Source organism: Cenococcum geophilum, assembly GCF_001692895.1.
Source record: "Cenococcum geophilum 1.58 unplaced genomic scaffold K441scaffold_62, whole genome shotgun sequence".
Lineage (NCBI taxonomy): Eukaryota > Fungi > Ascomycota > Dothideomycetes > Gloniales > Gloniaceae > Cenococcum > Cenococcum geophilum.
The window spans coordinates 828,865-900,953 of record NW_027137620.1 but is presented as its reverse complement, the minus strand read 5'-3'; the positions used below and the strand labels follow the sequence as shown (position 1 = coordinate 900,953).

Below are 72,089 nucleotides of genomic sequence, written 5' to 3'. Positions count from 1 at the left end.
GGGATAGAGTTTCCTACAGGCATAAGACTCTTAAGATAAGATAAGTAAGATTTAAGACTCTTAAGACGAGATAAGAACACTAAGTAAGCCTAGTTGGACTAAGGTAGAAGTAAAGCTTAAGTTAGAAGTAAGCTTAGAATTGAGAATCCTAAGGAACTAAGATTTTAAGACATAAATAAAGACTATTAATAAGATTAGAGAATCTATAGTATAAATAGTAACTAGACTAGGAGACAGGTATATAGACCTAAAAGACTTACTAGGGGAATATAGCGTTTAGCCTAAGGATCGAAAAGCTAATACTAAGATTAAGAAGTAAAGAGACTTTAAGGATTTACTTATAAGATATAAAAGGAAAGAAACCATAGAGGAGTTTAAAGTAAGAATTACCTTATAGTAAGAATAGAAACTAGATAAGAAATTTAGTATATTAGGCCGTATAAGGGACCAAGTACCTATATAAAGAATTACTAATAGGCCTAGAGTAGGCACACTAAGAGCTAAATAGCTTACTAAACTAGAATAAGAAGAGGATCTAGGGATTCTAACTAGGTTTAAGGAATAATATACTAAAGGCTATTACGACGCAGTAATAAGAAGATACTTCCTTATGGATGAGCCATATATACTCCAATAGCTATACTAAAAGTAGTATAAACAGCGATATAATAACGAGTGGGAAGACTTTTATATATAGCTAGATAAAAAAGTTATCTAAGACCACCTAATTATAGAGAAGGCCATAAATTATATTAAAGGAGCCTTAATTATAATATTAAAAGATCTAAAGGAACGGTTAGAGGACTGGAGAAGCAAGAGGCGCATCTTAGTACCTATAAATAAAGTCGCAACGTTTAAATTAATATAAGAAAGGCTTAAACTTAGGGATAAAGATAAACTAAGAGTTAACCTAAGATACTAAGTATATTATATACTATTATAGATCGCATATATAGATAATGCGTATAATATACACAAAGCACTAAAGAATAAGTATTGGAAATACCCTATAAGAATATATTAGTTAGTAGAAGAATAGAGGTATTAAAACGCTAAGTATATATATAGTTGGCATCTAGTAGAAGTTTAGGAGTTAGGTAACTTAATACTTTAGCTAAAAAGATTTCTTATAGAAGAATACCTAGATAGATAATAGTAGTAGGAATGCCTAGAGAATACGTATCTATAGTATATTAAAGATAAAAAGCAAATTAAGTATTGGCTAAAAGTAGACTAAGTATAAATAGGATTAAACAGCTAATAGTTAGGAAAAGTAAAGGCCTATAAGACTAGAGGGAACTAGTAGTAGAGCCTTAGACCCTTAAAGGAATTTAAAAACAACACCTAAATTTATAAGTTAAATAGTAAGAATAATAGTTTAAGGCACTAATAGATAGTGGAGCAATAAGGAACTATATCTCGCTAGTAGCAGTTAAAAGAATAGGTTTACTATATAGGAAAAAGGAGCACCTTTACCTATTAGTGATAATTTTAGGAGATCTAATAACCTATAGAGGAGGCATTATTAATCTTAAAATAGGACCTATTTAGTTAACCATTAAAGGGAGATAAGTTAAGATGTCTTTTAATATATTACTATTAGGAAATAATAAGGCAGTACTAGAAATACCTTAGTTATAGGAATATAATCTAAGGATTAATTAGGTTATAGGTTAGGTTAATATTAAAGATACTTAACGCTATAAAATGCAATAATAAGCTAAGTTAGTATAGTACTAAGTAGAAGCAACCTATAAAGAAATAGAAAAGGGACTAAGCTATATACGAAAGAGATACTATAAATATAGGAAGAAACTATAGTTACTAAAAAGTAAAAAGCTGTTAGAGTACGTAATATAGGACTATAAGATAGAATTAGAACTAGGAATAAATCTAAGGTTCTTTTTAATCTATAAGCTTACTAAAGAGGAAGGTAAAGTATTAAAAGAGTTTATTTAAGAGAATCTATAAAAGGGATATATTAGACTATTGTAGTTATTAGCGGGTTATCTAGTACTATTTATACTAAAGAAAAATGGCAAGCTAAGGCTGTGTATTAACTATAGATAGTTAAACAGCATTACTAAAAAGGATAGGTATCCTTTACCCTTAATTAGCAAAATCTAAGATAGGATAGGTAATATATAAATCTTTATAAAGATAGATCTAAGATAGGCGTACTATTATAGGAGGGTACGACCTCTCTAAGATAAGAAAGTCTTAGTGCTGTCTGTCAGTCAATCGGTCAGTCTATTAGTCGGTCACCCTCAGTTAGAATTAAGCAGTAAGAAGAGAAAGAAAAGAGTGTATTAAAGGAAAATTGTATATCTATTGGTGTTGCCTAAGTTATTAAAGACTCTAAGGGCTCTAGACCGATCTATATAACTTATAGAAGGCCTAGACTCTCCCAAAGCTACGCCTAATCTAGATATTAAATCTAGGGGGCCAAATTACACCACTATATACCTCCCCTACCTAAGTTATTGTCCCCTAATAACTTCTAAAACTCTAAAACTCCTTATCTTCAAAATAAAGGCGCAGTAGGTAATTATATACGTTTTTTACCTTTACTACAAACCCAAGATAGTAAACGAGGAGACTCCGTTCTGGTTAAATAAGACCATTTTTATCTGCCTAGCTAGGCAGTACGAGATGTATTAAACTAGCGGCTCTTAGATAATATAGCTCTTTTACATCCTTCTATTTGCTTAGTTCTATCCTATAACTCTTTAAGTAACTTTACATAACTCTATTCTTCTACAATAATTAGGGGTACTCTACTTAGATCTACCGCAACAGTTAAAGGATTAATTCCATTGTTAACGTAGTAAAAGTATAAGCGGCTATTAAAGCGCTCCATTTTAGTTGTACGTATTAGCTTAAATATATCTTTATAATTCTTAACAGCCCTAAAACAGTAGGAATGCATCCATTTCCCAACTTTATTCCCATTACCATTAAGAAGAAGGTCACAATCTTAAATTACTGCTAAAGAATCCCATCGTTATTTACTAAGAAGGGCGTTAGATAAAGCGCTAGTAGCTATAAGCTTAACTACTACAGGGAAGCGATATAGAATTACGCTATAGAGATTAGCATGTCCAGACAGCGTATGGGGCGGCGCTCTTAAGTCTTAGTACGCATCTACTAACTCTGCCTAAGTACCTCCTTTAGTAACCTTAAGGTTATTATAATCGTCCTAAATACTAATAAATTATAGCAGTATTGTTCGCGAGGTTCCAGTTAAAGGTCCTTTTACTCTATAAGAAAGGTAAGGTATAGTTATACGCATATCTCCTTTCTTATATAGCTAAGCTACCTAGTCGGTCGCATACTTTTCTACGTCTTTAATAGTCTAGTCTTAGTTAGAGATCTTATAAACGAATCCGTTACCCTTAGTTAATCCTTATACCTTAAAATCCTCCTACTATAATTCTAGGTGGTAATATATGCCGGGTAGGATAATTATATAGTTATCCTCAGTCTTACCATCCAGAGAAACGCTCCCTTAAATTATGTTAGTACTACGTCCACTTTTAAGGAGCGAGGGAATATTAATATTAATATGACGGAAAGCTATAGAGTCTCCTTTAATCGCGAATTTTGTATAATAGGGGTAGGAAATAAGTTGCCACTAGCTATTAGGTCTAAGAGCGTAATAGAAACGATAATACTAAGGGTCTTATCTTATTAGCTATTAGCAAAGACTATAAACCATTATTCTTAACTAGCTATAATTTAGCCGCCTATTAATTAGACGCTAATAGTAGCGGTATATACGTATTTCCTTATTAATTATTGCTAAGATACTAGAATCCCACTACTATTTAAACATATTTAAAATTATAGATCCTTCTTACTACTACACTTTTTAGTCTTTTAGTAACATTATCTAATTAAGTAAAGCCTCTCTATTATATAAAAACCTTAGCGCTAAGTTATAAATAAACTTATATAGTCCTAAGGAATTAAATAAAACTAGACGTTTATAAGCCTTTCTAAACTAAGAGTATATAGTAGGATCGGTCTTTATAGTGCCAAGGTAGTTATAAGCGTAATATATTAAATGGAGTCTATAATATAGTACGGTATAGTTTAGACCCTTTATTACTAAACCTATATATCCTTCTATAGCTTATATATATATCTAGTAGACCTTATATATCTCTAGATTAGAACTAGCTGCCCTATACTAACTACGCAAGAGCTTTATAACCTTAGTTAGTTTAATTTTAGTAGTTTGGTTTAGGGACGCCTTAAGATAAGCGGGTATATTATCCTTACAGTTACACCCTTATTTTGCGCGGAGTATCGCCATAGTATCTACGGCCTCCTTAATATACTCCTTATTATCTTCCGGCTTAATAACATTCTTATTAAATATTAATTCTACTCCTAGCCCTCCTACTTCCGGGTAAGCAATTATCAGCCCTCTTTTTAGATTCCTTCTTAATAAAGATACTAGCAGCTATAAGGGTAAGCCAACAGGCGTTCTAGCTATAAGAATGCTCTTATTTATAGATAATAAGGGCGAGTTGACTAACATAGGTAATCCTTATTAGGACGGACTTGGTATAATACTAACGCCTCCTTCTTAAATAGGTGTTAATAGCTAAAAGGCTAAGAAATTTATTACGTTAGAAGTATATTATAAATATATTCATAGTATAAGAGCTAAGCTCTCTCCTACTTATCTAATTCTAATATTGGTAACCTCTAGTCCTATAGTAGTTAGTCTTTTACTTCTTAGCGGTAGGTCCTTATTTAGAATAAGGAAGCTAATTAAGTGTCTTTATAATAGAACCTTGTAGCAGGAACTATAATGGGCTTATTATTAGGCTAGGTATATAGGTAATACAAGTATAGAAGTTAACAACGTAATAATAACTGGTGGAGTGGTTGCCTAATAGATTAACTTTAATTGTATTCCAAGAATCACTATAAGGAAGAAACTATCTTAGGTAGGGATTGAGGGTCCTTAAATACACAACCGTACTCCTATAAAATCCTTCTTATATATAATATACGTGTTATACGTGTTATACGTATATTCCCTTTATATACTATATACACTATATATAATATTATATAACCTTAGTTACTATTCCTCGTTATATAGTTTTACCGGCTCTATTTTAGACTATACCTAAATTAACTAACTAGCTTCTTTTAACTTTTCTCTAAGTAGTTATAATATTATACTTAAAGCGTCCGTAACACTATCTCCCTTCTTTTTATCTTCGTCCTTAAAGATTCCTAATATCTCTAAGTTATTTATTAGAGGTGTAATATCCGTCTAGTTAATTTAGTTAATATTATTACTTATTATACCTAAAGCAATTTCTTCTTTATAAGCGCAACGTCGTGCTTATACTATTACTGCGATATTATCTCTTAGTAAGATTATACTATCTCCGTATTCTTACTATTTAAAAGAGGGGTTAGTTTGTGTTACGTTGGCGAACCTATCTTCGCGACAACCGTCTTTTTACTTAGAGTGCACTAAAGCGAATATTTATTCGTCCTATGACGTTCGCTCTTCCTCTAATGCTAAATATACGCGACCTATTACTCTTAATAGTTGTCTAGTTCCCTAATTAATTTATTTTAGGGTCTTATATTTAATCTACTGCTACGCGGCTAGATAATAAACTGTTTATTACTTTAGCGGAACTACGCCGTTCTTAGGATGCTGAATAAGAGGCTGCCGATACTTAGCAATAGGCCCTTAAGTCTTATCTTGCGGCGTCTGCTTAACTAATCTATTTTAAAAAGGTGCGTAAGAAGGTTTATTTTAAGGAGTGGAAACTTATAAAATAAGGTTTATAGGAACTTAGTAATAAAAGAATGGATTCTCTTCTAACTAAAAAGGAAATAGATTTAAGTAGTTTAGTAACTACTCTTCTTAGGTCCCTGTTCGTACTAATTTAATAGCACGAGTGAGTTATATCCCGGGGCACGAAATACGTATAGTATCGTATGCTCTTTGGGATGGTAGTAACTGTCAATTATATAAAGCAGACTACGTGGTCTATATACTAATGCACCTCCCCCCTAATTAGTTAGTGCTTTATAAGTGCACTAGACGCGTAAGCGAGTGGTTGGTGCACTAAACGCGTAAACGCGTACCTAGTGTACCGAACGCGTAAGCACGCGGTTAGTATAACAGGTGCTATAATTATACACTGGCGGTACTTGAAAAATGAAACCACCTATATATAGCCTCCGTAATTGCTTTAATAAAACCATAAAATACAAAGGAAAATACATAGGAAATCTCCCCTAAGGTGCCTTCTGGGTTGCCTTCTAAATAGTGCTTTAAGCTGGCCGTAAGTCCTACTTATGGTCTGTAAAATAAACTGTACGGCCTTTTAACGGGCCGTAAATGCACCGTACGGCCTTCTGACGGGCCGTAACTAAACCATAAATGCTCCGTTAGTCTCGCTCTACCCATTTTATAACCTTTAGGTTAAGCTTATTCGTGTTAATTAGGGTTTTAAGAGCTTAATACGGCTTTGCCTTAGTTATGGCGTCTACTAGGTTGTCTCCGCTGCTAATCTATTTGACCTCCGTAATCTCACGTCGTTCGTAGGCCTGACGTAAGCACATTAGGTTAACTATGAGCCTCTTCTCTTATATCGTACCTAGTTTAACTAGGCAGTTGTAAAGGGACTTTAAATTGGTGTATAAAACCAGGGGTAACTGCTCTAGTTATAGGATCTTCTGGACCGTTGATTTGATTGCGGCTGCTATATTAAAGCCATGAGCTAGTGCATATAGTTCAGAAGCTAGTATACTGTGGGTTACTTGTTTGCACTTAATTAAAGATCAGTGCAGTATATTTGCGTCCTAATTATGGTCCGTAAGTACAATTATAAAGCCGATTTGTAATAATAGGTCTTTATTATTAGCAAAGGAGGCGTCCGTAAATGCCATTATACTAAGGGAATTTAGGTCTAGTGGTATAAAAGTAAGTCCTCTTATCGCGTTGTTAATTTGCCATTAAATGCGCTTATTAAGCTGCTTAATATTTTCTTCTTGCAGATCTACTGCCTGGGCCGTAAAGGACAGATTGTAGTAGATTTAGGTTGACAGACTATGGCAATATAGGCGCCTCTTGCACGCTGTACAGCGTATTAGTCCTTTATATTTACGGTTTTATGGGTCTTTCTGTGGGAACTAGTAAGGTCCGTAGGTTTTGCTATAACGGGCTTTAGGTTTTAAGCTTGGCGTTCCTAAGTTAGCTTAATTAGGTTGCCCTTTTGTATAATTAGGCCTCCATTAAACTTAATCAGATTCTGCTTAGTTAACTACTTTTATGGCTTTACTAAGAACTTGGCCTTTTATAATTTAGTTTCTTTAGTATCTATAAAGGTCTAGTCTGCTAGGAATAGGGTATTGTCTATTTGGAGTCCAATAATACCAAGGCCGTTTAATGGGCTGTATAGGAGGTAAGGGTTATAGGTCAACTGTTCCATTTTAAGTTTACTAACGTGGTGCTAGTAGTATATCTTAAACTAATAGTTTTCGGCTTCTAGTACTCTGTAAAGAGGTTTTATAACTTATAAAATTGTTCCTAGTTATAGGTTAAGCTCGCGGGGTAGTCGTATAAAGATGTCCCTACTTAGGTAGGTATTAGACTGCACGTAGGCTTATAAAATATCCCGTAAGTATAGGGCTACAGGCTTAGTTTGCTATAGTCTAGGCGTAAGTACAAGTATAATCTATTAACTGACTCGTTAAATCGTGGGCGATTACGTAAGGACTAAGTCCTTTCCTTAGTCGTTATAGGCTTATATAATAAGCCTTAATTTTTTAAAAGCTTTATTAGTACTAGGGTGCTTAATTTTGTTAATAAAGTGTAAGTTAAATATACGGGCGCCTTATAGAACGTCTCTTTCTATTACAACCGCAAAGACACCCTTTTTAAGTAGTCCGTTAATTTCTTTACGTCGTAAGTCCGTAAACGGGGTTTCCTATATTAGAACTAATATATCCGTAGGCGGAGATTACCTTACGGATATTCCTGCGGAGGTTAGGTAATTCTTTGTTATAGGGTTCTTAGTTATAGGGTGCTTTCGGGGGTGTCCTTAACCACGTTTTACGGCAGGTTTAGCGGGTTTAGTAGGTTTGCGGGGGACTTCTGTAGCAGGTATAGGTGCTTTTAGTTTGTCTAAAGGTAGGGGTACTTCTAGTCTATCTGGTTCGGCGGGTGCTTCCGGTTTATCTAGTTTAACGGGTGTTTCTAGTTTATTTGGCTTGACGTTATAATTGTCTTCGGGCTAAAAGTAGGGTTTTATAGACGTGCTTCTAAAGCTAGTTGGCCCGCTAGGGAGTTATACGCAGCACGTCTTGTTTTCTACGGCTAGTAGGCAATAAGGTCCATTCCAATTGCCGATTTTACGCCATATAAGGACTTTAGAGTTAAGCGGGAGGTCGTGTACTGGGGTTGTATTAGGTCCGTTGCGGTAGTGTAGGGCGTTATTAACAGTTTGTTTGGCCCGTAGCTTAACTATCTCGGCCATTGCCTTCCGTATTACGGCTGCTTATTCCGTAATAGACGGGGCAGGAGGATCCAGTTTGCTTATCCTTAGGTAGGCTCCGTAGACTAAGAGGGTAGGTACTAGTCCGTCCAGGCTAGTAGTATCGTTAACGGCTTTTACGGCCATCTGTAGAGCCAGTTCCTTTTAGATGTCCTTACATTCGTCTATAATAATCTAGTAAGCTCTCTATAAGGCTGGGTAAGCTTACTTAATAAGCCTAACGGACTAATACGCCTTAATTAGAACGGCTTTTGTTAATATAGCCATAGCCGTAGTATACTACTAGAATTCCTTACTAATAAAGTTCCTACCGGTGTTGTGGGTAATATACTGCGGGGGTCCAATGTATATATCGATCCAGCAGGTCCATAAAATATCCTAGGTGTGCTTTGTGGATATATTTTATAACTAACGGGTGGCTTAATAATGGGTTGCCTTATCAATTATATATAGTACTAGGCTACCGTTAATGTACATAATGTCTATATACACTAAGTGGTTAAAGTTAAGATCCTTATAAAGGGTAAACTTAAATTAGCCTGGAGAACGTCTGTATTTCTGGCAGTAGGAGCAGTATTTAGTTAGGTGGTTAATTGCCTTTCTATTAACGTCGTTATATCTAGAGCATTTAAGGACTCTATACAGCTTTTTAGCTAATGGGTGGCCGAAATGGCGGTGTAGGCGGTGGATTTCCGTACTAGTGAGGTAGCATGGGTTGTAGTTAAAAGATTCCTAAATGTACGTCCGTAAGGTCTCTCCCTATATAAGGAACGGGTGTCCAAATCGTTGTGTAATTAGTAGGGTAATATACTTACTTCCTAGGGTAGTTGTAGGGCCAATTAGGGTGTCCGTAACGTTATTATAGTACACCTATAACCTGTCTATATCCGTAAGGCAGAGTAGGAAAGGGGTATCCGCTTTTACTACGTGGAAGTTAACTAGGCTAATTAGAGTCTTAACTACTACTAATCCAATTAATGCAGTTAAGCTAATACCGAATTGGACGGTTACAGCCCTAGTTTGCGTAATATTAATATCTATATTATTATTTGTGGTGGTCTTATATACGAGGTATTATCCGTAGCCTGCGGTAGACTTCTTAGAGGTACTTATGTCGATTATAACACCGTAGAATTCCTTGGGGGTATAGCGTTCTGTGGTAATATATGCAAATAGGTCCTGCTTATAATTTGTAACGTCTGTAACGGGGGTGCTTATAGAATGGTTTTTAGGCGCAACTGAGTGTATAAAGGAACGGTTGGTTAATACGGTCGTGATATTAAAGGCTTAGCTGTCCGTAAAAGGTCTAAAAGTGGTTAGGAATATCTCTAAGGTCTTTTATTCCTAAGCGTCTGAGTTAAAGTTAATTATAAGGGCTTCTATTAACTTATTAGGGGGCTCTTCTACTTCCTCTCCTTTATATTCCAAAATAAACTGGCTAATACGGCTATTAAGTCTCTTCCTAGACTTGTTACGTTCTTCCTAGGTATGCCTTATAGACCAACATCCTTCCTTACCGTATACGAAGCACTTCTAGCTAGTCCGTCTGTGGGGGTATATTTTTGTACGGAAGTTGCTACAGGGGTTACGGGTGGGACTTGGTCGGTACAGGTACTGCTAGCGGTAGCGGCGGTCCGTAAAGTAGACGTCTAAGTCTATTTACGGATATTAAATATCCGTAGTAAAGGCTTAAGTGCTGCCTAGTGGGTTTAAGACTTCGTACGTTATAATAGAGGAGCGTAGATTATTAATAAGGCCAGCTAAGGTGTCTGTAGGCTTATAATAGGCGTACTTGTAGGGCTCTACTTCCTAGTAGGCTGTAATGAGTTTGTTATACAGGAAGTCGTCTATTTGAAGCTTAGTGTTAAGGCCGTACTGTAGGTGCCAGAGGTCTTTAATGAGAATTTGCAGGCACTCTATAGTCGATTTTTTAGTGTTCTTATTAATTACGGTCCGTAGCTTGGTTGCATTCCATTAGGTAAGGATATTACGCTTATATTCTAGTCCTTTAAAGTAGTTGCGGGTAGCTTTATATAGCTTATTAAAGGGAACACCAAGGGGGTTACTCTTAAGGTTGGTGTAGTAGTGGTCAAGTGCTAGGCCGCGTAGTATAGTAGAGTAGGCTTGGCTGAACTCTTGTTTAGGAATATCAGCCTTTTGGCAAAGGTCCGTAAAGATGGTTAGTTTAAAGTCAAAATTATCGTTTTCACCGCTGTACTTAGATTTGTCGGTATAGAGCTTGGCCAGGTTAGCTAGTTCCTTGCCGTAGGTCTTTGCTTAGGTGCGTTACGGATCTATAACTTATAGATCTGTGGCTTGTGGATATGTGGCTTGCGGATATGTGGTTTATAGATATATAGCTTGCGGATCTATGACTTAGGCAGGTTGTGGATCTATAGCTTTGTTAACAGAAGGGTTTTAGTCCGTATTTTAGTTTACGGGGGTATTATGGTCCGTAACTTGGGTACTAGGTATACTTTAGCCCGTAAGATTAATTCCAAAATCGCTTAGGTTTATAGGACGAATTTAGTTAAGTAGGTTAGGTATAAGGCTAGCGATGCCATTAAGTTTGGGAGAAGCAGAGAGATTATTTATAGCTTTAACTTAGTCTAGGATTTTCTCTTTAGTCTATTCCATTTAGTCCTCCTCCTATATTATATTGTATAAGGACCGTATAATAGTAACTTGTTTATCTTTTTTAACCTATACACCTTGGTGACGTAAAAGGGTTCGTAGGTTACGGATGGCAGTAGGGTTATAAGTCTTAAGAATAGCTTCCGTAAAGTCCGTAAAGTCTTCCTTATATTACTCCCATAGGTCGTCGTTTAGAAGCTTATAGTATCCGTATTTAAGGATTTTAAAATTGATATAGTCGTTAACATCGTCTATAGACGTAAGGTCGACTCCTTAGCTCCACTTCTTTTAACCTTTACTGATTTGCTTGCTTATATCTGCTATATTATATAGCGTTATATGTTTATATAAGCTATAGCGGGTCGTAGTAGCTTATAGCGGGTAGAGGAGGTCTTGTAACGATCCGTAAAATTAATTAGCGGGTCCGTAATAGTTTAAGGGGTCTTATAGTGGTCTGTAAAGGCGATTAATGAGTCTATAACGGTTCGTAGAAGGGTAGGGGGTTTCCGTAAGGTCCGAAGAGGTTTAGGGTTTAAGGGGGTTAAGGATAGGGGGTTCCGTAAAGGTCTATATTCGCGTCTATAACTTCTAGTAAACCATACTAAGACTTAAATAAGTATATAGAGTTGGTAATAGTCCGTAATCCCCGACTTCTGACCTTCTAGTAGGTTATACTAGGAGTCTAAACAGGTAGTCGCTGTTAAGTATCGCTTGGGGGAGGTATTGAGTGATTGCTAATCTGTGCGCGCTCACTAATTAGTGTTTGTACTAATTTAATAGTATAAGTGAGTTATATCCCGGGGCACGAAATACGTATAGTATCGTATGCTCTTTGGGATGGTGGTGACTGTTGATTATATAAAGCAGACTACGTGGTCTATATACTGATGCACCTCCCCCCTAATTAGTTAGTGCTTTATAAGTGCACCAGACGCGTAAGCGAGTGGTTGGTGCACTAAACGCGTAAACGCGTACCTGGTGTACCGAACGCGTAAGCACGCGGTTAGTATAACAGGTGCTGTAATTATACAGTCCCCCTTAGGTAACTTATTTTTTAGCGATCCTTTTTTATTAATACTGCCTAACCTAATCTCTTCTAATACTCCTATACCTTTCCTATAGCGTTCTTTAAATTTTTTAGTAGTTCCTAGGTAGTCTTAATATAGCCTATCTATTTTACTTCGTACTATATTTTATTATTAATGTCCTTATAGTTAATAATCTTTAAAACTTACTATTTATCTTCTTCCTGTCCTCTATACATGTCTACTTTATAAATTAGTAGCTTAATATTTTCGTGTATTGGCTCTAGCATTATAATATACTATATAAGGTAGATCTTTATTTTAGCTGGTAGGTTTAACTTAAACGTAACTAGTGAAATTCTTTACTTAATTTTAAAAGGTCCTAGTTTAACGTAGTCTAACTTCTTACTTAGTCGTTAACTCTTAAAATTTTTATATAGTAGCTATACTTTATCTCCCTCCTTAAGATCTAGTCCCTTAGATCTCTTAGTATTATAGTACTTTTTTATTCTCTCTTGTACTGTTTTTACTATTTCCGTAAGGTTTTTATAAAGATTTATTAACGTCTCTATTCTTTATTTTACTGTACTACTTATCTTCTTTACTTAATGTGGTGATAATGATATTCTTGGCTTATATCCGTAATTCGCCTTAAATAGTAATATGCCTATTCCTTCCTATGGTATTATATTGTATGCAAACTATATAATTAGTAATAATAATACCTAATTATTCTGTGCGTAATTAATATAGTATTTTAGATACTGCTCTAGTATTTAATTTAGTTTTTCTATTTAACTGTCTGTTTGCGGATAATATATAATAGAAGTTGCTGCTCTAACTCCTTACTCCGCTAAAAAATACCTCCTAGAATACTGCTATAAATCTTAAATCTCTATCTAATATAATTTTACTTAGTGCTCTATATCTTATAAATACTTCTTTAATATAGATTCTAGTAATATCTTCTAGTAATATTTCTTCTGTATATGCTATAAAGTATCCCTACTTTATAAGCTTGTCTACTATTACTAAGATTATATTATAATCTTATCCGGTAATAGGATCTCTTACCTTTAGTAACTTAATAATAAAGTCCTATAATATAACTTCCTATAGTCTTTCTAGTATTTCGATAGGTTATAGCCCTCTATATAGCTTATACCTCGTCGGTTTGTTTCTTTAGCAATCTAGATATTTTTTTATAACTTTTTATACTAAGCCCTAGATTCTATTAATAATATACTCCTCCTAGAGTCTTAATACTAAGCCCGTGGCTCTATTATATCCTTAAGTTATTCCCTTATGGAATTCTTTTATAAATTATTCTGCTATGCTTTTTAGGATATATATTACTTCTTAATTCTTATATATGTCTATCTGTAGATCTTCTAGCTATACTTTTAGAATTCTTTATACCTAAAAGCTTTTTGGTATCTTATAAACCCTCTCTAGTTCCTCTTAAGTTACTATAATTTTTGGATAATTATACCTAATTAATCCGTCTATATCTTTTCGTAGTAAAGCCCCTAATAGCTTTTCATTATTTTATAGTTTAGCTTTTTAACTTAGAGCGTCTACTTGCGTGTTATCTATACCCTTAGTATACTAAATCTTAAAATGGTATTTTATAAGTATCTCTACCCATCTAACCTATCTTTAGTTAAGTTCCTTTATTATTAGGAATCCTGTTAGGTTCTTATAATCCGTCTTAACTATAAATAGTTTCTCTATACCTTATAAGAATACTCTCTATTTTTTTAGTACTATAACTATACCTAATAACTTCTTGTTATAGATATTATAGTTTAACTCTAGTAGTGTTATTTTCCGACTATAATATGCTACTGGGTGCTATCTATCTTAATATTTCTATATAAAGCACGCCCTTAGTATATAGTCTAATATATCTATTTTTATAACTATCTCTAGACCTAGTTAATAGATCTTTAGAACTGGCTCCTAGGTAAATAACTTTTTAACTTTCTTAAAGAGTTCTCTTTATTCCTCTCCCTATAGTTCTTCTTTCTTTGTTAATCGCGTAAATGGCTTAATATCTTTTAACTATTGCGCTATAAACCTTCTGCGGTAATTACAAAACCCTAGAAATAATCTTAACTATATAACGTTCTCTAGTTTTTACTAATTTACTATAGCCTTAATCTTCTTTAAATCTATACTAAGTTGGCCTAGTTTAATAATAAATCTAACAAAATTGGTCTTCCTAGTAAAGAACTTGTATTTCTTAATTACTACTAGCATTTATTCTTCCTATAGTCTCTTTAAGACCTATTTAACGTGTTCCCCGTATTTTTCCTTAGTTATTAAGTAGATAATAATAATATTAAGGTATACTATAATAAATTTATCCAAGTGTTCTCCTAATATATTATTAATACACTTCTAAAATATTACTAGTGCGTTTATAAGCCCGAATTATATAACTAATGGTTTATATAGTCCTTCCTTTAACCTAAAGGCTGCTTTCTATTTATTACCTTCCTTAATTTTAATCTAGTGGTACGCCTATCTTAGATCTATCTTTATAAAGATTTACACGTTGCCTATCCTATCTTAGATTTCACTAATTAAGGGTAAAGGATACCTATCCTTCCTAGTAATGCTATTTAACTGTCTATAGTTAATATACAGCCTTAGTTTACCATTTTTCTTTAGTACAAATAGTACTGGATATCCCGCTAATAACTGCGATGGTCTAATATATCCCTTTTATAAGTTTTCTTAAATAAACTCTTTTAGTGCTCTACCTTCTTCTTTAGTAAGCTTATAGATTAAAAAAAACCTTAGACTTATTTCTAGTTCTAATTATATCTTATAGTCCTATACTATATACTCTAACAGCTTTTCGCTTTTTAGCGACTATAGTTTCTTACTATACTTATGGTATCTCTTTAGTACGTAACTTAGTCCTTTTTCTATTTCTTTATAGGTTGCTCCTACTTAATACCATACTATCTTAGCTTATTATTATATTTTACGGCGTTAAGTATCTTTAATATTAACCTAACCTGTAATCTAATTAATCTTTAGATTATATTCCTATAACTAAGGTATTTTTAGTACTGCCTTATTATTCCCTAATAGTAATATATTAAAAAACATCTTAATTTATCTCCCTTTAATAGTTAACTAAATAGGTCCTATTTTAAGATTAATAATGCCTCCTCTATAGGCTATTGGATCTCCTAAAATTATTACTAATAGGTAAGGTTCCTCCTTTTGTCTGTAAGGTAATCCTATTCTCTTAACTACTATTAGCGAGATATAGTTCCTTATTACTCCACTATCTATTAATGCCTTAAACTATTAATCTTGCTATTTAACTTATAAATTTAGGTATTAACCTTAAATTCTTTTAAGGGTCTAAGGCTCTACTACTAGCTCCCTTTAGTCCCGTAGGCCTCCACTTTTCCTAACTATTAGCTACTTAATCCTATTTATACTTAGTCCAACTTTAGCTAATACTTAGTTCGCTTTTTATCTTTAATATGCTATAGATACGTATTCTCTAAGTATTCCCACTACTATTATCCGTTTAGGTATTCTTCCGTAAGGAATCTTTTTGGCTAAAATATTAAGTCTCCTATCTCCTAAACTTCTATTAAATGCTAGCTATGCATATACTTAGTATTATGGTATTTTTATTCTTCCGTTAATTAATATATTCTTATAGGGTATTTCTAATTCTTTTCCTTTAGGTTTCTGTGCATTTTGTATATATTATCTATATATACGATCCATAATAGCGTATAATGTACTTAGTGCCTTAGGTTAACTCTTAGCTTATCTTTATCCTTAAGTTTAAACCTCTACTATATTAATCTAAACGTTATAACTTCATTTGCAGGTACTAAGATATATCTCCCGCTTCTCTAGTCCTCTAAATATTCCTCTAGATCTTTTAATATTATAATTAAGGCTCCTTTAATATAATTTATGGCCTTTTCTATAATTGGGTGGTCTTGGATAACTTTTTCATCTAGCCATATATAGAAATCTTCCCACTTATTATTATGCCTTTACCTATACTACTTTTAGTACAGCTACTGGAGTGTATATAGTTTATTCGTAAGGAAGTATCTTCTTATTACTGCGTCGTAACAGCCTTTGGTGTATTATTCCTTAAATCTAGTTAGAATCCCTAGATCCTCTTTATTTTCTAGTTTAGTAAACCACTTAGCTCTTAGTATGCCTACTTTAGGCCTATTAGTGATTTTTTGTACTAGTGCTCTATCCCTTATACGTCCTAATATACTAGATCTCTTATCTAGTTTTTGTTCTTGCTATAAGGTAATTCTGGCTCTAAACTCCTCTATAGTTTCTTTCCTTTTACGTCTTATAAGTGGATCCTTAAAGTCTCCTTACTTCTTAATCTTGGTATTAACTTTTTAATCTTTAGGCTAAACACTATGTTCCCCTAGTAAGTCCTCTAGGTCTATATATCTATCTCCTAGTTTAGTTACTATTTATACTGTAGATTCTTTAATTTATAAAGAAGCCTCTTGCCTCTTACTTATAGGTGTCTTAATTTATACTCTAAATTCTTAGTCCCTTAGATTCTTTAATCCTAAGCTTGCTTCTAACTTAAGCCTTACTCCTGCCTTAGTCCAACTAGGCTTAGGTATTCTTATCTTATCTTAAGAATCTTAAATCTTACTTATTTTATCTTAAGAGTCTTATAACTATAGGAACTTTTATTCTAAGCTTATTTATATATCTTTAAACTAAGCTACTGCCCTGCTTTATTGGTTCTTGTCTATTATAGGTCCTTAGGTATACCTTATCTCGTCTTAAGAATCTTAGTTGTCTCTTATCTTATCTTAAAAGTCTTAAGCCTTTGGCTTCTTGCCTTTATTAAGTGCTAAAGTGGTTTACTGTCCTATTTCTCTTACGTCTTATAAAGCGATAGATATCGTATCTAGTGGGGTCTTAATCCCTACTAATATTTCCTGTTCTATAGTGGAATTATCCTCTACTTCTGTTATAACATTTTTAAGGTCTATATATTCCTAGTAAACCGCCCTTATTACCTTATTATTATAAAATATTTCGCCTTTATTAAATTTATTATCCTTAATATCCGATCTACGAACTAGTTTATTAGTTCCTCTATATGCTATAAATTTCGGCTCCTATAGCTAATAGCTTGCGCCGTACTTAGCGTCTTTATAAATTTGGTATACGTTATTATAACAGAACGTAAAACTTTTAATTAAATATTCTTTTATTCCTTGTAGTATACTATTATCCCTCTATACGTATATGTCTTCTACTATTAGTCTAGTTCCCTTTATTATATAGTAACTCTAACTATCTTTATAATCCCTTATAAAGTGACCTTGTTTCCCACAATTTATATAAGCTCCGTTTTTAAACTATTAACTTTACTATAAAGTCTGCCTAAACGTCTTCTGCTACTAAGATCCCTGGTTTAGCCTCTACTCCTTAGTCCTATAATTACCAGATCCTTAACCTCTAAGTTTTTATAGTTTCTTACTCTATCTTTTATAGGCTTCTTTAGTACTACTTAGGTCTATTAGCTCTACGCCGTACTATATTTTCTAACTTAGCTTTAGTTATTGCGTACTCTGCGCCTTATATAACTGTGGAACTCTATCCTAACCCCTCTTAATCTGTTCCCTTTAGTAGATCCAATTATTAATCTTAATCGCTTAATCTATTAGTTCCCGTAGGGTATTTATATCTTCTATTAGGATAATCGCGTCCTAAACTTTAGCCTTAAGTCCTTATTTATACTGTGCCATAAGCGCCTTATTATTCTACTTTACTTATATCGCTAGCGTCTGGAATTATATTATGTACTTAATTGCTAAGGTTCGTTATGTAATGTCTTAGAGTTTTCTTTCCGCCGTAGTTATTAATTTTAGGTCTCTAAATATTTACGTAAGTCGCTCTATAAACCCTTTCTAGCTTAAGAATATAAATCGCATATCTTGGTTAGTGGTTGTTATTCCATTTATTTATATCTCTATAAGATAAGGTTTAAACTACTTTAGTACTCTTCCTAATAGGAATAGTCCTGTATAGGCTATTCGATCCATAGATATTAGTAGCTTTACCCCTTCCTATAAAACCTTAAAGTGCATTTACGTAAAAAATCCTTTAAGCTTTAACCTCTTTCCTAAGAATCTCTTAATAGATAGTAACTTAACTTTTACTACTCTAATCCCATTAACCCTTTCCTTTAACGCTGCATTATTAGCTATTAACTAGTTAATTACCTCTTATAGTTATCTAACCGTCATAGGTTGCTATAAGTTAGTATCTGCTATACTAGTATTACTTGACCTTAAAGTAGTTGCCGCCATTAATAGCGTTATAGTGGCTGCTTTTGGTAGCATATTGTTTGACTTTCTATATTTAATACCGTAACTAAGTAGTAATTGTGTAACAAAACCTTATAGTAGAAACTATAATAGGCTCGTTATTAGGCTAGGTATATAGGTAATATAAGTATAAAAGTTAACAATGTAATAATAACTGGTGGAGTGGTTGCCTAATAGATTAACTCTAATTATATTCTAAGAATCACTATAAGGAAGGAACTATCTTAGGTAGGGATTAAGGGTCCTTAAATACACAACCGTACTCCTATAAAATCCTTCTTATACATAATATACATATTATACGTATTGTATATACATTCCCTTTATACACTACGTATACTGCGTATAACATTATATAACATTAGTTACTATTCCTCGTTATATAGTTCTACTGGCTCCATTCTGGACCGTGCCTAAATTAACTAACTAGCTTCTTTTAACTCTTCTCTAAGTAGTCGTAATATTATACTTAAAGCGTCCGTAATAGTCTTCCTAAGCTATACTTATTTACCACTTAGTCTAATACTACCCTTCCTAGCATCTTCGGCGCAAGCATAAAATCGGTTAATTATAGTTAAGTAGTGTTCTTAATACCATATCCTAGATATTTAAGCCTATTAATTAGGGCCTTATTAACTTATACCGTTACTTTATAAAGTAGGTAGACGGTAAGCTTTTAGACGGTAAAAAGGAAGTAGTAAAAGACTGTATATTTAAGTGGACTGTTAAAAACACCTTATCCCTAGGACTTTTAGATGGTTTCTCTAGCTTTATTACACTAATTTCTTTAATCTTTTACTATCTTACTAACGTTAGAGATGTTCTTAAAGATTAATAAGAACGCATCCCTTTTTAGAGATACTTATAGCCCGTTATCCTAGTTAACAAAATTAACTACCACACTAGTAGCATCTGTGTAGTTTTCTTAAGAGAGTAGAATCTCGTTATATATTTAAAGAAGCACTACCTAACGCTAATTAACTATAAAGCCTCTAACTTCTATAAAAACGTCACTAATCTATTACTTAACTCCTTTATATAGTACTAGAGGTCTACTAGATAAAGATATAATAAATATACTATTATTAATTCTATTTACTTATAACTTTAACTAATTATAACTATATTTAAGGTTTATTAAGGGCGAAAAGGTAAAGTTCTAAATAGGGTTTCCTAATCTAAATAGTCTACTAAATTTAGGTAGTAGTATAGAGTTCTACTAGCTCTAATCATTAAATAGACTAATTATAATTTTCTATCCCTAGGATAGAAAATCACTATTAGCTTAGTAAAGGCGGTAAGCGGAGCTAATATCTTTGCAGTAAATAATACTAGATAGTTATACGTAAATATTCTTCTATCCTTACCTTACTACCACTACATATTAGATTCCTGTAACTAAAAAAAGTAAATAAGAAAGTATAATAGAAAGAGCTTTAGGAAATACGGCAAATAAACGGACGGATTACACAGCTATTATCTATATCCCCTCCCCTACCTTAGAACTTAACTATCCCCTAGTTAAATATTTTATACTTAATTCTATTAAACAATCTTTCTAGAACATATACTTCTTAAACTACACAGTGTTGCGATACTGGTGGATTTTATATAATATCCTCCTTAGGTTCTAGCTCTACTATTATTTCTTATAGCATAGTTCTGCCTAACTGGTTAAGCTAGTCTTCCTAGTGGACCTTAGACATCTATTACTAATAAAACTTCTTTAATCTATTCCCTAGAGTTTAATTATAGAATGGCGTGCTATTAAGATCCTTAATTAAGTACTATCCTTTATAAGGGTAACTTTTATATACACAAAACGGGCCTAGCCATTTTAAATCTAACTTATAACTGCTAGAATAGTCTTGCTTAAGCTACGTATTATAAAGTATAATTATATCTCTAACCTTAAATCCGTCCTAGCGAATATGGTAGGTATTATTAAAGTACTCCTTATTTGCTACCCTTAGTTGTCTTATACGCGTAATAGCCTCTTTTATATCTACGTCTCTTTAATTAAACTACTTTATATAAAGTGCTAGCAGCTCTATAGTAGTCCGGACTATTTACTAAGGCAGCGTCTACTAAGTAAGTATACAGAGTTTAATAAAAAGGACATACTTATATCCGCATATAACTCTTACCGGCGTTATTTCCGTAGGCCACTTAATAGTTATCCTATCTACCCACAAAACGGTATAAAGATTATTTAGCTATAAGCCATCCATCTTCGCCAAAGCGTCTATTATAGGTTTATAGCCTTACTCTATAAAGCCTTACGCCTAAGCGTAGTAAGCGGAAGCTATAACCCTCTTAATATTATAGAGCTCTACAAGCGTAGCGGTAATATTAGCATTCTCTCCTTTACTATCTACAAAGAGTTATCTAAATACTCCCTATTGGCAGATAATATCTTTATAGAGGAACTTTACTATACTTTTTATATCCTTATTTTAAAGGGCGCAAGCTTCCACCTATCTAGATATATATTTTTAGGTAATAGCTAGGTACCAAAATCTAAGACGGCTTAAAGGTATAAATATAATATCTACTGCTACTTATTACTATAAGGTAGACTCCTATATAGGGTATATTACTTCTTCTTCCTATTCTGGCTATTACTTCTAGTATTACAAATATAACTTAATATGCCATAATATCTAATCCTATAGCCCTAGCCACTAATATTAATTTAAGATCCTCTAATACGTTCCCTCTTATCTATAATATCCGCTTTAATTATAAAGGCTTTTAATAATCTCCTACTAAGCGTCCTTACTATTAACTACCCTTCGCATTAGTATATTTTTTAACTATTAGCAAAAAAGCTGTCGATTACGCACTAGGAACTTTAGCGTATATTATTTAAACTTTTTAAACTCTTTAGTATTTATCTCTTTCAGACGTTATAAGGTTACTAGCCACTTCGTAATCTCTTAAGATTCCTTTAAATATAAGTCTTCTAGTAGCAAACCCGCTTCTATTTTAAGAGGGGCAGCCGTATATTCTAAGGCACTTAGTTTATAGTTAATAAACTCTTTAATATCCTTAGTCGGCTTATTAGGTCGTTTACTATTAGGTAGCCGTTATAAAAGTCCATTAACTAGGCTATTCTTTTTCCCTAGCATATATCTAACATTAAAGTCCTATAGCTAGATCTATACTAGCCATCTTATTATTAAGGCTCTAAGTAAATTAGTAGTAGTATAATTTAGTTATATAACTAAGGTATTCACATCCGTCTCTACTATAAAGTAAACGCCGTATAGGTATACGCAACACTTCTTTAACGCATATAGCAACGCTCAATATTTAAGCTTTCTTAAGTTATATTTTTACTCCGCCTAAGACTAGATACCGCTTTTATATTAATATAGGTAATAATAACCTTATATATCCAGTTATATAAAGCCGCACCCCTATCTATTCTTGCATCCGTTAATAGCAAGAATAATTAGCCTAGCCCCTTTACTATAATCTAGCTAAACTAATACGGGTATAGTAGTAACTGTATACTTTAGAGTCTTTATAGTAGCTATCTACTCTATACCCTATATAAACGGAACGTTTACTTATAGTAGTTAGAAGATTAGCTCTGCCTTAATTATAAAGTCTTCTACCTATATTTAGTAATATACAATAACTCCTAGGAACGCTTAGGCCAACGTAACGTCTTTATAGTCTTTCTAGTAAATAATCTTTATAACCTTTAACTCTTCTAAATATCGCCCTTTTCTATTACAGCGGTAGCCAACTACTATAATCTCGTCTTTATAGAAATAAGACTTTACGCCTAAAATTATATACCTAGCTCGTTCTAAATCGGCAAGCACTCCGTTTAGCTATACAATATATTCCAAAATGTATCTACATATACCTAAAAGGCTCTCCTCCCCATTATATACTATCTATGGGCCTTTTACTATAATATTATCCAGAAATAGCAGGGTATAGTGTGGGATGTACCGTTCTAAAATCTTAGTAATTATCCGCACAAACTAGGCTATAGAATTTGTGCCTTTTATAGGTACCATTATTTATTATAAAAGTCCTAAAGGTATTATAAAAGCCGTTAGGTTCTGGCTTTCTATATTTAGCTCTAATTAGTTATAGCTAGAGAAGAAGTCCACTAGAGATATAACCTTATACCCCACAAACTCCTTAGAAAATTTATCGGCATATAGTAACAGATTTACGTCCCTAACAGTTACTTAGTTGATATTTATTGCTGCATTAATTAGTTAGTACTTATTACGTTCCTTCTTACTTATAAGAAACTATAGATTCCTATATAGGCTTTTGTAATATTCTAAAGTCCCTTAAGCTAGTCGTTCTCGTAATATATTTATCACTTCTCCTTATAGGGCCCTAGGTACTAGAAAGTTTAGTACTTACTATACTTTATATGGCACAGTTTTAATCTTTAGTAGTGGGGTTATATCTCTACTAACGCGACCCATCTTAGAGAACTCCTATACTAGAGCCTCTTCTTAGTTAAATAATATGGCCTTAAGGATCTCTTATTCTCTTAGCTAAATATCTCCTATAATTATACGCTCTAATTATTCTAGCTTTAGTTATATACTATAGGCCAGCTTAGTATATCGCGGCTTAAGGAAATAATTATACGGTTTAAGAGGTAATCCTTAAATAGACGCCTTTTGTCGACATAAGGCCACCTCTTACTATTTTACTATACCTCTTATAACTGTTCCATCTGGTGCCAATAAATTAACTAGGTAGACTTTATCTGCTTTCCATTTATACACAGTTGCTATATTTATAGCGTTTAGTTAAGCCTTACTCTAGCAGCTTTCTATTTATATTATAAATAGATCCGTCGTCTTTAATATTTAATATATAAGGGACTTAGCTTTTACTTTAAATACTAGCTTCTAATTCTTCCTTAAATATTTCTTTAAGACTTCCTTTAACGTTTTACTGTCGAGCTCTTTCTATCTAATATTATGCTCCTCTTTTTGCTAATAGCTCTGTCTAGCGGATATCTAAAACAGTATACGTCCATATTAAAGCCGCACCTTATTTCCCTCCTCTTTATTCTTTATATCCTTCTTATCCTAATACGCTAAGTTATAAGTAACCCCGGATATAATCCTAGCGGTTATACTAGCTATACATTTCCTAAACTGTTTTCTATACTAATACCTTTATCTAGTTTAAAGAACATTGCATCTTTATAGAATATTAAGAACCTCGTTTTAACTCTACTATCTTTTAATTAAATAATATAAGATACCTAACCTATTACGGTTCGTTTTATTACTAGTCTAGCCCTTACTAACTATAGCTTACTAAGTATCACCTTATATAACATTTCCCCTATAGCAATAAACGTTATAGATATTAAGACGTTACCTATTACTATAGGGACCGCATATACTAGCTTAATAAACTTAGACTAAGTTCCATTTATAGACGTTAGACGCGCGCCTTATAACTATAAAAGCAGACTTAATATTAGTAGGCCGTATTATAGGGCTACGCTTTCCTTAATAAGGTTAAGCTTAGCTCCAGAGTTAATTAAGCATTTAGCCCTTCTATCTCCTATCTACACTTCTACCTTTAGGCACCGCCTTTAAAACTAGATAAATTCTACTTCTTATTCGATCTAGTCCACTTTAGCAGTTGTTAGGCCGGCTTAATTAGCGTAGAACGTTAGGTATACTAATAACACGGATACCTTAACGTCCTCCTACTTCTATTAGTAAGGCTCCGCAAGGGGTAGTAGAAAAGGTTTAAAGAATAGCCTTATAACTTTAGGCATGTATATAAGGCAGTCACTAATAGTAACTTTAATAGTTTTTAATAAGATCTTATCCGCTATCACTATTGGGCTTAGAATATTTCCTTTTAGTATATCCATTATCCTAACTGGCTTTAGTTGTAATGCTTTAACTATTATTATTGCATCCGCTATTTACTCCGTCTGTCTTAGCTATTTAGTGTAATTCATTTCATTACCCCTATTACTGCTTAACGGTGGTTAAGGAGCCTGCTACTAGGGCCATAGTGTAATTTGGATATATCCTCCTAGTTGTATATTTTAAACCATTGCCGGTTATAGACTAGATAGTTTTAGAGGCTATTTTATTACCCTTACTTCCCCTTACGGTCTTTTAAGATTATATACCTATAGCATAGGCTATAATTAGGTTGCGGCCCCTACTAAATTAATGTATATTAACTTTATTTAGTATATATCTTCCTAGGACTTACTAAGTTCCTCTTTACTTTTAGCGTTATTACTCTCTACAAGCTCTACGGAAGCTACCTTTAGTTAAACACCTATCGCTAGCGTATTAGGATTAATATTCGCGTTCTACCTTAGCTAGTCTTTAAGAAACTAAATCTAATTATCACTTAGTAAATACAGAATTATATTTCCTAGGCGCTTACGTGTTCTAGCGTATATTTAGTTATTTTTATTTATATATAGGAAACTATAACAAACTAACTCTTTAAGCTCTGGACACTAATTAATAAAATAGTGGGCACCCCTATATCTATAATATGTCTAATTTTATATCTAGTATGCGCTAAAGTTCCCTAGCCCTCTATACCTTCCTAGGCCCGGCTTATATCGTTTTTATAGCGCTCCCTTATAGGGTGGCTATAGTCTATTATTACCTAGTGCCGGTTATAGGTCCATTTATTCTTAACGCATTAACGCCCTATTTAGGAGCTATGTATACCATATTAAATCTTAGCAAATCCTATCTAGGAATAGCATTAAAGATACAATACCTACCAATCTAACTATCCTAAGATTAAGCTTTCGGAGTTAATTAGTAAGTTTCTCTAATTTAGGGTCTATTTCCTAAGTCGCTTAACAGGTATTTACTAACTCGCTTAGCTAAGAGACTATAGGTAGTTAAAGGGTAGTATCTCTTTAGTTTATTATAGCTAGTTACTAATTATAGAATTGTCTAACTAGCTAACAAAGGCCTTATTCCTTAGGATTTATAATTAATAACTAATTGGCGTCTTTATGCGAATTAAGCCTATCTTCTATAGCTTTCCTCAGCAGGTAGAAGTTAAAAGACTTTCGCCTATTGGGGTCGGCTTCTGTTTTAGTTATTATATATCTTTAGTATTTAAATAGGAGTCCTCTTGCGAACTAGTACCCTTGTTTACGGTTTTCTAAATTACTAGCCTTAGTAACCTTCTAGGAGATTAACGTAAACTGCCTATAGTATTCGCGTATACTACTAGGTAGATTATTTCTACACTATAGTATATAAGCTTCTAAAAATTCTACCGTTTTAACTTATTAAAAGTAGTTACTTCCTTAGTAGTCTGTCCTAAGCTTTCCTATAAGTTCCATCTAGTTACTAATAGTAAACTTAGGCAGACTTTAGATCTATATCCCTATCTAATAGTCGCAATACTCCAGAAATCCTTAATACTTTTTATTATCCATAACACGGTGCTGGATACATAGCCGCTTATACTATTCAATAAATTACAACATATTTTATCCCGTAAAGTAAGGGGTTCTAGGGATTCCTAGAGCCGGTATAGGCTAGGCTATAACATATACCTTATCTTATTCTATTAGTAGTTTAGTAGGAGGTAGCAGACCTATAGTCTTTCTAGGGATAGGCAGGTGGACCTCGTAACCCTTATCCTCTATCTATTAAGGGTTATCGGTCCCTAACATTGTGGGAGTTAAGGTTAGTATCGTATACCCTAGTTTAGAAGAGCTTCGCGGTTTAATAGGCTGCTTACTTTCCTCTCCCTTTTTAGCACCCTTACTGTTATCGTAAAATAGGCCTAATATTCCTAATAATCCCTTTATTAGTACTGTCGCCATTGTTATAAATTTAAAGGTAGCTCTAATAAATGCGAGAATAATAGTATAGACTGTTGCAAATATAGTAAACAAAATATAAAAGACTTTTCTCTACTGTTCCTGGTGTACCATAGTCCTTCCTTTTATCCTTCATCTTACTATGCTACGTACTCGCCTTCTTATCGCTACTTACCGACTACTATTCCCGCATAAAGAGCTCAGCAAGTGTTATTAGTTCATTCTTTATAGCGGTAGCTACGTATAGGTCGCTTATATACCCGTGCTTCTTTATCTTAGTCGTTCTATCGCAGTTCCAGATCGTTCCTATACGTCTTCTATATATAAAGCACCAGACTTCTAATCTAAAGAGCTTGCCGTCGTCCCTATATAGAATGCCATAAAATATATAGGAGGGTACGACCTCTCTAAGATCTTAGAAAGTCTTAGTGCTATCTATTAATCAATTGGTCAGTCTATTAGTCGGTTACCCTTAGTCAGAATTAAGCAGTAAGAAGAGAAAGAAAAGAGTATATTAAAGGAAAATTGTATATCTGTTAGTGTCGCCTAAGTTATTAAAGACTTTAAGGGCTCTAAACCGATCTATATAACTTATAGAAGGCCTAGACTCTCCTAAAGCTACGCCTAATCTAGATATTAAATCTAAGGGGCCAAATTACACCACTATACTATTAGATTAGAATTAAGAAAGGTAACAAATAAAAGGCAGCCTTTAGGTTAAAGAAAGGACTATATAAACTATTAGTTATGCAATTTGGGCTTATAAACGCACTAGCGATATTTTAGAAACGTATTAACAATATATTAGAAAAACACTTAGATAAATTTATTATAGTATACCTTAATAATATTATTATCTACTTAATAACTAAGAAAGAATACGGGGAATATATTAAATAGGTTTTAAAGAGACTATAGAAAGAACAGATGCTAGTAGTAATTAAGAAATNCAAGTTCTTCNCTAGGAAGACCAATTTTATTAGATTTATTATTAAACTAGGCCAACTTAGTATAGATCTAAAGAAAATTAAGGCTATAGTAAATTAGTAAGAACTAGAGAACGTTATATAATTATTAGTCACACAAGGTGACTTACCAATAATGACTACTCAAGTAGGTTATAGTAATGTTGGTTAATAAAGCTTATTAATTGGAATGAGGGAGGGTGAGGAGCTTAAGGCTCCTCGCTACGCTAGTGCCGCGGCGACATGTAATAGCAACTTGCCATTACGTGACGGTAACTTGCCTTATTCCCGACACTAGCAACTCTTTTTTTATAGTTGCCATCTATATATAAATACTGCTTAACTATTATAACAAATATAGATCCTCCTTACTTACTATTACTATTGTAATATAAGTCTCGCTATCCCAAAAATTTGCCTCTTAGCACGTGGTGCTTTCTTGCTAAGAAGTTATAGGTAGACATCCTACGCGGGCCGCTAAGGCGCTAGTGGCAAGCAAGCTAATAGCGATTTTCTATGCCGGGTATAGAAAATCCTAATTAGCTAGTTAAAATTAGGGTCTATAGAGCGTTATACTTTTACTCCCTTTTAACCTAACCTTTAACTTATATATATAGAGTGTTGGTATTAACAAACGTTTCTAGAACCTTGTTTAGGTTTAGCTTTGTTATTATATCTATTAGGTTATCTTATCTATTAACCTATTAAATTTTAAAGAGTTTTTGCCGTTTATAGGATTAATAAAGTGCTATAATATTGATTATAAGGCGCTTCTCCTTTGTGGTACTAAGCTTAACTAAATACTTATAGAGGGAATATAAGTTAGTATATACGATTATAGGGATAATAGGAAGTTCGAGTTAATTTATAATTATCTTTAGGGTAGTTCTAATTGCAATTACTATATTAACTCCGCCAACTATTCTATATATCTCTAATACTAGAACGCTTTAAGTAACGCGCTTACTCTTAATTAAGCTCTAATAGATAAGATTGCCGTAAATCGTAAAGTTATTCTCTCTAGTAAATTCGTTTATAATAATAATCTTATATCCTAGCTAGGAGCTAAAATCTTTATTATTTATAAATAATCTATTAATAAATATAAAGAGCTTAGCGGTGGGAAGATTAATAGGTATGTAGAGTAGTCCCTAGTTAAGATAGTTTATTTACTAAAAGAGACGCTTATTTAGGGCAAGGACGTTATCCTTAGTTAGTTCCTAGTGTTAAGCGGTAATAGAGAGATTAAATAAAGCCTTAGGTTAATAGATAGAAGTAATATAAGCTCTATAAGCGCGTTACTCTACATATCCTTATTTTAGAGAATTAACATTAATAACGTTAATCTTTTTACCTTAACCCTTCTGGCACAAAGCAATAGAATCCTTATTTAGGGAGAGGATACATCCATTAAAGAGTAATAGTATTATCAAATTAAGCTTTTCCTTTAGCTTTGCTATAAGATTTGCCTTTACTAGCTCGTCTTCTTTAAGAGCTAAGAATTAGTTATCTCCTAAGATAATTATATTATTGGTTTATATACTAATAATTCTAAATAAAGTTTCTATAGTTGTAATAAGGAAGTAGGGATTAAATATAAAAGTAGTTATTAAAAGCTTCTCTTTATGGTGCTTGCTATAGGTAGCCTACTAGTGAATTCCTGCTTCTGCGATTCTATATAATGGCTTAAGCATAACTATAATTATATCTTCGGAATATTAGTGGCGAATTTACTCTAGAAGATATGCTAATATTAAGCGCTAAGGTGTATCTCTAATTAGGTATAGGCCTAAGTAATATCTTATAGATAGACCGCTATTCTATTCTTTATTAGAGAGGGAGCTAGTATAATAATAACTCGCTAACTGGCTCGTTAAATCATAGGAGATTATATAAAAATTACCTCCTTACTATTATTATTATAGCCTTAGATAATAAGCCTTAATTTCTTAAATAGGGCGTTAGTAGCTTTACCTTTAATCTTATTAACCATTCTTAACTTAAAGATGCGAACTTTATTAAACTTGGTAGGGTTATACTTCTTAAATTTAAAGACTCCTCTTATAATAAGGCTATTAATCTTCTACTTATTAGATACTTAAAAAGGAGCTCTAGGAGTTATAATACGACCTTCCTTTTAGAGCTGTTTTACGAGTTTAAAGTTAGCCTTTTCCTTAACTGTTATAAAGGCCATTAATAGCTTAACTCTATTCTTAATAGCGGCGACAAATTGCTTTTTAAAATTAATAAAATGTTAGTAATTTCGTGATCCCTTTAGGCGACCTCTACTGCGTTATAGTTGCGGTATATCTACTATAATTATATTAGAATTATGGTCGCCTTCTAGAGTATATTAATTATAGCTCTCTTCTAGGGCGTCTTCTATAGCATCCTATAAAGGCTTAGAATTATTATCTTTATAGTAAGGCTTAATAATAGTTAAACGGAATTAAGTGGGTCTATAAGGCATCTAAATAGTATAAGTTTAATTATTAATTATAATAAGTTAATATGGGCCTAACTATCCTCCCTTTTTATACTATACGCGTACCTTAGACTAGAGTGGCAGATTAAGCGTAGTTAAGGTATTTAGGCCATTTCTTATTCCTAGTGCGTTGTTAACCTAGCGTATAGCGTAGAGATATTATACCTCCTTTATTGCCTTATAAATAGCCTTAGCTTATTATATAATAGAGGGAGACAGTAAAGAATTATTAGTTATTTAAGGGTAGGTGCTAAAGACTAGTAATATAGGTATAAGTCCATCCGGGCCAGCGGAATTATTAATGGCTTTAATAGCTATTTATAAGGTAAGTTTTTTGCTAGCATCCTCTAATTCTAAAGAGATAATCTTATATACGCGGCGTAATAGCGTATAATATTGTTCTACTTTCCTAATACTATTATATGCCTTAATAGGGACTTCCTTAACCTTAATTGCTATTGCCTTTATCTGTTATTGGAACTCTATAGATAAGAAGTTCTTTCCTATATTATAGACAATTTAATTAGGGGGTCCTAGGTAGATATTAATCTAGCATAATTATAGGGTATCCTATACGTTTCTAGCTAATATATTCTTTAAGAAACGTGCGGCTTAGAAGGAGGTTAAGAAGTTAATAACTTAAAGTACTGGCTTGNCGCTAAGATATATAACGTTAACAATAATATAGAAGTTAAAGTTGTAGTTATCTTTAAGGGTGAACTTAAATCAGCTAGGGGACTTCTGGTTTATTTAGTAGTAATAGCAGTACTTTATAAGATACTTAATTGCCTTAACCTTAACTTTATAGCCTATTTATTAAAGAACCCTAAGCAATTAGTAAACGGATAGGTGGCTAAAATAATAGTATAGTTAACGTAACTCTAACTTAGTTAAATAGCTCTAAGTAACACTCTTTTCTAGTTATTAAAGGAGTAGCTAAGGGTAACCCTACTTATATATAATAGGCACCCGATTATCTCCCTGTATAAGTATATTCTTAAGGTTATTAAGCTTAACGCCTAATTTATTTATATCTCTAATATAGAATAGAAATGGAGTGTTTATAGGAATAATATAGAAAGTAATATATCCTAAGGGGGTTTGGACCCTAATTGTACTAAGAGAGATCGCGGTACCCTTACTAAAACGTATTATATATTAGCCTGCCATTAATTAATTAATCTAGACAGAAGTATTAAGTTATTAAAGAGCTTAAACTTGAGGTTCTCCTGCTATAGATACTCCTACGGCTTCTATATCTAGCATAATACTATAGAAGACGTTCGCTGAGTATCTATTATTAAAGGAGAATGTAGAGCTCTCCTTTAGCTTATTAAAGATATTTAACTTTATAGTAAAATGGAGCGTAGATTAGTTATTAAGAATAGTAACGGTTTGTGTACTATTTACCTTACTATACTTAGTAAAGTATTAGTTGGGTAAGTAGTCCTTAATTTCTATATCTATAAGGAGCTATTTAGCCTTATTAACCTTACCCTTAAGATCTTCTACGCCTTTATATTAAACTAGGAAGCTTTAAAAGTAAGCTATAGTAGCTTTATAATTTCTAACGTTTCTTATACTCTAGCGAAACTTATTATATACCTCCTTTCGCTTATTAAAAGAATGCCTAGTTAACTAGTAATTCGGTTTCTTATAAACGTAGTACTTTTTCTAGCAATTACTTTAAAATAAACCTCTATAAGGACCTCCACCTTTACCTTATAGTTATTAATTATACCCTCTACTATATTACCTACTACGGCTACTATATGTTTAATCAGTCTAGTTATAATTATATTAGCCGGGCGGGTTAATTAAAGTAGGTTAGAGTTAGGCGTTAAATTGCTATACTTTTTAAGAGCGTAGAGCGGTGCTAATAGAAGATCTTAATTAAGTATATACTCCTTTAAAAGTATTTATAGGATTAAAGAGAGTAAGGTTATATTCTTTAATACCTTAATATGCGCTAATGACTTAATTATATAGGCTAAAGTCCTCTTAATATAATTTGGATAAACCACGCTAAATTATCTAAAGTTAATTAAAGAGCTTTTAAAGATAATTAAGCTAAGGGACACCTGGGTTTGTAGCAATAATCCTTAAAAAGGTAGCCTCTCTCTATTCTAATATATACTGCTACTTATTCTCTTCTATTTTAAAGTGGTATCTTAACTTATATATTATGCGGTTAAAATTATATCCTTTTCCTACTAAATAATTATAATAGAAGGTACTAGCTCGGCCCTTAAGCATAATGGAATAGGCGTTATAGTATTAATTAGACTCTATTCCTACTATTTAGCAACAGTTATAAAAGATATATAGTTTTAAATTAAGAATATTATATAATTCCCCGCTAAACTTCTTCTCCTAATCTAAGTAGAGCTTTGCAAGCTCTATAAGCAATTTTAAACTGCCTTCGATTTAAGATTAAGATAGAGGAGGTAGAAGTTGTATTATAGGCTATAGTGGGGACGTAGGTCTAGTCGGTGGAGTCTAAAGGTTATTAAATTGTGGAGTAATAGGATCCTATACCTGCTTATATTAGGGTATAGTATCTAATATTAAAGCTATAGGTTAAATTAGATACAGAGGAGTTAAGGGCGGAGGTAGATTCGTCTTTAGAGGTATATTACTTAGATTCCATTATAAGTTAAGCTTCCTTATAGTGCGTAGTTGGTGCTTAATCTCTTATAGAGTCTATTTGTGCTCTTCTTTTACGTTAATAACCTGCTCCTAAATATTATCTCTAATAGTACCCCTATCTATAGGTATAAAGACTCTATACTCCCATAAGAAGTTACGGAAGTCTTATATAATATCCTTCTTTATAGAAGTCTATATTCCCTTTATCCATTTAATAAAGTCCTCCCTTATACAGTACTATAGTATAGTATTGTTATATTTACTGTCTTTATAGTATACTATACAGTATAATAAGAATCCGTTTAGGTCCTATTGCTTAGCGTTTATAAAGTTAATTATATTAGTATTCCATATTTCCGGGTTAATGTCCTTCTCGTACTTCTTTAGATAGGTTAACGCTATAGTAGGTATAGAATTGACGGGGTGTCGTACGTTAAAGGTAGGTAGGATTTTCGGTTTTATAGGATCTCGTAGGTTTACTATTAAGAGGTAGGCAATTTAAGATGTTATTCAACGCGTTTTAGATATCGTTTAACGCGTTTTAGACGTTAACTTAGGACCTTAGGTTTAGTAACACTTCTAACCTAAAGTACTTAACCAAATCTTTATAAACGCAGTTATTCTATATAATAAACGCAACTTAGTATCTCCTAGTACTTAGTAACACTTCTATTACTAGTTTTCCGCAAGTCTAAGGTAGTATAGTATTGCCGGGATCCATTCTATATAAGCGTATATAGCACCTCTATATAAGACTATCTCTTCTATTTAAAAACCTAGCTGCTCTATAGTTGACTATATATTTAACTACTAATCAGTATTAGTTATATAGGGTGACTCACTAATAACGACTACTTAAGTAGGTTATAGTGATATTGGTTAATAAAGCTTATTAATTGGAATGAGGGAGGGCGAGGAGCTTGAGGCTCCTCGCCACGCTAGTGCCGCGGCGACACGTAATGGCAACTTGCCATTACGTGACGGCAGTTTACCGTACATGACGGCAACTTGCCTCATTCCCGACAATAATTAAGATCGTTTTTAGGGTTTTATAATTACTGCAGAAGGTTTATAGCGCAATAGTTAAAGGATATTAAACTATTTACGCAATTAATAAAGAAAGAAGAACTATAGGTATAGGGAGAGGAACAGTAAGAACTCTTTAGGAAAGTTAAAGAGTTATTTACCTAGGAGCCAGTTCTTAAGATCTATTAACTAGGTCTAGAGACGGTTATAGAAATATATGCATTAGATTATATACTAGGGGCGTACTTTATATAGAAATATTAAGATAGATAGTACCTAGTGGCATATTATAGTCAAAAGATAATACTATTAGAGTTAAACTATAATATCTATAATAATAATAATAATAATAATAATTTATTGCTTAACGTCCGATTTAGATCCCTATTAGGCCCACGCGGACTACTCCTTATTTACATATGGGGAGAAAACTCTATTTAAGAAAAATAAGAAAACCCCATAATCTATCTCCCCGCCTTTTAGGACTCGCCTACTTAGCGCCTACGAGTCGCCTATGGTGCTCTACTACCTTACTGTTTANCCTCCTTGGGAACCACTGCTGCCGTAACAAGCCTACGGACGCGCTAGTATCATAAACTATTACTCTACTACTGTAGAGTTACTAGGGGGCACCTNCTGCTCGCCCCCTTGCCTTCTATTACCATTTCCCTTGTAACCCGGAACTAATTTAGCACATTTTAACTAATAAGCCACTAGGTGACCGCCTTAAGGCCTTTTTATATTAAGAGTAGTATATTATAGTTCTCTGTGCCAGCTGCTAAGAGTATTATTTCTTAATTGGTGCGTAGGGGGCATAGCAGTATTACGTGTTTTGGTGTCTGTCTTGGCCAGCCACATTCGCATCTTGGGCTACCTACTAGGACACCCACCTAGTAAAGCCAATCTTTTAGTCCTATTATTCCTATTCTTAAGAGTGTTGCTATTATGTTTTCTGCCTTTATTAGGCCTTCTCAGAGCCCTTAGGTATTTACCCCCTATAGCGTTAACTATGCTATAGCTTAGGTTTGTCTTGCCTAAGTTAGCCTTTGTACCTTTAACTCCTATTTACCTCTCCAGCGTTAGTCCAACCAGTATTATATTGCGGTAGATGGTTTCCCGGCATTCTTGTGTGTTCTACTTTAGCTCCTTTCTCTGTCTTACTGTTGTCTTTACTAACCTCTTACGCGTCTCCCTTCCTTCTCTATATGGGCCTGGGCCCTAAAGCGGCACTATTCTTCTTCTGCTTTCTTTACCTGTTTCTCTAATATCTCTTCCCTACTTTGGAGTTGTTGGTTTATTCTCCTACGGGGCACCCTAGGGTCCCTCCATAGTTTACTTAGGCGTGTCTTAATGTACTTTATAACATTAGAGTTGCGTTTATTTTGCGTCCTTTGTATTGCAGCGGCTTTAATATGTAACTGTAGGGGGGGAATATTGGATTCCTTCTCAAGCAGTGCTGTGGCCGTTTGCTTATACCCGCCTGTGATACTCCGGAGGCAGGCTGTCTGGACCTTTTGAAGTGGTTTAAGGAGTGATTTAGGGGGGCCCTTCTCAGTTTCTCCAATGGCCCAAATACTGGATAATATCTATAATAAGGAGTTATTAGGTATAGTTACAGTACTAAAGAAATAGAGAGTATTCTTATAAGGTATAGAGAAACTATTTATAGTTAAGACGGATTATAAGAACCTAATAGGATTCCTAATAATAAAGGAACTTAACTAAAAATAGATTAGATAGGCAGAGATACTTATAGAATACTATTTTAAGATTTAGTATACTAAGGGTATAGACAACACGCAAGCAGACGCTCTAAGTTAAAAAGCTAAACTATAAAATAACAAGAAGCCGTTAGGGGCTTTACTATAAAAAGATATAGATGGACTAATTAGATACAATTATCCAAAAATTATAATAACTTAAGAAGAATTAGACAAAGTTTATAAGTTACTAGAAAGCTTTTAAGCATAAAGAATTCTAAAGGTATAGCTAGAAGATCTATAAATAGATATATATAAAAATTAAGAAGCGAAATATATCCTAAAAAGTATAGCAGAACACTTTATAGAAGATTTCTATAAGGGAATAACTTAAGGACATAATAGAGCTACGGGCTTAGTGTTAAGACTTTAAAAGGAGTATATTATTAACGGAATTTAGGGCTTAGCATAAAAAGTTATAAAGGAATATTTAGATTACTAGAGGAATAAACTAATAAGGTATAAGCTATATAGAAGGCTATAACCTATTAAAATACTAACAAGACTATAGGAGGTTATATTATAGGACTTTATTATTAAGTTACTAAAGTTAAGAGATCCTATTACTAAACAAGATTATAACGCAATTTTAGTAATAGTAGACAAGCTTATAAAGTGGGGATACTTTATAGTATATATAGAAGAGATATTAGCAGAAAATATCGCTAGAATCTATATTAAGGAAGTATTTATAAGACATAGAGCACTAAGTAAAATTATATTAGATAGAGATCTAAAATTTATAGTAGTATTCTAAAAGGTATTCTTAGCGGAATAGGGGGTTAGAGTAGTAACTTCTACTATATATTATCTGCAGATAGACGGTTAAACGGAAAGACTAAATTAGACACTAGAGCAGTATCTAAGACACTATATTAATTATATATAGAATAATTAGGTATTATTATTACTAGTTATATAGTTTATATATAATATAACACCTTAAGAAGGAATAGGCATATTACTATTTAAGGCAAATTACGGATATAAGCTAAGAATATTATTGTTACTATAATAAGTAAAGAAAATAAGTAGTATAGCTAAAGAAAGAATAAAGACNTTAATAAATCTTTATATANACCTTATAGAATTAGTAAANNAAGTATAANAGAGAATAAAAANGTACTATAANNCTAAGAGATCTAAGGGACTAGATCTTAAGGAGGGAGATAAAGTATAGCTACTATATAAAAATTTCAAGAGTTAATAACTAAGCAAGAAGTTAAACTATATTAGACTAGGACCTTTTAAAATTAAGTAGAAAATTTCACTAGTTATATTTAAGTTAAACCTACTAGCTAAAATAAAGATCTACCCTATATAGTATATTGTAATACTAGAGCTAGTATACGGGAATATTAAACTACTAATCTATAAGGTAGATACGTATAAAGGATAAGAAGAAAATAAATAGTAAGTTTTAAAGATTATTAGCTATAAAAACATTAACAACAAAATATAGTATAAAGTTAAGTAGATAGGCTACACTAAGACTACCTAGAAACTACTAGAAAAATTAAAAAAAAAATGCTAAGGGAAAGGTATAGAAGTATTAGAAGAGATTAGGTCAGGCAGTATTAATAAAAAAGAATTACTAAAAAATAAGTTACCTAAGGGGGACCTAAGATGAACAGTTGCTAAGCTACTTAGATCTATTTCCTTCTTAGTTAAAGGAGAATCTATTCTTTTATTACTAAATTCCTATAAACCTTATTCTATAAGTTTTCACTTCTTAAAATAGACCTTCTTATACACCTTCTTAAGACGGATTAATTAAGCGGACGCCGTAAGACGAGACTTAAGGGCCTATTACTAAGCATTGGCAGCCTTCTATTTAGCGTCCTAAGGACGGCGTAATTTAGCAAGAGTAATAGACAGTTTATTATCTAGCTGCATAGTAGTAGATTAAATATAAAACCCTAAAACAAATTAATTAGGGAACTAGATAACTATTTAAAGTAATAGGTCGCGTATATTTAGTATTAGAAATAAAGCAAATATTATAAAATAAATAAATATTTACTTTAGTGCACTCTAAATAAGAGGACGGTTATTAAGAAGATAGGTTCGCTAATGTAATATAAACTAGCCCCTTTTTTAAACAGTAAGAATACGGAGATAGTATAATCTCACTAAGAGATAATATTATAGCGATAGTACGAGTACAACAAGCAGCTAAGGAAGAAGAAATTGCTTTAAGTATAATAAGTAATAATATTAACTAAATTAATTAGATAAATATTATACCTCTAGTAAATAACTTAGAGATATTTAAAATCTTTAAGGATAAAGATAAAGAGAAGGGAGATAGTGTTACGGACGCTTTAAGTATAATATTATGGCTACTTAGAGAAGAGTTAAAAGAAGCTAGTTAGTTAATTTAGGCATAGTCTAAAATAGAGCCAATAGAGCTATATAATAAGGAATAGTAACTAAGGTTATATAACGTAATCTATATAATCTGTATAATCTATAGGATTTATAATAGAGTAGATAGAGTATACGTATATTACGTATAAGAAGGATTTTATAGGAGTACGGTTATATATTTAAGGACCCTTAGTCCCTACCTAGGTAGTTCCTTCCTTATAGTAATTCTTAGAATATAATTAAAGTTAATCTATTAGGCAACTACTCCGCTAGTTATTATTACGTTATTAACTTTAATTTATATTACCTATATACCTAGCCTAATAATAAGCCTATTGTAGTTCCTGCTATAAGGTTCCGTTATAACTCTAGGCTAAAGAGTAAAGGCTTTATATTAAGTCGGAACACGAATATAATTAAGATAAAGCTATATAGGTTAAGTGGCGAAAGATAGGAGCCTTAGGTAAGATCTATAATATAGCTATTTAGCTTAAAGCTTTACTAAAACAATATTAAGCCTTTCTAAAGCTCGCCTATAAGATAATATCACGCAATAATAATATAAGGTAGAACTCGTGGCTTATTATACTAGAGTTAGCAATAGAGCTTAAGAGCTTAATTTAAGTCTTTATTAATAAGAACTTTAGTAATCTATATAAGAACGAGCTTAGTTATAATAAGTAGGACACTATCTATAAAACAATTGCAATCTTAAAGCCTTTTAAAGACGCCATAAAGTCTATAAAAGGTAATTAAACTATATTTAATAAGGTTCTATAGAGTATAAATTTCCTTATAGATTACATTAAAAGTAAGTAAAAAGAGTACTCCTTTAATTAGAATCTCTTAGCCTCTCTTCTTACTATATGGCTTACTTTTAATAAGTACTACAGCTTAATAGATTAAACTCCTATATATATTACTACCTTACTCCTTAACCTAATGCTTTAAAAAATAGTATCTAGATAATTACTAGAGGCCACTAGAACTTTATAATAAAGGTATAATTAACTAAGTAATTAAATCCGTATAAAAGCTTTAGTAGAAGGAATATAAGTATAGGCTAGTTAACGGTAATAAGAGTTAGCTAATTAATCCTAATCTTATTATAAACACTTACTTCTAATAGAAGTATCTAGATTAACTTAAGCAAACCTCTAAAAAAGATAAATTTAAACGGTTTACTACTATAAGTACACCTCTTTTTAACGTTGTCTATTCTAACTATATAGTAGGCAAAGCCTCTATAAGTAATTACTATATCCTCCCTTAGCTAGTAGCTCAAATTAACTTAACGCGTAGAGTACTTACGCCTCTTATAAATAGCCATTAATATCCTCTCTATACTAGCCATATCAGCCAAAGCAGAACGCGTCTTCTCTAGCGCTTAGCGAATAATATTATAGAAGCGATTAAGGCTTAGAGTAACAGTGGTAGAGCAATCTAAATATTTAAAAGGCTGGCTTTAATAGATCGTTAAGTTAGGAGGCTTCGCGACAGTAAATATAGCCGTTAAAGCTATTAGCCTTAAAGAATCTATTAATAAAATAATAAGTAGCAATACGGGTAGGAATATAGTAAGTAATAAGGAAGTAAATAAGGCAGTAGGTAGATAAGAGAATTAAGTAAGCACAACTTATAGAGCCACTCTTAAGGCAAGATTAATCTAATCCTAATTAGGAAATTAGTGTATAATCAATATAATTAATATAATCAATTAGAATTAGTTGCGGTGGTTTTATAAAAAAATCAAAATCTATAGCTTAATTATAATTACACTGGTTATGTGCATCCTTGCTCATAAATACTACAGCATAAGAATTGCGACAGCGTTCGCAGTTGCGTCTCTATTTCTATTCAGAATCATAGAGATTATAAACTCTTTACAGCATTCTACTTCCTCCGCCTCCTTCCAACTTACAAAACCATTTGGCCAATATCATTTTGCTATCTATAACCTTAATTCAATCACTTTTTTTCTTAGTAAAATATCAGTTACTTTCTGCTTACTGTCTTACGTTACGACTTACTCAGATTTGGCTTCAAATCCACTTTGAACAAGAATGTAGGCGCCGGAATGAAAGTTGTGGCTGCCAATCAAGCGGTAAGGCCCAAAAAAGGGTTGCAACGCCTAATGTCTTAGGCCCAGTTTAGTAAAGTGCTTTTGTGCATCTACATCCACAGTATAGATATCATCTACTACCCCCACACAAGCCAAATAGTTCTTCTAGCCAATACATAGATTCTTAAAGCTATATACTACCTCTATAATACGTATATTCGGCTTACTATAGGGGATAATAGTGTTAATTTAGTTAGCACCTAATTGCGTTATATATACTACCCCTCTGCTAAATGAAATATTATGCTAATATCTAGATAGGCCTTATAGAAGTCGCCCTAAGAAGTACATTCTCAATATGCTGGGTGTCCATTACAATTTCGCGAACAAATCTTAAATTCAGGCCTTATACGGAGGTTCTAACGAAAGTTCTTGCACTTTCCTAATTAGGAAGTTTTAAAACTGACATACGCGCGAGCATAGGAGCGTATTTTACAGCCCACGAAGCGCATACTAGAGTCTACCCGGCGTATATTAAGGTACGTAAACTTTAAAGATTAATTCACCAGCCTAATACTATATATAATAAAATTAATTTACCAGATTTAAATTTATACTTAGTAAGACAATATAAAAATATAAAAAGTAGTAATGAGTATTATTATTCCTAAAAATTCCTAATTGGGAAGGTGTAAGAACTTTTGTTAGGGACCTCGTACGGTATTAGCGTTGCGAGACATTATTTTAAGGTCGCCACTAATCATACACCCCCTAAATGATAACATAGGTGATGGGGTTATGAAGGTGACCTGGTTGTGAAGGTTTGCAGGTTTCGCAACCAAATTTTGTCTGTGTTTGATTCAAATCAAGCGCATAGATAAAATTTGGTTGCGAAACCTGCAAACCTTTATAACTAGGGTCACCTTCATAACCCTATCACCTACGTTATCATTTAGGGGGTGTATGATTAGTGGCGACCTATTTTAACATGCAGGATGCGTTATTCCAAGTACCCCTTCACCGGTCTCATAACCATCTGACAGTCCAGCCTTTTGAATATGCTAATTTTCCGGGTCACTGTTAATCAATGAAAGCGTTTTCGATGTAATCACTAGATTGTTTGTGGCTTCAATCGCAAGGTTTGCGATTTTTTACGAGAAGAAGTGCTAGTTCTAAGCCGCTTCCGAGTATGTTGAGAAAGTACGCTCTGTTTTCCGATGCAGAATATCAATTGCCAGAACTAAATTTACACCGTCTCAGATAACATATTCCCAACTATCCTGTAGCTATATAACCCAATCTTCCAAATACCAAAGCCCCGCTTTCAATGGTATTGTATTTCAACCACTTCGTATCACTTTCGCATCACCGTACAAGGGATGCAGCAGCAATCGCATTCATTCGTCTCATAGCAACCTTTGCTGGGAGGACCTTTGTTGGGTATAGCTTTGGCGGATGCAGCTTTGGCGGGATCGGCTTTGGCGGGATCGGCTTTGAAGGACGCGCCTTTGACGGGCGCACCTTTGACGGATGCACCTTTGTCACTCGGGGTGGTGTTCGATGTTGTGGAACCTCCAGGCATGTTTACAGTGTGATCGCGGAGATATCGTGTCTGAAGAAAATACTCTCTAGCCTAGAAGGGCAAGGCACGGAGATTGTGGGGCAGAAATGCTATGGCAATGTGAGCAGGGATTATTATCACCGACACTGTTGAAACTCACAGATGATAATTGTATCTTTTGAGATATTTTCTCAAAGTAGTGAATTTGTGGTAGATCTTGAATGCGATCTATGAAGGAATAAGCAATTGAGATAGAAGCAGAGATGGTGAATTTGGAGGTATTTAAGCTCTCAACATCTCTATGCCCTTGGTAACGATACTACGCCGCAGCGCATGCTGACACCAGGATTAGTTCGAGGACGCGCACGCAAACCTTATTTTGGTACCCAGAAATTGAGTATTGGTATCTAAGAGCTTTATTTTAATAGCCTTGTTAGCGCTTGGGGCGATTGCTCTAAAGTGGCTGTTACAATATCCTAGGAGCTCTAGTTGTCTGTCTGTTGCGCCAATAATTCTCGCGGTTTCTATGGGAAGTGTCCGAATCTGAGTCACGAATTGTTTCACGAACACACGAAATTGAGCGTTAATCTTCATTGGACCCGCGTTAAACGCCTCTTTTGGTTTTCGAAACCGCCTGGAATCAGTGATCTACTTAGACTGGGTTAATTCTAGAGCTCCATGGTGGAGTCGTAGTTTGATTGGACTGGATCCTGTCAATTTGATTTTTATTTTTATTTTTTTTATATCTGTTGTATTATACTACGTACAATACTGCGTATGCAGCCTCTAGGCTATAGCGCTATAGTTCTATATACATAAATCCTTTCTAGGCAGCTTAATATATATTAGTAGCTATATCCTAGTAGTTTATAAACCCCTAAATTAGGAGTTTATAGTTTCCTAGTAAAATACTAAGATACTATAACTACTAGGGAATAAGAAAATAGTAAGAAGAACTATAAGAAATCCTAACCCCTATCCCTATCCTTTTATAATTTATTTCTATCCTTTTACTCTTTACTATCTTTTTACCTAGAGGCCTAGTAGGAGTTACCTCCTTCTAGACTTCTATTAATTTTATTCTTCTATAGAATCTTCTACACTAGTACTATATACTAGTTTAGCTGCTCTAAGATTTTTATAGTCTTTACTATTAGCAAAGTATTTTTCTTTATAATTATCGGAACGTTAATTATGTAATGTGGTCATAGGACCATATAGCAAGGTTAGCTAACCTAACCTTAGAGCAACCCCTTACTTCTAGTAAAAACAATTAACTACCAACTTTAACACCGCATACGTACCACTATAAGTAATATTTATGCACGTTAATAAAGCGAGTATACTAACACTAATTAGTAGACGTATAGATCAGGAAATACGCAATAGCAAAGCTCAAAACCACACATTAGCTTAACTGCTAATACATCAGATTACAGAGCTATCGCCCTATTTTAGTTAAAGGAGAAAGCTACGTTACCCTTAAAGCTTAAGACCACGTATTAGCTTACTAACGCGTAAAATCACCTAGAGAATCGTATCTTTACTTAGAGAGAGCTACGTCACCCCTTAAAGCTTAAGACCACGCATTAACTTAACTGTTAACGCGTTAGATCGCCTAGAGGACCTTAAAGCTTAAGACCACGTATTAACTTAACTGCTAACGCGTAAGATCGCCTAGAGGACCATATCTTTGCTAAGAATCGTCTTTAGTCTTTAGTCTTTAAAAACTATAGATTTATTAAGGGGACACGCACACACCCTTATACCCTTACCTTTACACCCCCGACCTTAACCTTAACCTTAACCTTAACCTTAACCTTAACTTCTAAACGACGACTACCCTTATACACAAAGACACGATAATATAGAAATTAACTAAAAGGAAAGAATTGCTAAATACAGCTATAGAATTAACTTAGAGACGGCTACGGATAATAATTTAGCAGAGTATATGGAGACTAAGATACACCTATATATACGGCACAACCTTATAGACTTTTCACTATAGACAGTATATTAGGAAGACTTTAAAGACTTTACACTAAAGCTCTTTAAATAAGTATAATCTAAAACTAGAGCGGGAATCCGTAACTACCTAGTTAAGAGAGGAGTATACGTTATTAAATAAGATAAGAAGTATACCCTTAGCAAGGTGCTAACGGACGTTACCTATAAAGAAGAGTTTTATAAATAGACAGATAAGGAGCTTATCACGGCCCTTATAAAGGTAAAGCTAATAATTATAATAACTCTGCAAGACTAACTTAATTCAACCTTAGACAAGCTTACTATACCTCTAGCCCCACTACTAGGTACTCCACCAACTCCACCAGCTATTCCAGCCGCTGTACTACCAGCTACTCCAGTTGCTATACCGCCAGCTACCCCAATCGCAGCACCGCCAGCTACCCCAGTCGCTACCCCTACTACCCCTACTATCCCCCCCAGATCTACTCCAATTGCTACACCGCCAGCTACTCTAATTACTACCCCTACTAACCTTACTACCCCTCCTGGTTCTTAATCCTCTAATTATAACTAAATCCACGCTCTTATTAACCAACTGCTATAGCTAAAAAAGCAGCAACTATAGTAGCTATAGTAACCGCAGCAGCTATATATATATATACTACCCAAACTAACTATGCCTAGCGTAGAGCAAGGACCTAAGCAAGGATCTAGATATAGTAAGAAGGTGGCTATAATTATAAAGATCTACATAGATAACTAAAAGTACAATAAAGTTAACAATAGCTTTAACTTTAAGCTAACTATCTTTTATAATATCTATAAGAGATCTAGCTTACCACTAAAAGGCTATATAGTGGCATTCCCTAGTATACTAAAAGGGCTTGCTTAGGACCACTACTATAACAGCAACCTTAAGTTAAGACCTTTTACTAAAGCCTATAACTATATATAACAGTTCTTTAAAGGGCCAGAATACTACTATAAGAATTTTATAAAGTAGAACAGTATAACCCTTTAAGAAGTTATAGATAAGAACCCTAACAAGTTAATCTATTAAAACTTCCAACTACTTATAGATAAGCTGCTAAAGCAACGCCACGGACTATACCTAGACTTCTATATAAACCGCATTCTTATAAATAAGCTAGTTACTGCTTATTAGGGAGTACCAGCATACCGTATTACTATCTCTAACCCTTTAGAAAACCTCTCTTAGTTAATTAGCAAGCTATAATCCTCCATTATTACGTGGGAAAAAGAACACCCCCTATAGGCCTTAATGAGATCGTCTCATTAAGCCTTCTTTACAGATTAACGCTATTACTAAAATGACCAAAATTAAAACCGAAACACTAATCGCTATAGTAGTAATTACCCCTATAGAACCAACAGTAGACTAAAGGCCAAGTACTATGTCTATAAGAAGGAGGACTGCCGTTCATGGAAATATATAGAGGAGGAGCGTAATTAGTCCAAAGACAACTATAAGAGACGTTTTATTAATATCAAGGGCCGCAATAAGGGCAACTTTAACAACTACTTTAAACAATACGTCACCGTCTGCAAAAGAGATAAAGAGGATAACTCAGACTTCGAAGCCTACATACACGACGCTAACAACTCTAAAAGCGATGCCGGAGAACCTAACAATAGTTCTACCTATATCACTACCTTTAGAACACTTACTATAGAGGAAGCAACCTCTATAAGCGTAGAACTAGCCAATAAGGCTTATACATACCTGCTTACGGCTTTAGAACTCACCACGGAGTCCACCACGGAACCTTATATAGAGACCGACCCATTTGCCTACAGTACGGCTACAGCTACAGCGTTACAATATACCTTAACGGTCTTTATAGGAATTATAATTAATACAGGTGCTTTATATAAGTCTATAGCTAGCTATGGTTAATTTCAAGCTCTATAGGCCGTAGATAAGTTTATAAGTCTTAACACGTTAACTAAGGGCTAAGTAACTATCTAATTTAGAATTGGAGCCTCTATATCTATCGGAACTATAGATATTAACAGCCCTATAGGCAAGGTATAATTCTATATCGTTAAAGTAGATACTCTCTTCCTACTTTGCTTAGCAGATATAGATAGACTCTATATTAAATACAATAACCTAAAGGACGTTATTATTACTCGCACTAAAAGGGTGCTAGTAGTTAGACGATTTAGCTACCCATTTCTCTTATAGAGCTTCTCCTTATAGTCTTATTTAGTTAAGTCTTTTAATATAAACCCTTGCTACTTAACTAACGTAGAACTACGACGTCTACACCGTTAATTTAGTCACCTATCAGTTAATAAACTGTAAAAGCTTCTTAATAAAGCTGGCTACGGCTATAACACTAATAAATCCGCTATTAAAGAGCTAACTAGACTCTGCTACTATTGCTAGAAGTATAGTAGATCTCCAGGTAGATTTCGCTTTACCCTATAAGATAATGTTAATTTTAATTACAATATCATCGTTAACATTATGTATATTAGCGGCTCCCCCCTACTATACATAGTTGATAAAGCAACTTAATTTTAAGCTGGTAGATAGCTACAAGATATCAGCGCTAAGTATACTTAGGACATTCTACGGATATGCTAGATTAACAGCTACTTAGGACCACTAGACCTAATCACCATAGACGCTAGGAAGAACTTTATTAGTAAGGAGTTTAAGCACTACGCTGCTACCATAGGAGTAACCACAAAGTCAGTTCCAGTCGAATCACACAATTCTATTAGAATGGTAGAGCGCTACTATAGTCCGCTATAACAAGCCTACCAAATCATTACAACTAAAATCCCTAAAATTAGTAAGGAGATGGCCCTATAAATGGCCTTTAAAGCTATTAATAATACGGCTGGCCTAGAAGGCCTAGTCCCTACACTCCTAGTCTTTAGAGCCTACCCCTAAATAGTTAAATCGGACGCGCTATTACCTTTAGTTATATAGCGAGCTATGGCTATTAAGAAAGCAATAGTAGAAATCTAGAAGCTATAAGCTAAACAACAAATCGCTAATGCTCTTAATATGCGAAACGGACCATAAACTAACGCCATTTACGGCCTCCCACCTAGTTCGCCTATCTTAGTTTAGAGAAAAGGTAATACTGGCTAAAGTGGTTATTAGGATAGGCCACACACGCTACTTGCCGTTAATAGTAAGACCTATACCATAAAGCTACCAAATAGGCCTACGACCTTCCGCTCTACGGTCGTAAAACCTCACCTACTAGACCTATAAGACCCAGTCAAACCATAAAAGCCTATTAAATCAGCTAAACTAGTACCTTTACTAGCTAAACCTCAATTGTTACCTAAAGCCGAATTATAGCTACTGCCAAAGCAAGGCAGAGGTCGCCCCTATAAATACCCATTACTTACGGCTATCGCAGACACGGCTACTATAGACGCTACAATAGATATAGGTGCTTTTATGGGTAATATTATAGATATCGCTAATATCGCTATCTACTTATAGAACGATAATAACACCTAATTTAGCGCTTTACGACAAAAGGAGGTTATAGGCCTACTTAAGAAAGGCGTCTTTAAGATTATTAAGCTACGTAATATGCCAAAGGGGGTTAGACTCTTTAACTTATAGTTTATTAATAAGATTAAGAATAAGGGAACCGATAGAGCCTTTAAGAAATTATAACTTGTTATATAGGCCTATAATAATTTAGAGAAAGAGCTAGTCCTTATTTAGTCACCAATAATTTAACAGGTTAGCCAGCGGCTAATTCTCTATATCGCTGCTATGCTACCGTAGACACAACTCTACCTCTAAGATATCTTATAAGCCTACGTCTAGTCTACTATAAACCTAAACCGCGAGTTCTATATATAACCACTATATAAGCTAAATAAATAATTAGGAATTAATATAGACTCCATTTTAAAGGTTATAAAGCTACTTTACAGAGTACCTAAAGCTAGAAACCACTGGTTTAAGACCTACTATTTACACTACGTTAATTAGCTGTAAATAGACCAGTCCATATACAACCCTTACTTACTCTATAATAACAAGCCTTTTAGAATCGTTGGCCTATAGACTAATAATACCTTTATAGAGGCTAAATAAAGCAAACTATATAAGGCCAAATTTATGGCTAAGGAGCGAGAGTAATTAACTGCTAATACACTAATTAAGTTTAATAGAGGACTTATTTAATTAACACAAGACGGGAGTATTACGCTAACGCAAAAGCGCTAGTATAAAAACCTTAGTGTGGTTAACACTACGCTAATAGATAGTACTAGCTCCAGAGGAGTTACATATGGCCTACTTACGCCAAAGGACCAGTATATCACTCAACGCGCTAAAGGAGCCTATATTACCTTAGTCTGTTAGCTAAAGGCCTTATTTAACCTATCCTTTGCTACCTAGGTAATTAACCCAGTTAAAGATAATATAAAGAGTCTTAATAAGCAATTAAGCTAGCAGATTAAGAACGTAAATAGAGGCCTAAAGTTCATTAAGCTAGATATTAACACCTTATAACTCCTAATATTTATAAACGCTTCCTTCGCCAACAATAAGGACTTATCTTCGCAAATTAGCTATATATTTATACTAGCAGACGCCTTAAATAAGGCAAATATCATCTACTAGTCCTTAATTAAGTGCAAAAGAGTCACTAGGAGTATATTAGCCTTAGAGTTATATAGTATAGCGTATGGTTTTAACATAGGCGCTATAATTAAATCCATACTAGACAAGGTCTTACAGGTCAACTTACTACTCGTTCTCTATACTAATTTAAAGTCTTTATACAACTGTCTTATCCAACTAGAAACTACGCAAGAGAAACGCTTAATAATTGATATAATATGCCTTCGCCAAGCTTATAAACAAAGACAGATTACTAAAGTTAAGTAGATCGATAGAGATACTAACCCTACAGACGCTATAACAAAGGGTAAGCCCTATACGGCACTATTACAGCTTATTAACACAAATTAAGTTAAATTACAGGCTATAGGATAGGTTAAGCAAACGGATTCGACTTTAGTTTAGCATTAGCGCTAGTACTAAGCAAGCCAATAGCAATTTTCCATCCCGGGGATAGAAAATCCTAATTAGTTAGCAGAAGTTAGGTTCGGCAGAATTTGGCAGAATTTGGCAGAATTCGGTATTATAGCAGAATTCGGCAGAATTCGGTAACATATCAGAATTTAGCAGAATTTGGTAATATAGCAGAATTTAGCAGAAAGTCGCTATTGCGTATATACTACGAATAGCCTAAAAGTAGACTTAACTTTAAAGTATAGATTAGTCTTCTTTTTAGAGTTGCTCCAGTGTTAGAACGTTAATTATATAATATAATCACGGGACCACGTAGCAAGGTTAGCTAACCTAACCTTAGAGCAACCCCTTACTTCTAGTAAAAATAATCAACTACCAACTTTAACACCGCATACGTACCACTACAAGTGATATTCATGCACGTTAATAAAGCGAGTATACCGACAATAATTAATGTAAAGAGGGGTGGTATACTTATAAGGCCTACCGCTTATTAAGCAGGTAGGACAGTAGTAGTCTTTAGATAGATATATATTAGCGACTTAGTTAATTAAGACATAAGCACGGCAAAAGGGTCGCGCAAGCCTATACGATTGGATTGTCTATAAACGAGAATCTAAAGCTAAAGAAAGGAAAGGAGAAGAAGGGGAGCGCCGCTCGAAGCTATATACAATCTTCGCGTCACGTAACCACAATATACGGCAATCTGTGGTAACTTGCCAGTGCGTAGTTCTGCCAAGTTCTGCTAGTGCCGTAATATTACCCCCCCCTCTAAAAAAGCCTGCCCTTAGGCTTTGCCGCTAAAAGTCTTAGTAAGAGAATCTAACTAATTAGATAACTTCGACCACTAGTTAAAGTTCCTAGATATCTTAATACCTTATATAATTAAGAAATTTCTAGGGTGTTCTTATCCTTATATTCTTCTAGTAGCTTATTATCTTTATTATACTAGCATTCTATCTACTTATCTAGGTACTTTGGCGGTCTAGGTTTATTAGGGTAACAGCTATAAAACTCCTAAAGCTTATAGGGGCTACCTATAAAGTTCTATATAGGGTACTAAGTGGGGTCTGGGTTATATCCTTTCCAACTAATATAATACTTTAACGTTCCCTTTATAAGTTTATAGGCCAGTATTTCTTTAATTTCCCATTTATTATTATTGTTAACTTAAATTAATAGGGGAGGTTTATTCTTTTATCCGGGTAGTAGGTTATTTATAGCTTTCTATAGCTTATCTAGTAAGAAGATAGGGTGGACTTTAATTAAGTCTGGGAGCTTAACCTTATACAAGTTGCCTACTTTATTAAGAATTTTATACAGTCCTGCTATTTTATAGTCTAGCTTATAGCTAGGCCGTTTTATCTTTTAGTTCTTTATTATAACCCAGACCATATCGCCTATAGTAAAGTTAGGCTCGCGCCTATACTTATTTACCTACTATTTTATTAACTTCTAGGCCTTTTTTAGGTTTATACGGGCTACTTTCTAGGCTTCTTCTAAGCGCTTAGCGTACTGCTAGGCTTCCTTATAAGATAGTTTTTTATATACAGTCTAGGGCCCTTCTAGTCTTTCCCAGTTAAAGCTTATATAGGGTAGGTAACCTATTTTTAGTTAAATAGGGGCAAATCCAGTAGAGTCGTGGGGTAGGGTCGCTTGGGTGTAGTCTATTAAGGGCAATAATTCGGCCTAATTATCCTAAAAGTAGTTAATAAAAGGCCGGAGTCTCTAGTCTAAGTATTAATTTATAATCTCCGTTTAACCGTCTGTCTGGGGGTAATATACTGTAAAAAGCTTTAGCTTAATGCCTAGGATCCGGGTAAACTTATTCTAAAAGGCTGATATAAACTACGGCCTATAGTTAGATATAATAGTGTCTAGTGGTCTGTAAATTTGGTAAATGTAGTAGATATACAGTCGGGCTGCCTCTTTAGCATTAATATTCTTGTGATGGGGAATTAAAAATAGGCGCTTGCCAAAGCAGTTAACTAGGATTATAACTATATTATATCCGTTACGGTCTAGAGGTAGCTTATAAAAGTCTATAGAGATATATTACTAGGGGCGGTTAGGTATTAGGAGGGGTTTTAATAATCCTAGGGTTTTATCTTATAGGATTATAGACCTATAGTAGTCGTTGCAGTTCCGTATATAGCGGTTAATATCTATAACTATTCCGGGCTAGTAGTAGCGGTCGCTAATAATCCTATAGGTCTTATTCTTTCTAGGGTAGGCCGTAGAGACCTAGGTATATGCTTTAGTAATAAGCTAAGTCTATAAGTTCTGTTCCTCTACTACTACCAGCCGTTTCTAATGCTTAAGTAATCCATTTTTGAGGGACCATAGGCTGGTAACGTTCTTTACCTTTTCACGGTACTCCTATAGAAAAGGGGCCGTACGGTTTATCTATAGTAATTTGTTGATTAAGTTAAGTCCTAAAGGGTTAATAGGATATATCTTGGCGCCTAAGGAGTCTATACTTAGTTCTGCCTATATCTAGGGGTTAAGGTGCTCTAGTTATAGTAGCGTCTAGGTCCGTAATAAGATCTTTATAGCCGTATAGTTACCTAGGTCTTATTCGCGCCTAGTAAGAGCATCCGCATAGTTTATAGCACCTAGTCTATATATAATTAAGAAGTTAAACTAAGATAGGATATCCGCCTAGCGTGCCTGCCGGGCTATAAGGGCCTTAGTTATTATAAAGTATTCTAGGGCCTTATAATCTAATACTACTTTAATAGGTTTAGGGGTCCCCTCTAGCTATATACGCTAGTGCTAAAAGCTAGAGATAATAGCCAGTATTTCTTTATTATAGATATAGTAGTTTAGTTTAGTATCTATTATAGTCTTTAAATAGTATATAATAGGGTGCTATTTTCTGTCCAGTTGCTTTTGGGAAAAAATACTAGCTATTACGCCGTCTAAGGCATTAGTTTCTAGTATTAAGGGCCGTTTTAGGTTAAAGTAGGCAAGTAGGGGGGCCGACACTAGCCGTTTTTTAAGCTCCTTAAAGGCCTGTATATATATAGCGTTAAAGTAAAAGGGCTAGTCTTTCCTAGTAAGGCGGTTAAGAGGCTAGGTAATCCTGCTATAGTTCTTAATAAAGTGTTAGTAGAAGTTATAAAAACCTAAAAATAATTACACCCCCTTTATGGTCCGTGGGGGCGTCCACTAGTTAATTGCGGTTGTTTTCTTTAGGTCGGCCTTAATTCCGTTTATGCTAATAATAAAACCTAGGTACTTTATACGTTTAATACTAAATTTTAACTTCTTAATATTGGCCTGGAGGCCAGCTTTGTGGAGCCGTTATAGGACTTTATAGACGTACTCCTTATATTCTAGTTTATTCTCTAAGTAGATTATAATATTATCTAAATAGGCCGTATAGAAGTCGTTAAGGTAGTTAAAGAGTACATCGTTTATATACCGCTAGTACGTAGCTAGTCTATTAGTTAGTCTAAAAGGAAGTACCTTATATTTATACATCCCGTAATAGGTCCGGAATATAGTAAGATCTTTAAACCTAGGGTCTATCCTAATTTAGTAAAAGGCCTAGCGGATATTAAGCTTTATAAAAACCTTAGCTCTACTTATTTAGGTAAGAGTCTTATTAAGTAAGGGTAGTGGGTAGCGGTCCTTGCGGGTTATATTATTTAGCTTATAGTAGTTAATGCAGAAGCGCAGTCCTCTATTTAGCTTTTTAATAAAGAGAATAGATAAGTTAAAAGGGGCTTGGCTAGGCTTAATAAAGCCCTTATTTAGGTTATCAATAAGGTACTACTTTATAGCTTATAATTCGGCAATAGACTATAGGTAGAGAGGGCTAAAGCTAAGGGTACTTCTCTTGTCTTGCTTAATCTCGATCTTATAGTTATATAATTAGTAGGGTAAAAGCATATTAGACGCTGCCTTAGAGAATATATCCTTAAATTTCCGGTATTAATTAGGCAGTTTTTACTCCACTAGTTCTTTATCTATAAGCCCGCTTTCCTATCTACTAAGCTTACTTTCCTTTTCCTTAATTATTTAGTTAATTTTATATAGGCTAGTTATAAAGGTAACGGTATTAGGCTAAACTAGGTTCTAATAGAATCCTATAGCGCCAATGCAGCAGATATTAACTAGTAGGAGGTCTATAGGTTTCTTTGGCGTCCGTTAGGCCGTGGTTTATAGTATAGGGTTTATAGTCTTCCTTAGCTCACGTTCTATTTTCTATAAGTTATCCTTTCTATCTATTAGTTTAGTGTGGCGTCTAATATCCCTAGCTTTCCTTTATGGCTTTATAGGGTTCTCTATAGGGAACTTAGCTAGGTTACTACTAACTTCCTAAGTCTTTAGTGCGGGTGGCGTAATATAGGTAGTCTAAGGGCGGCGTAGTATATAGATCCGTTACGGGTTAAGCTATACGTCCTTCTTAAAGGCCTAGTCTCTGCGTATAGTATTAGCCTAGTAAATAGTATTAATCTAGGGCCGTATAAGGTTTTCTATTATAATGCTAATTTCTTTTATAAAGGAAGGGGTTAGGGGTAGAGTTTTAGGCCAGATAAGCCGTTTACTCCGTACTTCGAGCTGTAAGCCTAAATAGGCTAGCTATTTTCTTTTTAAGATTATATTGTGGCATCCTAAGTCCATAATAAGAAAGGGGATATTATACTACCTTCGTCTGTTAANGCGGAGGTAGATCCGCAAGATAGTTATAATAGGTAGCCCTATCCGTCCGTTATAACCGTAAATAGGGATTAGTTTAGGCAGTTCTTTAAGGGGTATATTTAAAAAATTAGCCAGTTTTATAGCGCACTTTATATTAATTAAGGTAAAGGCATTTACTCCTAAGTTAGCTAAAGCAGAGGTTAAAACTTAATATTTATTGCGAAATAAAGTATAAGGGATAGTGCAGCTTCTTTTACTAACTAGCCAACCCAGATTGATGTATGACATATTAATCCCTTTTAACCCTAGAGAGAAGTCTTCCTTTAGGGTTCCTCTTTTTCCGGCTCCGTACTATCCTCCTAAATTAATAGGACCTTATTTATCCTTACCTTTATTAGGCAGTTCCTTATAGGGTAGCCTATTTAACTATATAAGAAGTAAGCTCCTTAATCGCTAAGGGCCTATATACGGGGGTTACTATATATAGGCTAGGTGTACACCGGACCTATAGTAGGGGTAGCTACGCGGCTAGCTACTAGGTTAGCTGTAGGAGTTGCCGATTATACTAGGGCACTATAGGCCGTACTTGTAGTACTTATGGCCTAGTTTATAAGGTTTCTAGTTTTTAGCTAATTAGCGCGTACCTTAATTTAACGGAGGCCTTAGTTAATAGCTAGGCAATAGTCCGTAAGTTCCTTTAACGTCTATACCGTAGTATAAGCTAGTAATACGGCCCGCTGTAGGTCTAGGGTAAGCTTATTAAAGAGGTCTAGTAGTAGGTTTTCCTAGGGGATCTAGGCCTATCCGGCTAGGTATAGAAAGCGGGTTTAAAAGGCCGAAAAGGTCTTTATTATTTTTATATTTAGGCTTTTATAGCTAAAGCGGGCGTTCTATACTTTAAAAGGGTCTTTATAAATAGAAGATAAGTGTTTAATTATTTCTTCTTTAGAGATAAAGGGGTCTGCTAAGTCTTCCGTATATCGCGGGCGTAAATATATTTAGGCGTCTCCGCCAGTACGGCCGAAGACATAGGCTATTCTGGCTTAGGCGTTAAGGAAGTAGTCTATATTAACTTTAAGCTTATCCCATAATTAAAGCTTCTAATTATTAAATATAGGGTTGGTTCTGTTTGTAAGTAGTAGGGGGTCCGCGACCTTTGCTGACCGCTTTGGTGCTATATAGGCCTTAGTAGATCTACTAAGGCGCTAAAATAGGGCCTAAAGGACTGTAGTAAGTCTTTGGTTATCTAATAATGACTTATTATTAGATATAGGGGTATCTCTAGCTTTAAGCAGCTCTTGTAATTGTTTAATTTTGGTATTAGCAGCCGCAAGCTCCGCCTGGGGGGTTAAAACGTTAATTATTTCTTCGTCTAAAGTATTTAAGGGTCCTATAGCTGCTTTACCTGCTACTATAGTTTGTGGCATAGTAGTAAGGGTGTTAGGTAATTCTAGGTAATTTCTTTAGGGGTTCTGGTCTATGTGTGTCTTATAGGTCCTTTCTTTGGGGTTCTGTTCTTTTCTTTTAGGTCCTGTCCTTATGGTCCTAGTGATATCCTTAGGGTCCTATTCTGTGTTCTCATAGATATATTTAAGTTCCTTCTTAGGAAGAAAGAGTAGAGTAAGCTTTAGATAATATTAGCGACTTAGTTAATCGAGATATAAGCACAGTAAAAGGGTCGCGCAAGCCTATACGATTGGATTATCTATAAACGAGAATCTAAAGCTAAAGAAAGGAAAGGAGAAGAAGGGGAGCGCCGCTCGAAGCTATATACGATCTTCGCGTCACGTAACCACAATATGCGGCAATCTATGGCAACTTGCCGGTGTGTAGTTCTGCTAAGTTTTGCCAGTGCCGTAATAATATACAGCCGTATAATATCTATAGGCCCTAGTAGAGTATCTATCTCCTATATAGCCAAATTTTTAGCAGCTATTACACTGCGTAGTAGGAGAGACTTTAAGGTATTTTACTACCTTAGTAGCTGTACCTGCAATTAATATCTCTTTTTACTTAAGGATTTCTTATCTTTTTTCTTCGTTTTCTATAGTAAAAACTATAGAGCTAAATCTAGTCTGTAGATCGTGTCTTTTTATACTAAATAAGATCTATTGTAAGCTTTGCAGTGTGTGGGAATTGAACGAGCAACTTGATTGTAAATCTATGGAAATCAGGTGAACTATATACACAAATGTAGAGTCTTGACCGTAGGGTCTATGACTTGATCTATGACTCATTTGAGCCATATACGAGGTATGTGAGATATACGAGGGTAGTGCCAATGCTGTCTTGGAGCCTTCCAGGCTACAGCCTTGTGTCTTGGCACAGCACCGGTAGTCGGTTACACACCCCCCCAGATTTAACGGTGTAGTTAAAGCTGTAGAGAACAAAAATGAAGGTAGGGGCTATACCAAAATAGGAAATTTAGATACAATTTGGGAGTAGCAAAAGGATGGGGTAACCGTGACGGATATTGCGAATATCGCGGATATTGCGGATATTGCAAATAGAATTAATTGATCTGATGTCGAATATCTACCAAATTCAACTGCTTTATCCATGCTTCGTGCTTTTAACGAGGTAAGATTTTGGTAAGTCCGTCGGCAGGCATTTTATCTATAGGAACCCATCGTACGTCGATCTTTTTGTCTTGGACTTCCTGTCTCAGCCAGTGCTGATGGACGTTGATATGTTGAAGCTTGGTGTCAAGTTTTGGTGTGTCCTGTTTGAGAAGGCGTACAGTCTGCATATTGTCGCATAGCAGAGTAAATTCGCGTTCTAAATTGAAGCCGATTGCCTCAAAGAATCGTTGCCACCAGATAATTTTAACGGCAGCAGTAGACACAAAGAGAAGCTCCGCTTCCGTAGTCGAGCAAGTCACTGATCGTTATAGGGTCGCCTTCCAATCGATCAGTCCTCCGAATAGGGTAAAAAGGTATCCTTGAGAGCTCCGTCTGGTCTCTCTATTATCCGCAAATACTGCGTTGGATGCTCCGTAAAAGGTGACATCTTCTCCTTTGGGGTTTCTAAAGTAGACGTGTGCTCCGAAAGCTTCCCCTAAGTATTTAATAGCTGTAGATTTTGTTCCAAGGCAGTAGGTAATGGCTTAGTTCGCTGCGTCAAGGTGTCCCTAATTTGGATTAGTGAGGAATTCAGCTAGCTTAGAATGCGTCTTTGCAATATTAGGTCTTCTAAATACGGCTAGGTGTGCAAGAGAACTAACCCGCTGCTGGTAGGCTAGTGTCCTTTAAGGGTTCGTCTGCTGGTCGGACGGAATCAGTTCTTTGGCAGGAAGTAGTGATTTAGAAGATCTTCCTGGTTGAATATTGAATCGATTGGCTATCTTTTTGATATAGGAGTCTTGGCAGAGCCAGAGCTTTCTGCTTGCTCGATCTTGTTCGATTCGAATACCTAGGAGCCACTGTAGGTCTCCTAGTGCACGGATCTCGTATTAGTGTAGTAGTTTGGCTTCGAATTCTTCTAGTCTTTAAAGGTCCTTTTTGGCAAATAGAACGGCGATATCGTCTACGTAGAAGAAGACAATAAGTCGTTCATTAGTAAATAGACAGTTGGTACCTGGGATAGGTTTCAATCCGAATTCGGCTAGGGTACTGGTAAGCTCTTTATACCACAGTAGCGGTGATATTTTTAGTCCGTATAGCGCCATGAGTAGCTCTAGGATATGTCCATTTTGATCAAGTCCTTCTGGGCAGTAGCAGTATACTGGTTTACTGAGCTTAGCATTTGTGAATGCGTTTACGGCGTCATACTGTCGAATTTCCAAATCGAATGCGGCTGCTATAGCCATGAGGGCACGGAATATTCGAGCAGCTAAGGTTGCTGCATAGGTCTCCTCCTCGGTAATCTGTAAGTCTCCGCGGACGCACAATCGAGCTTTTAGCTTTTGTAGGTAACCGTCGCTGTCGAGCTTATATTTGAAGACCCATTTTAGTGGTAGGATCTGCTCGCTGCATGCTTCTGCTTTTGGTACAGTCTTGAATGTCCCTCGGCGTTTCAGGTCGTTGTATTCTTTTTCTATAGCCTTTTGAAAGCCAGTAGTCAAAGGATGCTTTCTCAGTTCTTTGAGGTTCTTTGGTTCAGGAGGAAGATTGTCCCGATGTAGAGATGAGGATAAGGATCTAGTTCGGCTGATGTCCTTTACTAGCCCTGTAGCAAATCCAGCGTAGTAACCAAATAGGGTAGATAGATTGGCTAGTGCTGTCGCATGCGCTTGACGTCGAATTCGTTTTGATCCTTCTGGTAGGATAAGGTCGGCAGAAGGTTTGGCCGAGACTTCGTTAGCTCGTGGAGCTGTATTCAACGGTTCTGATGAACTGCTTAGTTGGTTAGGAATTGCTTTAATTGTATCCAGGATGTCGTCTTGAAGTCCTTGTGGTGAGGTGTTCGATTCTGGTAAATCTGGAGATACCGTTCTGCTAGGAGTCGGTAGCTGCTTAGTATCCTTCGTAGGAGGCTCTGCCGAATCGTTTGATTCAGGTGTAGTCGTTTGATCTGTATTCGAGGTAGGTCTATATAGGATAGATTCATCCTTAGATTTATCCTCGTGGAGAGGTTCTGGTAGACTAATCGTCTGGATGGTGTCCTCTAATGCTTCCCTTAGCAGGTAGTCGATGTCTTAACCCTTGGGGTCATAGAACGAGGTCTTGTTAAATGTAACGTCTCTAGTTCGAATGACTTTGCGGAGGCTTGGAATCCAGATACGGTAGATATTGGTTAAATCGTAGCCGACTAGGTGTCCAATCGACGCACGAGGAGCCAGCTTGTCCCCCCTTTTAACTCTTTTGTCTAGCGTATAGGTCTTGCAACCGTATACGTGTATATGGGTAAGTGATGGCGGCTTGCCGTAGGCGATCTTGTACGGAGTTTTCCATCCTAGTTGCTCATTTGGTGTTCGATTGAGCGTATATCTAGCAGCAAGGAAAGCTTCTGGTCCTAGAGATAGGGGTAAGGAAGCTTCTAGCTGCATAGCTCTTGATCGTACCATAAGGGTTCGTCCAGATCGTTCTGCTCCACCATTTTGTTCCTCGGTATACGGTGCTCGGCATTCAAAAGTGATGCCTTCGTCTGCGCACCATGTCTGCAGGGTGTCTCCTGTCTGTCTAAAAGCTCGTTCGTCATCGCTCCAGAAGAAGACGACGTCTTAGTAGAACCGTATTTTAATCAAACGGTGGGTCTTTCGGATGGTAGGTAGGATAGTAGCTTCGTCCTTATTCTTAGAGGTAAACACAAAGTTAAATTTAGAATACGTGCAATAGAAATGCATAATGTATCTATCGCCGTTATAGCCTGGTTCTCTGAGGCTGATGATATTAAATGCGAGCCGTTTAAATGGTTGAGTGGCTAGAAATTCGTGTTCTCGTCTTCAAGAGATCTGCTATGTATGCTTTGCTAGTAAGCAAACTTCACATTCGATTTTGAGCGGTGCTTGTTCTTCGGCTAGCTCTGCGCCATTGACGTGCTTAGGAAGCTGCTTAATAGCGTTAGGTCCTGCATGGCCAAGTATTTTATGCCATTTGGTAGCTAAGGCTCCGACTGGTTTACGGGCCATTCTGCTTGGTTAATATCTTCTTTTTAAAGTTGAGAATGTTAATTGAGTTGAGTCTAGGGTATTTGAAGGCGTAGGCTCTCTGTGCATCAGTGCCCAATGGCCCCCTAGTCGTTTTGCATAGCATACTGTTTCGCCAGTTGCTAGACGGTATAGCACATTTCGTCCTGAGTCGAAATGGATGTCGTTGTTAGTAGCTCTCGATAGTGCTACGATATTTGTGAAAAAGGTAGGTGCTAGTGCTACATAGGATAGCTTCAATTTTGACTTCCCAGTAGGTGTATCGACAGTAATGGTTACTATTCCGTAAGCTTAAATCTTTTCGAAATTTCCGCCAGCAATTAGGTAGTCGTCTTCTGCTGCTAGGTATGAGAAGGTAAAGTCTTCTTCGTTGTTGCAGACGTAGGTATCTGCACCAGGGTCGAGTATCCAGGTGTTCTGGAGCTCGAACGGAATTTAACCAGTACTGAACACGGCAGCATAGCTAGTCGGTGTCTTAGAAGGTGGGGTTTTAGAATCAAAATCGATTATAGATTCTGCGTCCTTTTAATTATTCTCCTTTGCTTCCCGTGCTTCTTTTTAAATCCGATTAACTGCGCGTCTAATTAAGGATATAGACGAGATCTTCTCATCTACTATCTTTTGGATATCTGGCCTTGGTCTCCATCCTTGAGGGCGCTTCTGCTCAATAATGTAGTAGCAGTCGCCGAATTGATGTTTGAGGCCGCATATACATTCCCTGTGCGATCTTAAATTTGAATTTGGATTGCTGTTGGAATTAGAATTGACGTTGGAATCTGAATTGGGATTTGAGTTGTTTTGAAGCGTTGCAAAGGCAGAGTTATTGGCAGCGGTAGCAGAGGATGCTGCTTGCTGCATGCGGTAGTGCTCCTTGAATTCCTCAATCAGTTTGATGATAGATAGGGCGTCTTCGTTCTTCCGTTCTTTCCTAATAAGGTCTACTTCTAGGGCTCCTGCGAAGCTAGAAGAGATTGGCTTGGTTGCTTAAACAAAATCATAGTGTGCCCTGAATCCCTAAACGTCTAGAAGCTCCAATTGCTCCGCAAGCTTGTAGACGTTCCGCCAGTTGTTTAACCATTTTTCGATGCTCTGCTTTTTATTGTAGGATTTTAAAGCCGTGTATTGATTAAGGACCTCGTGTTTTTGACCTGAGGTGGTAGGGGCTAGTGCAGTCTTGAGTGCTTGTAGCCGTTCGTGTACCGTTTTAAGGCCGTTAATAAGAGGAAGGTAGGCAACCGATGTCGATTAAACGATATAGTTGTTAATACCGTTTATTGCCTGTTCTTGCTTCTTATATGTTTATAGGTCGTCCTTGTATTCAGCGTAGAGTTAATTGTAGGCGGTAAGCTGGCGTTGGTCTAGCTGAGCTATCGATGTGGCAGTGGGTAGTACGTTCGCAGGTGTAGGTCGTTTTGGTGGTTCTAGGGTTAGAAGCTTGTCTTTCTTCTTAGATGGGTCGATGTACTGCCATACCTTATTAGTCTTAGCAGTGTCTTGTACAATAAAGAACCATTGGGTCCAATCAGATGGCTGGTTAAGGATAAGGTTGACTTTTGATTCGGCGGTGGTCGTCATTTTTGGATTTTGACAGGTCAGGCAGGGTCCAATTGGTGGCTTGGCGAAAACCTTATTTTGACGTTCCGAACTCTTGATTTGATTCAACAGTTCGTTCGTCGGTCGGGTACAATCGTCGACTAAGGTCGATCATCCGTTCGTTTAATAGGTGAAGAAGCTCAAGACACTTGCAAAGGTGATAGAAGTAGTGACTTCTTAAATAAGGTAATAGATTGATTGGTTAGCAGGTAGTGCGATCCGGGCTCATAACTGTAAGCTTTGTAGTGTGTGGGAATTAAACGAGCAACTTAATTGTAAATCTATGGAAATTAGGTGAACTATATACACAAATGTAGAGTCTTGACCGTAGGGTCTATAACTTAATCTATGACTCATTTGAGCCATATACGAGGTATGCGAGATATACGAGGGTAGTGCCAATGCTGTCTTGGAGCCTTCCAGGCTACAGCCTTGTGTCTCGGCACAGCACCGGTAGTCGGTTATATCTATCTAGGTAGTCCTTATATCCTTATAGGATTAAAAGTCTTAATTTCTTCTTTTAGAAGCTTAGAGCCTCCTTCTTTTAGGAAAGGTAAGGTAGAAACCCTATAGGCTATAATTTAAACCTATAGTTCTAGTTTTTGTTCTCTTTAAAAGGTAAAGCAGTTATACTAGATTTCCTTATATTTAACTAGGAAATCCGCATTATACTCTTCCGTAGTTATAAGGAGAATATTTTATTTTCCTTTAGTTCTAGCTATAGATACTAAAATAGGTTTTTCTACTTATAGTTTTAATATAAATAGTTAATTGACTTTATTTCGTATAGAGAAGGTATTTAAAGGTTAGTCCTTTTCGTCTATAATTAAAACTAGCTTTCTTTCTTATAGCTACTTTTTCTTACTTCTAGTAGAAGTAAAAGGAGTAGGAAATAGTAGTAACGAGGAGGGTAGAGAGGATAAAGTAGGGAGGTCCTTCTTTAGCCTCTTTGCGTAGGTTTCTTTAGTAGGGGCTACCTCCTTACGGAGAGCTCTTACTTCTTTAACTAGTCCTTTTAGGACATCTTTTGTCTTTTCTTTTCCTTTTATAAAGGGATTTTCTCCTACTAAAATACTACGTGTATAGTCCTCTAGCTATTTAACTTATTCCTTTTTGTCTTCTTCTTCTTCTTCTTCTTCTAGCCCTTTATAGGCCTAGGTTAGGCTATCTAAAGCCTTTTATAGGTATTGTTCTGGAGAAAGGGGAGAGAAAGATATACTAGGTATACTAGCCGTAAAAGTCATCAGTTTAGTTGTCTTTTTTGCAGGTTTTTGGTTTTCTTTTTCAGTAGAAGACTAAGGATGTCCTCTTTTTTCTCCTGTCCCAAATAGGCCAGGAGAAGGAGAAGGGGCAGAAAAAGTAAATGTAGATTTATTGTTACTTATTTCTATAGGAGGTTGTTTTTTTTTATGCCTACTAGGCTTCGGCATCTTATAGAAGGGTTCCCTAGTTTTTACTATCCTTATACCCTTTTCCCTTACTAATCCTACTAGAAGATTTCTGGGGAGATTAGGCTAAAAGGTAGTAGAAAAACTAGCTCCTATTTACAGTTTTGGTATTGGTGGTAGTGGTAGTAGTTTTAGTGTTCCTGTCCGTGCCTCGCTTATAAGCTAGGGCCACCCTTAGAGAAAATTTTCTGTTGGGAAAAGGGGGTAAAACGACAAATAAATCCACCTCTAGCTCGCTAGGTAGTAGGAATTAGGTCTTAAAAGTTGGAAAATCGATTGTTTTTGATGGTAAGATGGGTATGCGTAAGTTTTGGAGTGTGGCGCTACCTTTTGGTAAGGTTGCATGTGCGGTGAAGGTTTTTTTGTCAATTTGATTGATTGAATGGAGTGGATTTGAAGCCGTGGAGCCCCTAGAGCTCCAGATCTAACAGAAACACCTAACTCAATAAGAAAAGATCTAATCTTAATATAGAAAAATGGTACGTATGAGATAAGAGCATCTCCGCAGTCTTTACTAGTATAACTCTATGTCCAGGGACACTGACGTCTATTTTTAGATGGTTTGCTCGCTATTTTAAGCAGCGCTTGTCCCAGGCGCTAAGGCCTAAGCGAAGTGTCTCTCCCCCATTAAAACTTCTAACTGCGTACTTCCATATTTAATCACCCATTACCGGGACGGCCCTGTATTCTAAGAAGTGGGTTATCTATTATCCTACTAACTTATAGTCGGTTATGATAGACCTCCCTAGCTTTTAACGTCCCCTAGATATCTATAAAGCTTAACACGCCCGCTGCAGCCTTCTACTCGGCATTACTTCTATTAACCAACCACATTAGTTTACTCTTCTTTCTCTTCCTATACTTTAGTTCTTTTCCTATACCTACTTAATATTCTCCGCCATTTTGCTAATCGTATCAACAATTCTATGCTATTACCCGACTTACCCTGTTACTCTACCTCGCCTTAATTTACAAGTTGGACTCCGCGCCCGCCCTATTGCTACAGCAATACCCTCTTTTTTAGGAACCAAATTAATATATGCCCTTCCCATATAATAAGCCGAAGGAAAGCCTAAGGCATAAACTTAGGCGTAAGTATGGGCACAAACTTAGGCAGAAACCTAGATGGATACCTAAACGTCCGCCTATCCAACAACGCAAGCCACCAGCGCAGCTAAAATATTCGGCTGAGCATTACGAAAAACTCCGCGAAGAATTTAAGAAGATAGGTCTTATAAAGAAAAATTATTCACTAGTAATAAAGAATAATATAAACGAAATTTCAATACGATAGTTAAGGTAAGAGTGCTCTTATCTAAAATGCAATTCTATAGCTTATTATTTAAGTTCTGCGAGAATATGAAAAAACACCCTACTTAACTTTTTAAGAATGCCTCAAACCATGACATTAAAATTTTTCTTTAGTGGATTGTAGATAATTATCCATTACGGAAAAGGACTAGTATTTGTTAGAAATATAAACACTGGCGACAGCTCTATTAAAAATATACTAAGAAGGATTGGCCTAAAGACGTTAATAAAGAAATTAATAACGTATGGAAATCACTTCAAATATTTATAAAATCCCGCTAACCATTACAGTATATTAACGGACTATTAACCAAGAATAATGGGCTTAACATATCCACCAAGGAGAAGCCAGTAATGAATGTTGACGATATTTTTTGGGTTTTACATTATTACTGGGCTCGTAATACCTCTACATTTCTAGACGGGCGACAGAGTCTATAACTTGCATTTTTAATACTTATCTATATATATACAGCATCTTGGCCGGGCGCATTAGTCTATATAAAGAGAAATGCGAAAGTAGTAACCTAATGCGCTCTTAAGACCTACAATAAGGATAGGGGAGTAGGAGATGGCATAAATAATAACGAAATTAACGATAGAGATAGGGATAACGATAGTGAAGACGAAGATAATAGCGAAATAGATAACCAATATAACGGAATTAGCGAAGGATCTAAGAAAAAGGACGAACCTATTAACACTTTATATTATAAATATGTTACACTTATCCTCATTTAAGAGCCGGGGGCTAAACGGGACCTTATTACCATAGAGATTAATTTACAATTTACTAAAGGGTATAGACGGAATTCTAAACGGTAAGGCATATATAACAAGTTTCTCTTTAATAAATGCTAAATTGGATATAGCAAGATATTTTATCTTTACAAGGTTAACGACCTAATCTTCAATCCAATAATTTATATAATTGTCCTAGGAATTCTCAACAATACCTTTAAACTTAAATTCCAGACTATTAAGTAGGTTTTTATAGTTCGAGTTAACCCATATTAAACGACCTCACGTTTAAGATAGAAGAAAAGCTAGGAAAATAAACCAATATTTTAGTAAGCAATTACAACAGTAGATAGGATTAGAACTTTAGACAAGCCTATACCCTACTATACTTTCCTCTACTATATTTAGCGGCTAGGCTTTATAGCCGGAATAATACAAATCTTCAATCCCTATAATATTCGGCGAGGAATAGGTAAAGCGGTTGACGCTATAGCAACCTAAGCTTAATTATAACAGGTTATGGGTTATAAAGATGCTAGTGTCTATTAGGCTTATATAAATGAGCGGATTTTATATAACGTTTAGGCTGCTTTCCTTGGCCGCCCTTCTACTAACGCACTTATAAAGTCCCTAACGTATATTAGTCGGGACATCGACCCGCGGGCTCCTAAAGCAGTTACAGATATAATAAATAATTCTCTTAAAACTTATCTACTTATTATAGAGCTCCGTCAGCAGCGCGATGCCTTATCTAAAAAAACTAAAGAACTATACGGTACTTTTAAAAATGTATAGGCACTTAGGAGTAAAGAGTATAAATTATATACATAAGCTGCATTAGAATTAGAAAAACAAAAGAAGGCCTTAAAAAGGGGGAAACGGAAGGAAACATGGCTTAAATTTTTTAACAAAATCGAGACCGAAGATTTAAGGCGACAGCTTACGCTATTAGCTATCGGTCTACGCGAGGAAAAGTAGAAACTAGAACTAGTAGAGCATAGTCCCGAACAAAAACGCGTTATTCAGCTCTTATGTAAACGTCTAACTAATCTTACAACATAAGAAAATTTTTAATATCGAATTAACGCAATTAAAGCCTTGCTTAATCTATGCCGGGTACTAGAACCTACAGTTAAGCGTAAGGTCATCCGTGATCGTAATTAGGGTATCCTTCCTACTCTAAAGCCAAGTCTAGAGCTAACGGTTAAACCTAAACTAGGCCCTATAAAGATTATAAATCAATAGTATCTCTTCTGCGCCTATAAGCTGGGAGTATATACCCTTTTCTATTACCTATATAAAGTAAGGGAACATATCGAGAGGTAATATCTTCGTTTTTTCAAACAGAATGAACCAATCCTATATTTAGACCTATATTGCCACTTATCGGGAATAATACTCTTTAGATATAAGCATTTCAAAAACCATGTATTTATAGAGTATGGCGCTTCTCTACTAACTTATACCCTATAGTCCGTTACTCTTAGTTTTTTTCTTTTTCTTGTGGTATTATAGGAGGTCATATTCGTCCTATTTAGGAATTAGTAAAGTATATCCGGGATAGATACAGTTCGCCAATAGTTAGCGGTCGTTAGCTACAAATAACCCACTAAAGCACCTCTTTATAAGTAACTCTACTAGAGGAGGCGGGTTAAGCGGCCGTTCAACTAACTATATTATTAAAATAAAATACCTTGCACGAATTATTCAGGACTAGAATTTCTTTACAGCATAGTGTACTACCCCAAAATTTCTTTCAAAGTCAACCCATATAGCGCCAAGAATAGCTTCAACTATTAAAGCAAGTGCAGTTTTTAGCTCCTCGCCTTTTTGCAAGGGATTTTCCTTTAAATATATTCTTAGATTCCAATCCTTCGCTATTCTATACAATTTTTCGTTTATACCAATGTCCCTTACTAGTTTATCTCCACTTTTTATATTTTGTTAGAAACACATTACCTATCTTATTATATCTATACCTATATCTGTTTTACTTAGGTACTATTTATTAAGTATATAAAGGCGTAGAACGGCATCACTAAGTAGTGCGAGACGTTTGTTTCCTTCCGTTAGCCCTTTAATATTAGATCGTAATTTAAAAGCACCTGCTGTAAGAAAAACCTAGCCTAGCAAAGCCAAGTTTTTAAAGTAATAGTTAATTCTATCTTATAATAAGTCATAGTTCGACATTACTACTTTCTGCCAAAGGATATAGGGTAAGTAGGTTATAAAAATCCGCAACTTGCATATATATAACGGGAAACGTAACATGCTGTCAATCGGAAGACTAAAAGATAAAAAAGAATAATAACTCTGCCTCATTGCAAGAGGCTCTAGAGCCTCACTATATACACTAAATAGGTGATAAAGACTAATATTAATACTGACGTTGATTTGAAACTGTTACCTTATTGCTACTTAATCGACATTACTAATAGGTAATAAAAAGGTAATAGAAATAGTATAAAGTTATAAGGTAATAAGCAACTAGAACAGGAATAGGATAATTATTAAAATCCGACTAAGTCCTAGCCACGTGTGGTAGATTTAGCTTAAGTACCCCATAATACCCCGCTTTAAAAGCGGATTAACTCCCGGCTCTAAAGCTAAGAAACGGTGTTATATGCTAATGTTCTTTTAAAGGGGTTTGTGACATAGATATAGGGGTATGTCATGCCATAAGTTAGGCTGTATTGCGAAGTTCAATAGTCGTAAGAACTAGTTAGGGTTAGGGAATTTCGGTGCTCTTAAGTTAACTCAGTAACTCCGCCACACTAAACAACCTTTGCTTATTATTATAGCCGAGTTTAGCATACAAGACCAATGGAAGGGCCTGTGGTTAGTAATGTTAGTAAATACGGCGGTGCTTATTCGCCATAACGCTAAGCTTATTACCGTTATTAGTCCCAACGCTAACCACAGCCCACTTTCTCTACTTATACTTTCTCTATTTACTAACCTTAAAAAGTCGACCCCTACTTATTAAGATGTGTCCGCTAAGGCGACCGCTAAGAGATCTGCTTATAGGTGGGGCAAAATCCCAGCCGTATAAGAACCCGACTTTACAACATACTATAAAAGGTTGAGAATTAGCATTCCTTAACTACTAAAGATTAAAAAATATGTACTCTTATACTGTCTACCTGCCCCTTCTACCAAATAAGAGTTTAAAATCTTGATCGTCAAATCGAGCCTACCCCGGCCTAGTGCCACTAAGCTTTATAGAGTCTACTATTAAGGTTCTAACTTCATAAATACCCATACGGATCCCTCGGTTATGGTTCGCTATCCTTATCTTTATAGCAGCCGATAGTAAAGCCGGTAGTAGCCTTACACATAATTTTAGGATCGGTTTTCTATAGATATTCTATTAGGATGCTTAGTCTCCTACATAAAGCAACTTATAAATTTTAACAAAAGACAAAACCAGCCTAATAGAGTTCGGCTTTCATTTTCGCCTCTTTAATGCCTAGACAGAGCACTAAATGACCAATGATAGCTTTTTTGATGCTCTTTAACTCGTTAGCTTTATACCACTTCTCGCATTAGTCCACTGCCTTATACCTTTCACTTAATGCACTGGAAATGGCTTTAAAAAGGAAACTTGGAAGAGAAGACAAACATATAACCCAAAAGTATTAACATTAGAAAGGACAGAAAGTAGAGGATTTTGTACGTCTTTAACTCGTTAGGCTTTTAAAGGCCTAGTTATACAACTATCTTGCTTTCTAAGGATTAAGTATTATAAATGGAAACACAACCTACAAGTAGCTAGGAGGAAAAAGGATGTTTGGGATATAAAGAGATATCTTCTATACCAGTTCCACGCCTCGCCACACTATATAATGGAGCGCAGAATTTAGTTAGTGTGATATTCTGCTAGTTCGAATCAAGTAAAGATAAGAGTGTTAGCGATATCAGGTGTCGGTAATAATAATAGCATAGGATTAAGTGGCCGAGTTATATACTAGCGCTATACAGTTATAGGAAATTGGAGTTGTCTATAGGCGCCAGCATATAAGGAGCCGTGCCTATTATTCCTGTAATAAATAATACACGCGTTTTATAATATCTCTTTATAATACCTTTATAATACGTAGAAGTCCATTCTCTTAAACCGTCTATTCGTGTCAAGTATAATATATAGCTGCTACATAAATATAACGAAGTGGTAATGTTAGCAGAATTTCATTACGAGGCTGATAAACGGAGCAGATCCTTTAAAGGTTGTTATATAGTAGAGAACGTAGGTATCTAAGCTGTTTGCGGGCGGTAGACTCTAGGGGGTAGGCGGAATAATTACTGGAGTAACATTCATTCCCAGCGTTAGTGATTTTGTAGTTTGTAAGACTGTAATAAAACACAGTATATATAATGCAATTAGCAAGCATAAGCGCGGACGGTACTCTTCTGTCTAATGTTATTAGGGTTTTAAGTTAGGCGGAATTACAGACACTATCGCCCCGCTATATAGTAAGCACGTAACCCCATTATTTAATTCCTAACGCCGGTAAGAGAGGAATAAGATTATAATCTAGGAGCGGAGCGAATTATGTTATGCTGCGAGGTAGCAAGGTTTAGCTATATATAGCTAAAGACGAAAAGTTACGAGTTTAATCCTATTCTTAGACGTATTTAAAGCTTTTAAAAAGGACACGTTGCCAATAGTAAGGCCGGTTCGGGCGCCTATAGCTAGGTATACAACACTTAACCAAATTTAGTTTAGCGGACCTTAGTTAAGAGCGAAGGAAAACTTCTAACAGCGCCCTAAGGCAGAGGCCGGTTTCGCTAACAACTATAGCTGTCCCTAAAAAGTATTTAATAAAATAGAAAACTTTACCCAAATCTCAAAATTTCTAGGATTATGTTGCCTGAGAAATTTGAGGGACATTAAAATAAGGTATAGTGGTGATATTGTGGTTTTCTTATCTACTGCAACTCGCTTCCATATAAGAGCCTCCCACATTAAAATATCGTCTTTGTATATAAATTCGAATATAAATCAAATATAATCGTATGCGCATACTTTATTAACTCTATTTCTTTACTATAAGCCTAAGGCTTCCTCCTACTATATTCGGCAGATCTGCGTCGCCTTATACTATAGCTAGGCAGGGTGTAGCTAGTAAGGGGGGAGGCTCGTCGGATAATTAAGTACGGCATTCGCCTATCGCGCCCTTATTACACCGTCCTTTTAGCTCAATAGGATCGCAATTTAAGTAGGCGATACCTGTTAAGACTTAGTAATAAAGAGGCTAGTAAGAAATAGAGTTTTATATATTTTAAGTAAAAAAAGTACTGCGCATACAATTATATACGATTTATATTCGAATTTGTATACAAAGACGACATTTTAATATAGGAGGCTCTTATCCGGAAGCAAGTTGCGGTAGATAAGAAAACTACAATATCCAATGGGGCACCCAAAACTGTAGCGACCCTATACTGCTAACTTTTTCTCCTTGACCAGCTCCTTTGTGTAGATAGGTTCTTTCTTATAGGCCTATTTTTTCTAAAGGCGGACCTTTTTATCCCTAAAAGTTATCTGTTTGTTCCCCCCTAATTATTAAGAGGTTAAGTTTAAAGTTAATAAGCTCCCGTGCTCTTAGTAAATATATTCTTCTAGTAATCTATTTAGACTGGCGTTAAATTCACTCTAATCCTCTAGTCTAAATATAAGTTACCTATATAGGCTAATCCGCCATTTTATATCTAATTGGCGCGAGTGTAAATCGCTCTGTTCTTTTATACTATTAACCCTAAATATTTTATCAGCCCTCTATACCTATCTAGTAAGCTCCTTAAGGTAGATAAAAGTAATTTCTATTATTTTACCTTCGCATTTATCCCGGTCCCCATCGCGCATAGGGATCCCTTAGTTACTAGATCGCCTTCTAAACTCAAATCTATAAGATTTAGTTTAGTTATTGCTCTAAAATTTACACTAAGCTAAATTTTAGTATCTTTAATGGTTAAAATAAGTTTTAGCCTTTTTAATCTTGCGAATAAAGTTTCTAAATATATTAAGGCCGTGGAGGTAATAGAGGAATTGCCTAGGTGGAACCTCCGGGTGATTTACTATAGTTTAAATAGAAAAGTCATTAAAAAGTTTATAATAATCGGCGAGGATAATTTAATTATAAATATCTTTAAGAATATTAATACTTAAGATACGGTAGATTGTATTATAGGAATAGAGCGGCAAAGAGCAGGATATATAATAATATTAATTAGAGAAAGAGTACGAAAGTAGGTACTAAAGCGTTTAGCACTAAAGGAAAAGGTAGAGATACTAAGAAGGATTAAAGACTATTAGGAAGAGTTAGAATGTTAATAGCTAGATAGGATTTTTAAGGAATATGTTAAGGTCAAGAGATTTCCAGAGCATTACCTAAAAATAATAAAGAAATGCGTAGTGTATAAGGAAGGGTATTCATTAGGGGAGTTAGTACTAACAGCAGACTACTAAAAGCATAGCTTTTATAACAGATGCCGTTAGAAGGATAGAGTATACCTAAAGTATAAGGAGGAGGAAAGCAACCGTGGCTTAGAACAGTAGCTTTTATCCGCTAATACCTTAGCCCTCTATCTTCTGCTAGGTGCTAGTTTTAATCTTTATCTCTTATATATATAAGAGAGTATATTATATAAATAAATAGTATTATTAAAGTAAGCGTATATATAATTATCACTTAAAGGGAAATTATCCATAAACCATTACAAGCGTTCGGATATTGTTGGCTAAAACAGTATATAACGCCGCTAATAACTAAATGTTCCGACTTTAGCTTAACACTCTAAGGACTTAAAAGGAGGGGAAAACTAGCCCACTCCTGCCATTCCTTAAAAAGCACTCTTAACCATTAAAAATGTCTATACTTTATCTAACCATCGAATTAATTCTCATAATAGCGGAGTATCTTAAACGCGTATGCGACGTCAATGCTCTCGTCATTACAGGTCGTCACTTCTACTATATATTAAATAATGAGCTTTACAAACGCGACAGCAGCTCCGCAATGTACTAGGCAGCAAAGTTCGGGCAGGCTAGCACCGCTTAGAAGGCTGTTTTATTTATTAACGTTAACGACCTTATTAAGCCCTTACTGTTGGCCGCGGAGGAAGGCTATATAGATGTAGTTCGCCTGCTACTGGAACGGGGCGCGCCTATTAACACGCTAAGAGAAGGCAAAAGCGTGCTCTTAGAACTTTCGTGGAGAAGTAACGCAGAAATCGTTAAACTATTGCTTAAGTATAGGGCCGAAGTCAAGCCTGCCAATAGACGCATCCCACTAAACGCAGCCATTTCCTATGGCTAAAAAGAGATTATATATATACTATGGGATGCTAGAGCACGACCAGACCCCTTTATACAAGAGGCAGCTATATATAACCCGGTTAAGATTACTTTTATTTAACTATTACTTAAAAAAGGCGTCATTCTTCGCAAAGAGGACTTTAAGCCACTTCATTTCGGCTCGCGACTTCGCCCAAAATAGAAAAAGGCTATTATAAACCTACTACGCCGCGAACAAATAAAAAGAGTTAGTAAGTGCTAGGTCGAGCTAGATTCCCGGGCTTTACTTATAGCATATACGTAGTTTCGAGATTCGTATTACTAGTATTCTAAAAATCACAACTATAAAGCTAGCAAGAAGTTAAGGATAGAAGTATAGCTATATTGCCACAGCCTCTTTACTAAAGAGCGAGACAAGGGTACCTGCGATTTATTAGGAAGGACTAATATAACTCCTAAAGTTCAATAGATCGACTCTCGGCCAATAATATTAACTTAAATTAGCTTGCTATTAACAAAGACTGCTTATACCATATATATATTATTATATAACCGGTGAATTTAGTTTAGTAGTTGTTTAGGTGGATATAAAAAACCTAAAAGCTACCTAAATGCTACATTATAATAGCTATTGCTACCTTTTCGGCGAGGATATAGGGATAGGGTATAAACTTCGATCTATTTTACATCTCTCTTAAATAAAGTACACTTTTATACTTAGCTAGGCGATATAACAGCTCCCTATACTTACAAGCGGGCCTCCTAATTATTTTGTTACTCTTAGTTAACCTTTGTAGTACACCCTTCCAAAGCTCCGCAAGTTAATATCTATAAAGCCTAAAATCCCCAAAAGAGTATGTAGTTTTTAATCCTTCTCTTAAAGTCTTCTTAAACTTTTATAAGCTTCTTAATAAAGCTTAGTATCCTTATTTATAGAAAATTTCTTCCATCTAAATCTAGCCCTCCTATACTTTCTCCCATTCTAACTATATCTTAGGTCTTAAAGCTTCTAGGTCAAGCTGATTACTATATCGCAACCGCCCAGCTCTGTCTAGAGTAGTAGTTTTCTTTACCTCCCTAGGAGACTTCTGGTGTGTAGGAGACTTCTAGCGTATAGAAGATTCCGTAAAAGGGATAGGAGCGTCAAAGTCCTCTTTAATAA

The 72,089-nt window shown here is 35.1% G+C and overlaps 2 protein-coding genes across 2 annotated transcripts; both read right to left on the bottom strand.

Moving 5' to 3' along the window:
• Nucleotides 1-40,843: 40,843 nt before the first annotated feature.
• On the bottom strand, nucleotides 40,844-41,553 carry K441DRAFT_668391 (uncharacterized protein). The gene is made up of 2 exons (XM_067649997.1): nucleotides 41,443-41,553; nucleotides 40,844-41,392 (listed from the first exon to the last, which is right to left on the bottom strand). The coding sequence occupies exon 2, from the start codon at nucleotides 41,301-41,303 to the stop codon at nucleotides 41,076-41,078; it is 228 nt and encodes a 75-aa protein (XP_067498417.1). The 5' UTR covers nucleotides 41,304-41,392; nucleotides 41,443-41,553; the 3' UTR covers nucleotides 40,844-41,075.
• Nucleotides 41,554-65,343: 23,790 nt separating this feature from the next.
• On the bottom strand, nucleotides 65,344-65,748 carry K441DRAFT_586515 (uncharacterized protein; the record flags this gene model as incomplete). Its single annotated transcript, XM_067644632.1, has 2 exons — nucleotides 65,344-65,560; nucleotides 65,633-65,748. Coding segments are annotated over 2 exons (333 nt in total), but the record flags the coding sequence as incomplete, so codon positions are not given.
• Nucleotides 65,749-72,089: the final 6,341 nt, after the last annotated feature.

Coding starts and splice junctions, on each gene's coding strand:
- K441DRAFT_668391 (XM_067649997.1), bottom strand. CDS start 41,303: ATGCCTGGAGGTTCCACAACATCGAACACCACCCCGAGTGACAAAGGT.